Below are 72,089 nucleotides of genomic sequence, written 5' to 3'. Positions count from 1 at the left end.
TTGCACCGGTCAAATTTTGTTTAAATGCAGATTGCACATTTTCTGTTAGTACAATAAACCTCATTTGAATCCAGAAATATAACTGAGTCCATCAGTTATTAGATATATGAAACTGAAATAGCTGTTGCAAAAAACAAAATTGTTATAAAGAAAAAAGGTTAACATTAATAGGGGTGCCCAAACTTTTACATATGACTGTATGAGGCCCTGAAGTTCCTGGTGGCAGCCCTGGTTACCATTGCGTAATTGTTGCCAGTGTGATGTGTAACAGATGCTCTCTGCTCTCGTGATCTCACAGCAGAGCTGTGTGTGATTATATCTGACACATCTGTAGGTTCCTCTCAGCTTCAGCTTCCATCACACAGGCAGACAGGGTTGCAATAAATGGGCCCTATTAGAGCTAATAGAGCTGCAAAAAATGTGTTTGCAAGGAGGCAAATTTCATTTCTCCTGTTTTGTGTTGTTACTTGTCTCACACTGATAACTCCCCTTTTATTTAATATAAACTCTGGTGGCAGAGTTATGTTCCAGGCAACGTCCTCCACATAGCCTGGAAGTGGTCATTTACATAAGAGAAAAATGTGGATTTATTTAGAATAAGACATCGTATCACGGATATCAAGGTATAATTTTATTCATCTTCCTATGACCTACATGCCCATATAGGTCAGCTTCCTATGACAACATGCTTAGGAAGGATAATCCTACTAACAAATTCCCTTTAAATAGACTGGAACACAATACTGGATACTGGTAACAGACAATACTACGAGTCAAATAATGTATTGACAGGGTATAAACTAATAGGCTATAGCATGTAGTGTTTTGGGAAATCATCAATAGAATATGTTTGAATCATTAGCATCAATTAGATTGTTCTAAAACCTTTATATTATAAATTGATTCTAACAGTAAACCATAAAATCCTGCACCTTTCTGGAATTTCTGCTAATCCTTCACCCAAAGAAAAATTCATTATAATCTGTAGAGAGTAATGTCAGATTAACAAATCTTTGATTTAGTAGGTTTATGAGACTAAAGTAAAGTATGACCGTCTGGGTTGTGACCCCTGAGGTCATTTGCAGTTCATTACTGTACATTATCTTGTTTTCCTCTTCAATTTTTGTGATTTTATTTTTAAGCAATTTTCAAAATCACTCGCAATTGAAGCTGCAGTTATTCAAAGAAGGCTCTATATATGCTAACAAGTATTGTATAAGACAGTGACATTATTAAAAGGCTTTTTACATTATATATCTGCTGCCTGACCATTACCTTTTTACACTCCCATAAATATGCATGCTCCCTTTAGCTAAGTGTACCTATCTATCTGAATGTGAGAATTTTTATTTTTTATTTTTCTCACTTAAAAAGCCCATTGATTCTTCCTCAGCACTTTATAGACATTATCATCACTGTCACCATTGGAGATCACAATCTAAATTCCTTATCACTATATGCTAACCACTGAGACACCACTCTATTGCCAATTTCCCCACAATGATAGTTGTAATGGAACTATTGTCCTTCCCCCATAGACATTGTGACAGATTTATCTAAAATGTCTTAAATGTAGAAAGCATATGTGACAGAGCTGCACTCTTGATTTAGAATCATCCAACAACTATAGCGGTTAAAATGTGTATAGCAGGCAGGGAGTGGTTAACTCAGCCTCAGGGGATACTGGGAAATTTGTTATTGTGTCCAGGACATCCAATAGTAAGATGTGTGTCAGAGAGTTTCCTGTCAGACTGAAATCTGTTGTATAGCCCAGTTCTTCCTGGGAAGCAATTTCTGTACTTATATAAGCAGTCAGGACAGCCTGAAGCATCTTTATTACCTCAATGTAGAAGTGAGAGAGCTGCAGCACTGTACTCATCCCCCCCCCCAACTCACTGCATGAACAAGGTACAGTTCTGCTTAGATTAAGACACTGTGTGTGAAGAGAAGTTATCTGTGAAGATACTTTCATATACAACTCTGGCAAAAATTAAGAGACCACCACATCAAAACCCATGGGCAGCCTATTCTCCAGACCTAAACCCCATTGAAAACCTCTGGAATGTAATCAAGAGGATGATGGATAGTCAGAAGCCATCAAACAAAGAACTGCTTAAATTTTTGCCCCAGAAGCAGTGTGAAAGACTGGTGGCAAGCATGCCAAGATGCATGAAAGCTGTTTTTAAAAATCATAAAATCATGGTTATTCCTCAAAATATTGATTTCAGAACTCTTCCTGAGTTAAAACATCAGTATTGTTGATTCTAAATGATTATGAACTTGTTTTCTTTGCATTATTTGAGGTCTGAAAGCACTGTTTTTTAATTTTGACCATTTCTCCTTTTCAGAAAAAAGCCCCAAAATTTATTGCTTGGAAATTCAGAGACATGTTGTCAGAAGTTTTTAGACTAAAAGTGCAATTTACATTTTACTCAAAAATATACCTATAAAGAGAAAAACCAGACAAACTGAACATTTGGAAGTGGTCTCTTAATTTTTGCCAGAGCTGTATGTTGATGATGCATTGAATGAAGAGAAGTGATTCTGTGTGATGAAAAGAAGCTTGACTAAAACATCTGTGATCAAGTCCAGATCAGAACTGTGTCATATCTGTGCGCCTATAAACCTTACGTTGCCTCTACTGTGAAGAATTATACTTAATGGTCGCCCAGAGTAAGATTTCCTCAGGATTCCAAAAAGAACTAATGTTTCCTTTGTATTGCCTTCATTTACTGAGTGACATACATGCAACATTGGTGGCCCATACAAGGAATCATGACAGGTAATCAGAGAAGTCCGAGCTGAGCTGACAGAGATGAAGAAATTGATTGGCACCAAGCCCGACCCCAGACCGTTTAGACCCACGGATGGCTTCCAGAATAGAAGATATCCTGCTTGTCGGACATCAAATCAGAGTGCTGACTCTGTAAATTGTCTAAGATGTTGTGAAGAAGGACATTATGCCAATGAATGTCAAGTGTCACCATTTCTGGTGTTAAAAGGCAGATGGTTACCAGTGCGGGGTGACTGGTAACTGCAACAAACATGTGGCCCCAGAAGCAAACACAAACATTATCAACCCCCAGAACAGCTTTTGAGATGAAACGGCTACATCAGCGCTATACCAAGGTGTGTGACCATCTTCAACAGATGCAAGAGAGACAGAGGCATCAGCTACTCAATGCCCAGTGCAGAGGTCAGATTATGCATTCCTGGGAACAAGAGCAATTCTTGGTCAGTAAGAATAGCCTCATCAACCTAACTGTGAAAGGTGCTTCATACAGTGCAAGTTACAAGGACTCCTGGTGAAAACGATGTGGGACACAAGTGCCCAAGCGAGCCTCTTAAATGAAGAATGTAGAAGGTGCCATGTACCACACACCTGCTTTGTCCACTAAAAGAACTGTTAGGACCGGTGGAATTCCAGGCAAAGCTGTCAATCTGACCAAAATTCCTTTCAAAGGCTGGGTGGAAGTGACATTTCAACTCAACATCACGAAAAACAGCAATGCCATTGAGTTATTTGGCATCCTTTCTTGTCACCAGTGATCAGAATGTGGTGGAAAACCTATCCTGGGTTATCAGATGATCAGTGAGGTTATCAAGTAACACAAATCAGGGACACTCGTGGTGGAGGCGGTAGACACATCTCTGGCCATACCCAAAGTCGTGGTTGAAAACGTGATTCGTGGGAAAAGTAAACCTCAGAGCACAATGGAGAAGCTGATGAAGCATTACATGAGGAGAAGTGATTCTGTGTGATGAAAAGAAGCTTGAATAAAACCCCTGAGATCAACTCCAGCTCAGATCTGTGTCATAGCTTTGTGCCTGTAAACCGTTACCTCCACTCTACTGCTAAGAATTATAATTAATAGTCGCCTTGAGTAAGATTTCACCAGGATTCCAAAAGAACTCATGTTTCCTTTGTATCACCTTCATATCCTGAGTGGTGTACATGCAACACAAATATATAGAGTGAGCAAATAAATCACAGTTGCTCATGCTGGATGGTAAATTTAGTGCATATTTAGACACCTATGCCTAATTTTAAATTATGTTGCCTTCTGGTTGGCTACTTTGGACTATTTTGGCACATTTTAGTTTTACCTGTTCTAAATTATCTCATTTGCTTTAATCTGGTGTCTTTTTTCTTTGTTTTTGTCTCTGTTCCTAAATATTTGACCCCACTTTCTTGTGTGCAAATGTTGTCTTGTTAGACAAGATGACATGATCCTTATAGAAATTCCCATACAGAAGAGTTATGGATTACACCCCCTTGGCTGACAAGACTAAATTTACATACAATAAAGTGGGAGCCATACAGTGGCTTGCAAATGTATTCACCTCCTTGGCATTTTACCTACTGTATTTTGTTATATTACAATCTATGTTTATTTTTTTTTGTAATTCAATTTGTGTGTGATGACAGGAACACTTAAAGACAAAGTTAAAAACATAAAAAAATACAAAAGGCGTGCAAAAATATAGCTATCAACTTTCCTCATCTGCCCCACAATAAGTACCATCAGCATGAATGAGAGTGATACTTGTATACTGCCATATTCAATCAACTATAGCAAATGTGACACGTCATCATTAATACCACTACAAACAAACAAATTCTAAATAAACCAATGAGTTAGAACAGTAATGATCAGTATCAAAGCCTGCCAAAACCCCAATATGTATCTAATAACGGGAATGTTTTCTTTTTAGGTATAATTTACCAATGATCTTTGTGACTATGCCCAGAATTCAAGACAAATGGTAGATAATAATAAACAACTATCCTCTATGAGTAGTATAATGATATCAATAAAAAAAAATGACAAGCACAAATACAGACCTGAGCACTGGTCAAATACCTTGGCATATAAGAAAGACAACTAGTGGTGTCCTATGGATAGAGCAAAAATAAAGATGAGCCCCACGTGAATTGCCACCTGCCAAGTGGCTTCCTCAGGGGTAGAATACCATCAGTGAAAAAGTGTCTGCGTTATATATCTAATTATTAAATGGATAAGTGCTGCCAGATGTTTGACAGTATGCAGACTAACTTGCCTCAGATAGACAGGTACTGGCGGCGCATGCGTCAGCCAACAGATTATCATCGTCCTGCAATGCCGAAGTTGCTACTGCGCAGGAGTGAGCGTGTCATCGCTCCTCCAAAAAGGAGCAAATGTATGTATGCGATCCATCAACTACGCAGGCGCACATAAATCTAAGAAGAGCAATTATACTAAGCAAAATTAGATGTTAAATTACTTTACTTACACATATGGATTGTTTAAGTGGATAATTAAGTCTCAAAACTAAGATGGCAGAGGAGCGCTCTTGCCCAACTGGACCAAAACATCATTCAATTTCTTTTTAGCAGTTATTGAGTCTTTCTGAGTACATACATATACTTGTTTTTGTAATGATTGGGTTCAGTTATAAATGAAAACCAAAGTGAGTACAAACCTAAAAGAACTTATTGGAATGATGTATTGAATGATGGTGTATTGGAATTGAATCCATCTGCACATAAACAATGTAAGGGTTGCTTACTGTATTTTTCAGACTATATGAAGCACTTTTTCCCCAAAAAATTTAGGAGGAAAATGGGGGGTGCGTCTTATGGTCTGAATGCAGGCTTACCAGGTCATTGCCGCAGTGGTGTAGCAGTGTCCCTTCCTCAGGGAACCGGCGGTGGCAGAATTGTGGTGATGCTGAAGCTCGGTGTTGCGGTGAGCAGTTCGAAGTGCATCATTGGTTTCCCTGCGACCATCTTCCTGAATCCGTGGGCCGCCAGAGGTGGCGCATGCGTGGATTGAGATCTGGCTGACCTCTCACGCTCCATTTTCCTGAGGCTGTGGGCTTCAGGAAAATGACTGCCAGAGGCCGCGGCCATTTTCCTGAAGCCGAGGGCCACCAAGATCTTAATTTGCACACACGTGGCCTCAGGATAATGGCCGCCGAGAAACCAATTATGCACTCGGCTTTGCTCACTGTGGACACTAGGCCTCAGCATTGCCACATTTCTGCCGCCGGCATCCTGAGGATGGGAGCCTGCTCCATGCAATGCACTATGCTCTGTCTCACCGCCAACACTGGATCTGCAGCATTGCACCGCTGGGATACCCCGGGACTGCAGCATTGCCCCACTTCTGCTTCCACCAGCTACCTGAGGAAGGAACCATGCCTCCTGTGACCTCGCTCTACCACCGCCGGCCCTCAGCTAAGATACATTAAATTCGGACAATAAAATGGACCCCCATCTTATAAAACTCTATTTTTTGCTATTTTCCACCCCAAAATTTGGGGTGCGTCTTATGGTCCGGTGCGTCTTATAGTCCGAAAAATATAATATGGCCATTTCTCAAGGTGATAGATCCCCTTTAATGTTTTTCTTTTGATGATTCATTTATGTAGCAGAACTTGGGTAAAAAATAATGATTTTAATCGTTCTGACTTTTAGGGAACATCCTCCATCTCTGATGAGTCGCAGCCATATCTTTGGAAATTATCACAGCAGGTGGCACCATTCGAAAATGTTTTGCTTTTTACCAAACAGAAACATAGTAGTACCTTGTAGCTTGGATCTATTGATTACTTTGTTAGTGATTTTGATGCCAACGATGTCTGAACCGTTTTAAGTTTATGGTGCTGATTAAGAATATGACTTCGGTTCTGGCTCTAGTTTCTGTGATTCCTAATAGTTAATTAATTACAGTATTATTCTGGCTTCAAAACGTCACTTTTATAGCATTGTAAGCCTATGAATTGAGATACAAAATAATTATATGCACTATTTCATTACCTAAGACACTGCTAGAGAGTGAAAAGACCAAAAGCTATTGCATTTGTTAGCACACACGTTGCATTGGGGGAATGCATTATTTTCATGAATAAATTATGTCAAAAATTAGAACCAATCCCGCAAAATTAATTGGATTTCAACACCCTTAAAATACACTAAATCCATTCAAAAAACCTTGGCATCCGAATTGAATTGTTTTTTATAGATGGGTGTCATTTTTGTTTTAACAAAAGTCATCAAAAGTCTTGTGGATTTTTTGAAGGTGGTCTTAAACTTTACAGGTGCAGAATTCATTGCTTCAAGTTGAGTGTGGGCAGTCAGCTGGTGAACATGACAATATCTACCAAATAACTGTCCACTGTAGGTAAAACAGGGTAGGACTTGGTATAATTTTATATTTATGTTATGTGTCCAGATAACCAATAGTGTAAGGTGTATTTTCATTTGTCTTTTGATTATGCATGAACATCTTTAATAAAACATATGCACTTTTGGATTGGGGCTCTAAAAAGTAGCAGAGGGCTGCCTGTGATTTGTGCTCAATTCTGCTGGCTCTTGTCTGCTGCCTGTTTCTATGTACTCATCTAACGTGTGCAACCGGAGCGGGAAGGTTGGACAAAATTAGTCACCACACTACCATGGTAACGCCAATAACAGCCAAGAAACCACAGCAAAACGCAGTTCTAATGAGAGAGCTTATAGATAAACAACTGCAAAGTACAAGGACCTCAGACAACATCATGGTACAGAATCTGGTTTAAGGTCTTCAGGCCTAAAGGGTTCCACATTGCGATAAAGCTTGGTTTGTCAATTTTTTGCCAAAAAATGAAGTATTTGCATTACTTGTTAATGAATCAAGAATGTACAATATTTGGTAGCAATCTAAAAGTTATAGTTCTGTATGACTATACAAGAATCCCAAACAATTCGGAAAAATTTGAATATTTTTGGTCTCACCATTTCCAAATAATTCACAGCTTGATCATTATTTATTTAGATCTGATGCGCAACCATGCCTTATGCTGCTTATTCTTTTGTGCATCTGCAGGGCATAAAGAGGATAGCTTATACTTACCATACATAGTTACATAGCACCACTTAAAAAAGACACAAGTCCATCAAGTTCAACCAAGGAATGGGAAATGATAAAGGGAATGGGTATATGTGCATCCATTAAGTATGATCCAGTCTACCCTAAAGAGCAAATTTTCCCTCCTGATCCCAATTGTCGATCAACTGGATCAACATTACGAACAAAAATGTTATATATTTACTTAGATCAAAAGGTTAACATTTTCATCATGGAGAATGACGTGCCTGGCATGCCAGTATAAGGAGGCTTTTAAGCAATGAAATGCTATTCTGAGAATTTAAATATGCAAATTGCCTCTTCAGAGAGTAAGAAACATTTTCGCTCAAGTTCAACCTATTGAAAGAAGCAATAATAAAAGTCAATCTCAACCCTTTTAGGAGCCTTGCCATATGACGTAGGCAAATTTGCATATTTAATTTCCCAGAAGAGCATTACATCGCTTATAAGTCTCCTTACACTGGCCTGTCAGGCAGGTCACTATCCACAAGGAGAATTGTTACCCCTTAGGTCCCAGTCAGAAGCCTCTCTCAGCCACATGAGATCTCATGATTTGCACTGATGAGAGTCAACAATCCAAAACGTGTCTGCAAATTGAGATTCTGGTTTGGCTTTTATTCTGAGCCTATAACCTTTCTGTCTGGATGCACAAAATAAAAGTGTCTGGATATTTCACATATTGAGTGCCAAGATTTTTGTCATTTTTGGCTTTTATTCTGAGTCATATGGCAAGGCTCATTAAAGGGTTGATATACATTTACCTAAACATACTGCAGTGATCTGTCTCTTTATGCGCATGTCAACAGAAAAATATCTGAAAGTGTAGCTTTATTTCCTAGTCATTTATTATCATAGAATGTTAGAGTTGGAAGGGACCCATAGGGTCATTGTATCCTACCCCCTGCTCAATGCAGGATTCACTAAACCAACTCAGACAGATGTCTGTCCAGCCTATGATGATTTCCATTGAAGGCAAACTCACCATCTGTCATGGCAGCCTCTTCCACTCTGCGATCACCCTCACTGTCAAAAAGTTTTTTCTCATATCTGATCTGTATCTTGCCCCTTTCAATTTCATTCCATTGTTTCTCGTGTTTACATGTGCAGAGAATAATGATGATCCCTCTACACTGTGACATCCCTTCAGATATTTGTACACTGTTATTAAGTCTCCTCTAAGCCTTCTTTTTTGCAAGCTAAACATTCTCAGATCCTTTAACCATTCCTCAAAGGACATACTTTGCGGTCCGCTTACCAGCCTGGTAGCTCTTCTCGGAACTTGCTCCAGTTCTTCAATACCTTTTTTAAAATGTGGTGCCCAAAACTGGACACAGTATTCCAGATGAGACCTGACCAAAGAGGAGTACAGGGGGATAATTACTTCATGTGATATAGACTCTATGCTTTTCTTAATACTTCCTAGAATTGTATTTGCCTTTTTTGCTGCTGCATCACACTATTGACTATGTGCAGTCTGTGATCTATTAGTATACAAAGGCTTTGTCACACGTGCTGTTGCTTAGTTTTATTCCTCTTACTCTGTAGATGTAATTTTTTCTTGCCCAGATGTAGAATCTTGCATTTCTCACTGTTAAATACCATTTTATTAGTCGCGGCCCATTGTCCAAGCTTATCTAGATCCGTCTGAATCCTTTTTCTGTCTTTTCTAGTGTTAGCTATCTCACTTAGCTTTGCATCCTTTGCATTATAGGTGAACATACAAATCCCCTTAAAAACAAATTTTAATAGCTATACATTAAAAAACACCTTCCCAGTGAAAATATTGGCAAATGCCACATATGAAAAAAAGACCTAATCTGAGATGCTGCACAGCCCTATGATACAGCTATCTGATACCTTCCTGACCGTGGAGGTTGGCACCCTAAAAGTACGATTTTGGCGCCCCCACTCAACGAGGACTGTCCCTCGCTCCCCTACCAATCCCTGATATGACAGGAGGGAAAACAATAACCAGATAGTGCAGAAATGAAATCATCAGAGGGCCATAGAGCTAATGCAGAATCTCAGGAAAATAATATACAACATTAAGAACTAAATCTATCCACGCCATGATATCCCATAACCCAAGGATATGCCACACAGGCATGCAATAAGTACCAAGAAAGGCTCCCTCTCTCTCAGGGGTATATAGTTAGATGATTGGAGGTATGAAGTTTACTTCCGGTCACTGGTGTCAGTTGATGGGACTACTGATCCCATCATCTGACACCTGCTGCCGCTAATTACAGTGAGAGCAGCAACAGCTGATGGGAGTATTCATTAGCGGTTCCTGCGCTGTAAATAAATAATTTTAAAAAACGGCATGGTTTCCCCTGTATTTTTGCTAACCAGCCAGACAAAATGCACAGCTGGGGGCTGCAACCTTCAGCTCTCAGCTTCAGCAAGGCTAGTTTCAAGAATAGAGGGGTCCCCATGCTGTTTTTTTAAATTATTTAAATAAATAATTTAAAAAAGCGGCATCGGGTCCCCTGTTATGAGCTCATTTTCTGCTCCACCAGTTGAGAGTTCCCCTTCCATTCTCCCTCTGGTGGAGATGGGAGGTAGTGAGGTTGGTTTAAGTGGTAGTGATCTGCCACCTGGTGAGGAAGATAATGATTGGATCTCTGGAGTATCAGCCTGGATATAAGACAGCCGACGCCCTATCCTGTTGCTGGTGATTCAGTCTGCTTCTCAGGTCTAGGACTCAGCTCTGTTCCAGTCTTTCCAGATAAGTTTATTTCTTTGCTAATGTTCACACTTGCTCTTGTTGGTCTTTTCAGTTTTTGTGTGGTCAGCCAGCCTGGCTGGGCTGTGCTGAATTTCTACTCTTATTTGCCAAATTGCCTTTTTTTTTGTCCCTTGTTAGATTGGCCTCTTTTTGCTATGTCTCTGAATATTTTAGAGTGCTGATTTAGTGGGAGAAGTCTAGTGACTTCAGGGTTAATTTTGCTATCAGTTGTGTTGGACATTTTGTAGGGTTTTTTGGCAAACTGCAGACAGTGTCTTTCCTTTCCTGTCCTTTCTAGTTAGTCAGACCCCATTGTTTGCTCAGCCTATTTTCCTGCCTTTGTGTGTGTTTTCATCTTGTTTCACCGTCAATACATGTGGGGGGCTGTCTTTCCTTTGGGGTCTGCTCTGGGGCAGTTAGTTTTCCTCTTTTCCTGCTTTAGGCTTATGTATCTCTCTGGTTGTGACGAGGCGTCTAGGACCAACGTAGGAACGCTCCATGACTGCTACTAGTTGTGTGGTTAGAATCAGGGATCTGCAGTCTGCATAGTTACCAACCTCTTTGGTTTTCTGAGACTTAGCTTGTGTTGTTTTTTATTTTCTCCTCAGCTACCCGTTGATAACAGAATCACCAGCCATACCGCAGATTCTAGGGTACTCAAAAGCAGGAAAAAAAAAAAAGTGTCAGAGTTTTTTTTTATATGCAATTTTTCCTCTTTTTCTCTGGGGCCGTAGGAGGATTTTTTCCTTAATGGAGAATAAGTAATTGTCTGATCGTGTGGAGCAGCTCGCTGCTGAAGTGCAGGGAATTTCCACGTATCTCGCTCAATCGCATGCTGTTGAACCCAAAATCCCCACTCCTGATGTGTTTTCTGGGGATCGGTCTAAATTTTTGAATTTTAAGAATAATTGTAAATTATTTCTTGCCTTGAAGCCTAACTCATTGGAAAGCTCTGCTCAGCAGGTTAAAATTGTCATCTCCTTGCTGCGCGGCGATCCCCAGGCTTGGGCGTTTTCTCTGACACCTGAAAATCCTATTCTGACTAATGTGGATGCATTTTTTCAGGCCTTGGGGTTGTTGTATGATGAACCTAATTTCATTGATCAAGCTGAGAGAACCCTGTTGACATTAAGCCAGGGTCAGGATCCTGCAGAGTTATATTGTCAAAAATTCCAAAAGTGGGTGGTCCTTACTACATGGAATGATGGTGCATTGGCAGCCCTCTTTCGGAAAGGTTTATCAGAGACCATAAAAGATGTTATGGTGGGATTTCCTGTTCCCTCTGGTCTGGATGGCTCTATGGCATTAGCCATTCAAGTTGATCGGCGTTTACATGAACGTAAAAATACACGGGAGGCGCTGCCACCTTTTGAACAAATGTCTGAACCTATGCAATGTGATGGGATTTTGTCTAGGGCGCAACGTCGGGAGTCTAGAAGGCGTAATAAGCTGTGTTTTTTCTGTGGAGACGCCTCTCATACTATTTCTGTCTGCCCTAAATGAGAGAAACGTTTTGCACACATATTTGCTGTGGGCAGTATACAACCTAAGTTCCTTTTGGCAATTACTCTGATCTGCTCCTTGTCCACATTTTCCACTAAGGCTTGTGTGGATTCAGGAGCAGCTCTGAATCTGATGGATTTGGACTTTGCTAAACGTTGTGGTTTGTCCATGACGCCTCTGCTGACGCCTATTCCTTTGAGGGGTATTGATGCCACTCCATTGGCGGAAAATAAACCTCAGTTTTGGACCCAAGTGATAATGCGAGTTGCCCCTGACCACCAGGAAAATTGTAAATTTTTGGTGCATGGCATGCATTGTTCTGGGGTTCCCCTGGTTGCAAACTCATAACCCAGTTTTGGATTGGAAATCTGTGTCTGTGGTGAGTTGGGGTTGTCAGTGTGTTCTTAGGGACCCTCCTATTTTCTCCACCTCTCCTCAGTCTCATGATATTCCTGATTATCTGGCTGAATTCTGTGATGTATTTAGTGGGAGTAAGTCTGCGTCTGTGCCCCCTCATAGGAGTTATGACTGTGCAATTGAGTTGATGCCTGGGTGTAAATTTCCCAAGGGTCGGCTTTTTAACTTAACTGTACCCGAACATGATGCTATGCGATCCTATATTAAGGAGTCGTTGGAGAAGGGTCATATTAGACCATCCTCGTCACCTTTAGGTGCTGTTTTTTTTTTTGTGGCCAAGAAAGATGGTTCATTAAGACCGTGTATTGATTATCGTTCCCTTAACAAGATGACGGTTAAATATCAGTACCCGTTACCTCTGATGTCTGATTTATTCTGCAGAGTTAAGAGTGCCAGCTGGTTTACTAAGCTTGACCTCAGGGGGGCGTATAATCTTATTCGCATCAAGCACGGGGATTAATGGAAGACGGCGTTTAATACTCCGGAGGGACATTTTGAGTACCTGGTGATGCCTTTTGGGCTCTCCAATGCCCCTTCTGTCTTCCAGTGCTTTATGAATGATATTTTCCGAGACTTTGTGGATAAGTTTTTGATCATCTATCTGGATGATATTTTGATCTTTTCTAATGATTGGGATTCCCATGTGGAACATGTCCGGACTGTGTTTCGGATTTTGAGGGAGAATTCCCTGTTTGTTAAGGGATCGAAATGTTTCTTTGGTGTACAGAGGATTTCATTTTTGGGATTTATCTTACCTCCATCGACTATTGAAATGGACCCGGCCAAAGTACAGGCCATTTATGATTGGGTTCAGCCTACTTCTTTGAAGGCTCTTCAGAAGTTTTTGGGTTTTGCTAATTTCTATCGTAAATTTATAGGAATTTTTCTAGTATTGTCAAACCACTGTCTGATCTGACCAAGAAGGGAGCTGATGTGCTGAATTGGTCTCCTGAGGCTGTCTCAGCATTTCAGGAGCTTAAGCGGAGGTTTACTTCAGCTCCAGTTTTACGGCAACCTGATGTCTCACTTCCATTTCAAGTGGAGGTAGACGCTTCTGAGATTGGTGCAGGAGCTGTTTTGTCCCAAAAAGACCCTGTGACTTCTAAGATGAATCCCTGTGCCTTCTTTTCTTGAACGTTCTCCCCATCTGAACGCAACTATGATGTAGGGAATCGGGAATTGTTGGCCATGAAATAGGCATTTGAGGAGTGGAGACATTGGTTGGAGGGAGCTAGACATCAATTTGTGGTCCTCACCGATCACAAGAATCTGACTTATCTGGAGTCGGCTAAACGCTTGAATCCTAGACAGGCTAGATGGGCCTTGTTTTTCACGCGTTTTAATTTTGTGGTCTCGTTTCTTCCGGGCACTAAGAATGTTAAGGCAGACGCCCTTTCTAGGAGTTTCTTTGCTGATTCTCTTAATGTGACCGAGCCTTCTACTATCCTAGGTGAGGGGGTAGTTCTTTCTGCCATTTCACCCGATTTGAGACGCGCCCTGGAGGAATTTCAGGAGGATAAACCTGAGCGTTGCCCTATGGGAAGATTGTATGTTCTGGACCAGTGGAGAAAGATAGTGATGTTTGAAGTCCATTGCTCCGCATTGGCTGGTCATCCAGGTATTTTTGGTACCAGAGATTTGGTGAGTCGGTCATTTTGGTGGCCTGCCTTATCTCGTGATGTCAGGAATTTTATACAGTCCTGTGGGACTTGTTCTCGGTCTAAACCCTGTTCTGGTTCTAGTGGGTTGCTGATGCCCCTGCCGGTGCCCAAGAGGCCATGGACCCATATCTCAATGGATTTTATTTCTGATCTTCCTGTCTCTCAGAGAATGACTGTTATCTGGGTAATTTGTGATAGATTTTCGAAGATGTCCATCTTGTACCACTCCCAAAGTTGCCATCTTCCGCTGAGTTGGTACCCTTGCTTTTAGAACAGGTGGTTCGGTTACACGGGATTCCTGAGAACATTGTGTCCGATAGAGGGGTCCAGTTTGTTTCCAGATTTTGGAAAGCCTTTTGTTCCAATCTGGGAATTCAGTTATACTTCTCCTCCGCGTTTCATCCCCAGATCAATGGGCAGACTGAGAGAACAAACCAGACCTTGGAGTCTTATTTAAGATGTTTTATATCTGCTGATCAAGATGATTGGGTCTCATTTTTGCCCTTGGCCGAATTTGCGCTGAACAATAGAGCTAGTTCTGCCACCTTGATGTCACCATTTTTCTGTCATTTTGGGTTTCATCCTCGATTCTCTTCAGGGAAGTAGAATCTTCGTCCTGCCCAGGTGTGGACACTGTGGTTGTGAGAATGCAGCAGATATGGGACCAAGTGGTGGATAAATTGTCTCTCTCTCAGGAAAAGGCCCAGCGTTTTTCCAACCGGCATAGGACCATTGGTCCCCGGTTTAAAGTGGGTGATATGGTTTGATTGTCGTCTAAGAATATTCCTATGAAGGTTGCATCTCCAAAATTTATGCCAAGATTTATTGGACCTTATAGGATTTTGGAGAATCTTAATCCTGTTTCTTTTCGATTGGCTCTTCCAGTTATGTTCAAAATCCATAACGTATTTCACAAATCACTGTTGAAGAGGTTTGTTGAGCCAGTAGTTCCTGTGGCGGCACCTCCTGACCCTGTGTTGGTTAAAGGCAATATGGAATATGAGGTGGAGAAAATATTGGATTCTCGTTTGTTTAGACGGAGACTCCAGTATTTGGTCAAATGGAAGGGTTATGGTCAGGAGGATAATTCTTGGGTCTTTGCCGCCGATATTCATGCCAATAGATTGGTTCGTGCTTTTCACCGGGCCCATCCTGATCGACCTGGTGGCGTGGATGAGGGTTCGGTGACCCCTCCTCAAGGGGGGGTACTGTTATGAGCACATTTTCTGCTCCACCAGTTGAGAGTTCCCCTTCCGTTCTCCCTCTGGTGGTGACGGGAGGTAGTGAGGTTGGTTTAAGTGGTAGTGATCTGCCACCTGGTGAGGAAGATAATGATTGGATCTCTGGAGTATCAGACTGGATATAAGACAGCCGACGCCCTATCCTGTTGCTGGTGATTCAGTCTGCTTCTCAGGTCTAGGACTCAGCTCTGTTCCAGTCTTTCAAGATAAGCTTGTTTTTTTTGCTAATGTTCACACTGGTCTTTTCAGTTTTTGTGTGGTCAGCCAGCCCGGCTTGGCTGTGCTGAATTTCCACTCTTATTTGCCAAATTGCCTTTTTTTTGTCCCTTGTTAGATTGGCCTCTTTTTGCTCTGTCTCAGAATATTTCAGAGTGCTGATATAGTGGGAGAAGTCTTGTGACTTCAGGGTTAATTTTGCTATCAGTTGTGTTGGACATTTTATAGGGTTTTTTGGGAGACTGAAGACAGTGTCTTTCCTTTCCTGTCCTTTCTAGTTAGTCGGGCCCCATCGTTTGCTCAGCCTATTTTCCTGCCTTTGTGTGTGATTTCATCTTGTTTCACCGTCAATACATGTGGGGGGCTGTCTTTCCTTTGGGGTCTGCTCTGGGGCAGTTAGTTTTCCTCTTTTCCTGCTTTAGGCTTATGTAGCTCTCCGGTTGTGGCGAGGCGTCTAGGACCAATGTAGGAACGCTCCACGACTGCTACTAGTTGTGTGGTTAGAATCAGGGATCTGCAGTCTGCATAGTTACCAACCTCTTTGGTTTTCTGAGACTTAGCTTGTGTTGTTTTTTTATTTTCTCCTCGGCTACCCGTTCATAACAGTCCCCCCCATTTTTTACAACCAGCCTTGCTAAAGCAGACAGCTGGGGGATGGTATTCTCAGGCTGGAAGGGGCCATGGATATTGGCCCCCAGCCTAAAAATAGCAGTCCATAGCTGCCCAGAAATGGCACATCTTTTAGATGTGCCAATTCTGGCGCTTTGCCCGGCTCTTCCCACTTTCCCTGTAGTGGTGGCAAGTGGAGGTCATATTTGTGGGGTTGATGACACCATTGTATGGTCAGGTGACATCAAGCCCATGGCTTAGTAATGGAGAGGCATCTATAAGACACCCATCCATTACTAATCCTATAGTTGTATGGTAAATAAACACACAGCCTGAATAAAGTCCTTTATTTGAAATAAGACTAAACACAGTTTTTCATTTTTAAATGCCTAATTCCAGTGAAGCCCTTGTTCTCCTGTAATAAAAATAAAATAAAAAAACAACAATATACCATACCTGTCCGTCGTTCTGTCTCACGCCGTAATTCATGTCTGGGGATAAACAGTTTTCAACCTGGACGGTGCCAAGATGCAACCGTCCAGGCTGAGAACCACTGGTGACTGAGTGGCTGTGAGCGCAGCATCAGACACCGGTGGTGACATCATCAAGGTTACCTCCGGTCACTGAGGCTCCGTTCCCAGCCGGGCTGAACTGTCGTGACCTCGGTGATATCCCCGCTAGCACCGTGAGAGTTTTCTGGCACTGTCCAGGTTGAAAACTGTTTATCCCCCAGGCATGGATTATAGTATGGGACAGAACGATAGACAAGTATGGTCTATTGTTGATATTTTATTTTACTTTTTTACAGGAGAACGAGGGCTTCACTGGAATTAGCCATTTACATAAAAATGGAAAACTGTGTTTAGTCTTATTTCAAATAAAGGACTTTATTCTTGCTGTGTTTTTATTTACCATACAACTATAGGATTAGTAATGGATGGGTGTCTTATAGATGCCTCTCCATTACTAAACCGTGGGCTTGATGTCACCTGACAATACAAAGGTGACATCAACCCCACAAATATGACCCCCACTTGGCACCGCTACAGGGCAAGTGGGAAGAGCTGGGTAAAGTGCCAGAATTGGCACATCTAAAAGATGTGCCTTTTCTGGGCAGCTGCAGGCTGCTATTTTTAGGCTGGGGGGACAACATCCATGGCCCCTTACCAGCCTGAGAATACCATCCCCCAGCTGTCTGCTTTAGCAAGGCTGGTTGTCAAAAATGGGGGAGATCAGATGCCATTTTTTTAATTACTTATTTAAATAATTAACAAAACAGCATGTGGACCCCTTTATTCTTGATAACTAGCCTTTCTGAAGCTGACAGCTGAGGGTTGCAGCTGTGAGTTTTGTCTGGCTGGCTAGCAAAAATACAGGGGTACCCATGCCATTTTTAAAAAAAAAATATTTATTTACAGTGCAGGAGCGGCTAATGAATACTCCCACCCGCTGTTGCTGCTCTCACTGTAATTAGTGGCAGCAGGTGCTAGATGATGGGATCAGTAGTCCCATCTGCTGACACCAGTGACCGGAGGTAAACTTTATAGCTCCGATAACAGCTGCGCCCTCCCACTGTCTTTTGACAGCGTGGGAACCACGTCTCTCTGACCGGCGGAGATGATTTTTCCATCGATCATAAGCGGTGTTTGCAGCGCTGCCAAGCATATGACAACGCAACAAACATCCGGTGTTCAGGCAGCCGAACCTGAGCAGTAACACGAACTTCCTGGTGAAGTCTGTGTTCGGTGTCTGTTCCCGAATAGTAGATGTTCGGTACAGACACCGAAATTTACTGTTCGGGTTAGCCCATCTCTAATTGACAGGTCTCTCTCATGTAAATATGTAAGAAGGAACCTATCAAACAACTGGAGTGGGGTGGAGAGAAGCCGGTCATCTGCTGCACTAGACTAGTCAGATCTCTCTCTATAGTCCTGTGGCAGGTCAGCTAACTCTGCTGCTCCCCTAGGCAGACACAGGAACACTTGGTATTATAGTCTCTGGGTGGTTTATTGCTTCATAACCAAAATAATCTAAATATTACTTGCACTCCTTCTTCTCCATCTTTCAATTGTGCCCTCTGGAATCCACTGTCTGTATGTAACAAGCTTCCTTTCCTGCATAACTACTTTCTGAACAACTCTCTTAATCTGTTGGCCCTCACTGAAACCTGGATTCAGGATTCTGACACTGTCTCTCCTGCTGCCATTTCCTATGGTGGCTTACAATTCTTTCATTCCCCGAGACCCACAAACAGACATGGTGGCAGAGTCGGCATACTCCTGTCCCCACTATCCACTTTCCAGGTCATTCCCCAAGTTCCATCACTCTCATTCCCTTCTTTTGAGGTCCACACCATCAGGCTCTTCTGTCCCCTCTCCCTCAGAGTAGCGGTCATATACCAGCCCCAAGGCTCAGCCACCCACTTACTTGATCACTTTTCTGCCTGGCTGCCGCACTTTATGTCCACAGAACTACCAACTCTTATTCTGGGAACCTTCAACATCCCCATTAACAGCCCTAATTCTACATCTGCATCCCAGCTTCTACCACTAACCACCTCTCTCGGCCTCTCACAGCTCTCAACCTCTGCGACACACAAAGACGTTAACACCCTTGACCTGGTCTTTGTCCGGCTTTGCTCAATCTTCTACCTAAATAACTCACCGCTTCCCCTCTCTGACTGCAACATTCTCTCCTTCAGGCTCAAAAATCCTCGCCCACCCCAGCACACTCCTACCTATCACACATTAAGAAATCTACAAGCCATTAACCCTCAGACACTTTTACACTCCCTACAATCTTCCCTGTCCCCAATCTCCTTTTTTTCCTGTCCTGATCTGGCTGTTCATCACTACAACAACACTCTTACAACCACCCTTGGCCAGGTAGCGCCCCTCACCCTCAGAACCTTCAAACACAGAGTAAAACAGCCCTGGCTCACATCGCAAACTCAATTTGTCCAAAGATGCTCTAGGAGTGCTGAACGCCGATTGAGGAAAAACCCGCACACCAGAAGACTTCATCCACTTCAAATTTATGTTAAGAACCTACAACTCTGCCCTTCACCTCGCCAAACAGACCTACTTTACCACCTTGATCTCCTCACTAGCCAACAACCCCAAGAAACTTTTTGACACCTTTCACTCCATACTCAGGCCAAAAGCACAAGCTCCTATCTCAGACATTTGTGCAAATGACCTGGCCTCCCATTTTATAGAGAAAATAGATAATATCCGTCAGGAAATCCGCTCCCAACCACCAAGTGCTGTGACTCCCATCCCTACCTGCATTTCCCCTGGCTCACTTTCCACATTTGATCCCATCACAGAAGAAGAAGTCTCCAGACTTCTCTCTTCTTCTCGCCCAGCTACATGCACTACTGACCCCATTCCCTCACAACTCCTCCAGTCTCTCTCTCCAGTCATCACAACTCACCTAACTACAATCTTTAATCTCTCCCTCTTCTCAGGCATTTTCCCATCCTCCTTCAAACACTCTATCATTACTCCATTATTAAAGAAACCTGCTCTCGACTCATCCTGCACAAACAACTACAGACCAGTCTCCAATCTCCCCTTCATCTCCAAACTCTTAGGGTGCCTAGTCTACTGCCGCCTTACCCGTTACCTCTCCACTCACTCCCTCCTAGACCCTTCAGGCTATGTGCACACACTGCAGATTCACCTGCGGGTTTTTTCCTGCGGAACCGCAGGTAAAACCGCAGGTAAAGTGACCTGCGGTTTTGCTGCGGTTTGGCCTGCGGTTTTGCCCTGCGGTTTGCCACCTGGACAATGGAATAGGTGGCAAACCGCAGCAGAATCCGCAGAAACAATTGACATGCTGCGGAAAAAAAACCGCAGCTTTTCCGCAGGTAAAAAACCGCAGCGTGAGCACTGCGGTTTTGAAAACCAATAGGCTAACATGGTAAAGTACCATGTCTGCGGAACTGCTGCAGTTCTGCAGGGCCAAAACCGCAGCAAAACCGCAGCAAAACCGCAGCGTGTGCACATGGCTTCACAGTCTGGCTTCAAACCCCTACATTCGACTGAAACTGCACTCATCAAGTGACCAATGACCTTCTGACAGCAAAATGTAACGGTGAACACTCTCTGCTCATTCTTTTCGACCTTTCTGCAGCTTTCGACACTGTTGACCACCGTCTCCTACTCCATAGGCTCCAGTCACTAGGCATTAAGGACATCGCTCTCTCCTGGTTCTCTTCCTATCTCTCTGACCGCTCCTTCAGTGTTTTGTTCGCTGGCTCCACATCATCTCCTCTTCCTCTCGCTGTCTGGGTACCTCAGGGCTCAGTCCTTGACCCCCTTCTCTTCTCTCTATACACGGCCCCAATTGGACAGACCATCAGCAGATTTGGTTTTCAGTACCATCTTTATGCTGATGATACACAACTACAGTGGGGAAAAAAAGTATTTAGTCAGTCAGCAATAGTGCAAGTTCCACCACTTAAAAAGATGAGAGGCGTCTGTAATTTACATCATAGGTAGACCTCAACTATGGGAGACAAACTGAGAAAAAAAAATCCAGAAAATCACATTGTCTGTTTTTTTTTCATTTTATTTGCATATTATGGTGGAAAATAAGTATTTGGTCAGAAACAAGCAATCAAGATTTCTGGCTCTCACAGACCTGTAACTTCTTCTTTAAGAGTCTCCTCTTTCCTCCACTCATTACCTGTAGTAATGGCACCTGTTTAAACTTGTTATCAGTATAAAAAGACACCTGTGCACACCCTCAAACAGTCTGACTCCAAACTCCACTATGGTGAAGACCAAAGAGCTGTCAAAGGACACCAGAAACAAAATTGTAGCCCTGCACCAGGCTGGGAAGACTGAATCTGCAATAGCCAACCAGCTTGGAGTGAAGAAATCAACTGTGGGAGCAATAATTAGAAAATGGAAGACATACAAGACCACTGATAATCTCCCTCGATCTGGTGCTCCACGCAAAATCCCACCCCGTGGGGTCAGAATGATCACAAGAACGGTGAACAAAAATCCCAGAACCACGCGGGGGGACCTAGTGAATGAACTGCAGAGAGCTGGGACCAATGTAACAAGGCCTACCATAAGTAACACACTACGCCACCATGGACTCAGATCCTGCAGTGCCAGACGTGTCCCACTGCTTAATCCTGTACATGTCCGGGCCCATCTGAAGTTTGCTAGAGAGCATTTGGATGATCCAGAGGAGTTTTGGGAGAATGTCCTATGGTCTGATGAAACCAAACTGGAACTGTTTGGTAGAAACACAACTTGTCGTGTTTGGAGGAAAAAGAATACTGAGTTGCATCCATCAAACACCATACCTACTGTAAAGCATGGTGGTGGAAACATCATGCTTTGGGGCTGTTTCACTGCAAAGGGGCCAGGACGACTAATCCGGGTACATGGAAGAATGAATGGGGCCATGTATCGTGAGATTTTGAGTGCAAACCTCCTTCCATCAGCAAGGGCATTTAAGATGAAACGTGGCTGGGTCTTTCAACATGACAATGATCCAAAGCACACCGCCAGGGCAACGAAGGAGTGGCTTCGTAAGAAGCATTTCAAGGTCCTGGAGTGGCCTAGCCAGTCTCCAGATCTCAACCCTATAGAAAACCTTTGGAGGGAGTTGAAAGTCCGTGTTGCCAAGCGAAAAGCCAAAAACATCACTGCTCTAGAGGAGATCTGCATGGAGGAATGGGCCAACATACCAACAACAGTGTGTGGCAACCTTGTGAAGACTTACAGAAAACGTTTGACCTCTGTCATTGCCAACAAAGGATATATCACAAAGTATTGAGATGAAATTTTGTTTCTGACCAAATACTTATTTTCCACCATAATATGCAAATAAAATGAAAAAAAAAACAGACAATGTGATATTCTGGATTTTTTTTTCTCAGTTTGTCTCCCATAGTTGAGGTCTACCTATGATGTAAATTACAGACGCCTCTCATCTTTTTAAGTGGTGGTACTTGCACTATTGCTGACTGACTAAATACGTTTTTTCCCCACTGTATATACGTCATCCCCTGACCTTACCCCCGCTGTACTACAGAACACCAGTGACTGTTTGTCCGCAGTCTCCAACGTCATGTCCGCTCTCTATCTGAAACTTAACCTCTCAAAAACTGAACTTCTTCTGCTCCCACCATCTACTAACCTCCCTAAATCTGACATTTCCCTCTCCGTGGGTAGCACCATAATAACACCCCGGCAGCAGGCACGCTGTCTGGGTGTTATGTTTGACACCAACCTCTCCTTCACAACCCATATACAATGTCTTGCCCGCTCTTGCCGCCTACACCTAAGGAACATCTCCAGAATTCGCCCTTTTCTCACCATGGAAACAACAAAAACCCTCACTGTTGCATTGATCCACTCCCGCCTGGACTACTGCAATGCTCTATTAATTGGCCTCCCCGCTACTCAACTTTCCCCTCTCCAGTCCATACTTAATGCAGCAGCCATGGTCATTTACCTGGATAATTGGTACTCGGACCCGTCCGCTGTTCGCCAGTCCTTACATTTGCTGCCCATTCATTATAGGGTTCAATTCAAAGTACTTGTTCTCACCCACAAAGCTCTCCACAGTGCGGCACCCCCCTACATCTCCTCCCTCATTTCTGTCTATCGGCCTAGCCAACCGCTGCGCTCTGCAAAAGACTTTCGACTAACCTCCTCACTAATACGCACCTCCCACTCCCGACTCCAAGACTTTTCCCGCGCTGAGCCAATCCTCTGGAATGTTCTACCCCAAGAAATTAGGACTATCCACAATTTGCACAGTTTTAGGCGCTCTCTCAAAACACATCTATTCAGAGCAGCCTATCACGCTCACTAATCAAAGTCATTTTATGTGCAAGTGTGAGTATGTAGCCCATCCACTATCTCTGTCCCCCACCTTCTCAAGATGGCTGGACCATCATTGTAAATACATCATTGTAAATACACACCTGTACTTTGTATCTCCCCCACCTCATTGTAGATTGTAAGCTCTCACGAGCAGGGTCGTCTTATTTTACTTTAATTACTGTATTGTTAACGTTGTTACTTATGACTTGTGTTTTGACACTGTTAAACTGTAAAGCGCTGCGGAATATGTTGGCGCTATATAAATAAAGATTATTATTGTTATTCATAAACCACAAAGCAAAGTAATAACACAAATCAGCCTTTTTGGCACAAATGAAAATAAAAAGTCCACACAAAAGTCTTCCCCAGCGTGGCTCCAGCCCTCTGAGATAAAACACACTTCAGCACCCACCACCAGAGCTTGAGTCTGGAGACTTCCTTCCTCCAAAGATACAGCAGACCAACAAAAATACAGTAGCTGGACATTTAAGTCTGCTAGCCACACCCTTGAGGGGGACATATGGTGAGTAGGCATCCCACCCATCTCTCACCTACTCACCAAAAACCCAAACCTTTGTAATGGCTGGTTAACCCCTTCAGCACATAGCATGCTGGAGAGAAACTTATGGGTTTCAGATCACGGAAGAAGGCAATTTTCGTGATACATAACTCCCCTCACATACAGCACTAGTGACCCTGTCACAAGTCCCTAAGGGCGTTTGAAACAAAGCAAAGCTTAAAATACCAGCCAGAGAGACCTGTCAATGTGGTTGCGGCATTTCATAGAAAACTATTCCTGGCTCCAATTGTATATCTAGACTCTGAATCGTTCTGCCCATGGTATGGGCAGCAAGAATCTTATGATAGGTTCCTTTTAAGGGGGTATGTTTAAATATGGTGAATGTTTAAAAATAACATCTTAATATACTGCCAAATTTAAACTGTCATATGTGTACCATGGTATCACAAAAAGTGAGTTCATACTGCTCATCTAGTGTTCTTAGATGATTTAGGGTTTTCAAGATGTAATGGTTCTTGTACTGGTTTTACTATGTTATTGGAGGGTTACATGATCACATCTTTAGGGTCCTTTATAAATGAACAGTCCTTTCCTTGGCAGCCTAGGGGATCCACTGGCGTATACAGACAGGAAAGGGCCCCATGTGCAAGAACAATATATGGGCCCTTTGTGGCAAAACAGCTCCTAAAAATGCAAAATTGCACCTTCTTTGGAGGTAGAAATAGGTTCCCTTACCTCTTGGGCCCCTGTGCTGCTGCACAGATTGCACCAGTGATATTGTAGAAATCGCCAGGACGTGGGATGCAGTGATGAGGAGGAGGCAAACCAAGAGTTAAAAGGGGGTTTATTACAGGGGATACTCCACGCAGGGAGAGTATTGGTGATAAAGGGGGTGAAGGCAAAATGCATAGAACAGGGGAACAAGAAAGTTATCTAAGTAATTGGCAAACTCATCAGTCTGTAGCTCTCAGGGCGATGTGAGTGTGGTGCCCCTGAGCGTCCAGTCACCACAGAGGTACTGCACCTCATCCAGAGGTGTGGTATCCCACCCTCAGGTAAGGAGGGAACACCACCCAGGACTCCTATCACTTGCACCCAATACACACCAGACTGGCCAGGAAAGGGTTTTGGGAGGCAAGTGGGAAAGGTAGGTAGAGTGGTAGGAGCTAAGGAGATGGGGTGACAAGGAGTGTAGCCAATCAGAGAGAGCAAGGTGAAAGTTGGTGGGAGGAGCTAGTCCTGAGGTAAATACTTCCAGAAACTAGTCAGTCGGTGACAGGACCAGCGAGAGAGCAGGATTGCTGTAGAGGACTGTGGGTGAAAAAGAGTGAAACATCTTGACCACGATCCTAGACTGGAAGAAGGGGTCCTAGGGGCATGGGTAGTGCGACTGGCCACCCGTGGGGCCCGCATCCTGGAAGGGAAGGACCAGGCCAGAGCGAGGGAGCCGGCCCCTGAAGCTAGTGGAGGACTACAGGACTCAGCTGGGAATCTGGAGGCTGAGGTAACTTTAAGTGCCTCAGCCACAGCCACAAGCACCCTCCAAAAGGCAGCGATATGAGTAACGGACCTCGGGGCCTGACCCACGTCGCCTGAGGAGATCCGTGGATGCCAGCTGGGGGCACTACTTGTGAAGGCGCAGGGCAGGGAAAGTAAGGAGAATTCAGCGCAGAGACACAGCCTTGAGAGAGACACAAGGAGGAGTCCTGAAAGGTGTACCCAATCTGCCTGGGAGTTTGCCAGACCCCTCCCTCGGGGGACGCAGCACTAAGTGGACCAATGTGTACATGAAACTTGTGAGTAAAAAACCCAGAAACTGCACCCAACCGTGTCCTTTGAGTTATTTTACAACTGCCAGCCTCACACTGCAAACATCACCATCACCGTCACCGGCTCAACTGCCCTGGGACACAGCTCTACCCGTGGAGAGCTTCACCAATTTAGCTGCTAAATCATCATCCCAGAGGGTCTGCATTGCAGCGTCAGCTATCTTAGCCGAGTACCACGGGTGGCGTCAGGATTCCCCTTTTCCCCTACAACTATCCTACCATCTTCCCCTTCATCTGAACTTCCATCATCTCATTGGACACCCAGGGCCACGGACCGGGTCACTATCACCACCGTGACACACTTCCCCTTTAAAAGAGCCTGACCGGCCCGGTACTGAGTAACCCCTGGCCCTGCGGGGCGTTCCACGAGCGTCTTCTTCCACAGTGGCACTGAAGGAAGCCCGTGAAGTCTCTGGCTTGGTCCTGAAGGTAGTCAAGGCACTATTTCCTGACGAAAGCAGTGTGTTCGGGTTCCCTTGGGCGAGGTCCTGTGAATACGGAGCAACGTAAGGGTCGCGAAGCAGTCTCTGGTCCTACCGGAGTTTTGCAGAGTTCAGTGGCGGAGGCGGGACGCAAGTCAGCTGGCTCCGGCTGATAGGGCTGTTCAGGGGTAGGTGAAAGCATGCAGTCAATTCTCTCATGGTCAGGGGAGGTGCGCGGCAGTGTACTGCAGTGAGGGACGGTGTTGAAGAGTTGTCTCACGGAGATAGAGTTAACTGTCTCCTGCTGCATACTCTGTCTTCCCGCCAAGTCTGCCCTGTTCCCGCGCACAGCACCTTTTATCACTGTCACGCCCTCTTCAGTCCAGTGCAAAGGTTGGTCCAGGTCTGAATGCTTTCCCGCCTGCAACAATGGTAACAGTCCCTTCGGTTCAGGGACCGGCACAAGAGGGCCCACCGGTCTGGTCCATCTTCCTACAATATGCCCGCCCCTGCTTGATACCTCTCTATTCCTAAATACCCATATCTGGTCTTCTGTCTCCACCGCAGCATGTTATAATATGCCATTATCACTTTTAGCTTCCTCCCGGCACTGATCAAACATTTTAAAGGAGGCTCAGACAAAGAGGTGATTGTTTGACTCTGTTGCATGGTCCTCTTTGTGTTTGGGTGAATGTTCATTGGAGCCGCTCTCTGATGACTTCCATTCATTCTGAACTTGTGTCATCATATTCAAGCGATCCCATTGACTAGTCAGTGTCTCTCAACTTCTGTCACCCAAGCATGTCATATTCATGTTAATAAAATGGCTAAATACATTAAAAACGCCGATGACTCAGTGAGGGGCCATAAATAATGGCTGCTTCATTTTCACTTCTATATTCCTGTTATGAGACACTAAGCATTGCCATTATGAGTGTAGAAAAAAGGCATTGCTATGTTGCTAGATGCGGATCACAAACACAGAAGGTTTGACAAAGAAATCTTCCTGATAATATCATAAATCATACATGACAACGTGATACCATCCAGGGTGTATCGCCATACTTTATGTACGTGATTCTAATGACAGCCCTTATTTATGTTTTGTTTTATAGGAAGCGACACAACCCCTGGCGTCTTCGTCTGTGCCTATCTAGTTCTATCCAGCCGGCTATGCCAGGATTGCATAGGAAATCAACCACACATTTGCAGAGCTGGCGTCAGAGCTAAGAGGAAGATCTTGAAGCCAACAAAGCTCTGCATAGCAACAGCAAACAGCGTGCTGCAAACACTCCACCCACGCTCTCCACTGTCAGCGCTTTCCTAATCTATGTGGTTCATGCTTTTAAAATTGCGGCTAAGTGTCAAAGACATAACAAGCAGAGAGATGTGCTGAAGGCTCGAAGAGAACCGGAGAGCAAATCATCATACCGTACTGTAGAGAGAGATATAAGGCGGCTTATTCACAGCAAAAGACATCATGGCAATATTTTCCACATTTCTGTAGCTCAAACGCCATAAATCCAGAACATAGTTTTGCCTCTATACGCATCACTAGTGCGGCCACACTTCGAATACTGTGTACAATCTTGGTCTCCGATGTATAAGAAGAACATAACTGAACTAGAGCGGGTGCAGAGAAGAGCAACCAAGATTATTAAGGGAATGGCCAACTGCAATACCAAGATAGGTTATAAAACTTGGGGTTATCAGTTTATTTAAAGGAAGGCTTAGGGGTGATCTTATGTACAAATATATGATGAAACTGTGCAAATATCTTTGTAATGATCTTTTTACACCTACAGTTGTGGCCAAAAGTATTGACACCCCTGCAATTTTGTCAGATAATACTCAGTTTCTTCCTGAAAATGATTGCAAACACAAATTCTTTGGTATTATTATCTTCATTTAATTTGTCTTAAATGAAAAAACACAAAAGAGAATGAAGCAAAAAGCAAAACATTGATCATTTCACACAAAACTCCAAAAATGGGCCAGACAAAAAAGTATTGGCACCCTCAGCCTAATACTTGGTTGCACAACCTTTAGCCACAATAACTGCGACCAACCGCTTCCGGTAACCATCAATGAGTTTCTTACAATGCTCTGCTGGAATTTTAGACCATTCTTCTTTGGCAAACTGCTCCAGGTCCCTGATATTAGAAGGGTGCCTTCTCCAAACTGCCATTTTTAGATCTCTCCACAGGTGTTCTATGGGATTCAGGTCTGGACTCATTGCTGGCCACCTTAGAAGTCTCCAGTGCTTTCTCTCAAACCATTTTCTAGTGCTTTTTGAAGTGTGTTTTGGGTCATTGTCCTGCTGGAAGACCCATGACCTCTGAGGGAGACTCAGCTTTCTCACACTGGGCCCTACATTATGCTGCAAAATTTGTTGGTAGTCTTCAGACTTCATAATGCCATGCACACAGTCAAGCAGTCCAGTGCCAGAGGCAGCAAAGCAACCCCAAAACATCAGGGAACCTCCGCCATGTTTGACTGTAGGGACCGTGTTTTTTTCTTTGAATGCCTCTTTTTTTCTCCTGTAAACTCTATGTTGATGCCTTTGCCCAAAAAGCTCTACTTTTGTCTCATCTGACCAGAGAACATTCTTCCAAAACGTATAGTACGGGTTGACACTGTTGTACCCTCAGACTGCAGGGCAGCTTGAACTTGTTTGGATGTTAGTCGAGGTTCTTTATCCAACATCCGCACAATCTTGCGTTGAAATCTCTGGTCAATTTTTCTTTTCCGTCCACATCTAGGGAGGTTAGCCACAGTGCCATGGGCTTTAAACTTCTTGATGACACTGCGCACGGTAGACACAGGAACATTCAGGTCTTTGGAGATGGACTTGTAGCCTTGAGATTGCTCATGCTTCCTCACAATTTGGTTTCTCAAGTCCTCAGACAGTTCTTTGGTCTTCTTTCTTTTCTCCATGCTCAATGTGGTACACAAGGACACAGGACAGAGGTTGAGTCAACTTTAATCCATGTCAACTGGCTGCAAGTGTGATTTAGTTATTGCCAACACCTGTTAGGTGCCACAGGTAAGTTACAGGTGCTGTTAATTACACAAATTAGAGAAGCTTCACATGATTTTTGGAACAGTGCCAATACTTTTGTCCACCCTCTTTTTTATGTTTGGTGTGGAATTATATCCAATTTGGCTTTAGGACAATTCTTTTTGTGTTTTTTCATTTAAGACAAATTAAATGAAGATAATAATAAGAAAGAATTTTTGTTTTCAATAATTTTCAGGAAGAAACTGAGTATTATCTGACAAAATTGCAGGGTTGTCAATACTTTTGGCCACAACTGTAGGTCTGTATCGCGGACAAGGGGGCATCCTCTACGTCTGGAGGAAAGAAAGTTTACTGATAATCGCAAATGCAGATTCTTTTCTGTAAGAGCTATGAGACTTTCTGCCACATGATGTAATGATTGGTTCTCTACTAAAATTCAGGAAGGGCCTGGATGCCTTTCTTGAAAAGTATAATATTACAGGTTATAGGCACTAGATTCTGTGATGGAGCTAGTCTGATTGCCATATGTGGAATTATGAAGGAATTAGTCCCCTAATATGGCACTATTAGTGTCTGTCCCATGGGTTTTTTGCCTTCTCTGGATGAACATTTTAGGCTATAAGTTGAACTTGATTGATTTAAGTGTACCTTCAACCTTAAAAACTATGAAATGATTCCAATAGTATCCGTACACAATGGGTTAATTTTGAGAATGGGTTAGTACTTACCAGTTGCTGGTTAATTTCTTCACAGATGGCTGCTTTTTAACTTCGACCCTTAAAGGGAATCTGTCACCCCATTTTCGGCCTATAAGTTGCAGCCACCGACATCAGGTGCTTATCTACAGCATTCTGCAATGCTGTAGATAAGCCCCTGATGTAACCTGAAAGATAAGAAAAACACGTTAGATTATACTCACCAGGGGGCTGGGGCGGGTGCGGTGGGAGTCGCGGTCCGCTCCGGCGCCTCCTATCTTCTAGAGATGACGTTCTCCTCTTTGCTTCATGCTGTGCTCCTGCGCAGGCGTACTTTCTCTGCCCTGTTGAGGGCAGAGTAAAGTTCTGCAGTGCGCAGGCACCAGACCTCTCTGACCTTTCCCGGACGTCATCTCAAGTAGATGGGAGGTGCTGGACGGAACCGCGACACTGATCGGACGGAATGCCCGGGTGAGTATAATCTAACGTGTTTTTCTTATCTTTCAGGTTACATCAGGGGCTTATCTACAGCATTACAGAATGCTGTAAATAAGCCCCTGATGGTGGTGCCGTCAGCTGATAGGCCAAAAATGGGGTGACAGATTCCCTTTAAGGACTGAATTTTTGTCACTGTTTACAAGTACCAGTAGACTGAAAGTCACCTATGGTTTGTTCTGCCTAACTCGAATACTTTCCCTTACACCTATGTCAGTTCTGTTGGGTGCAGTTAGAATGGGAGCCCTGAGAACTGCCTGTTATCTGAAGACATCCGAGTCTTTTTTGATCAGATGACCTGACGCGACATCATCGTTCCGACATGACCTGGAATATGATATCTTGGAGACAAACTAATGAAAAAACCATGGTTGCCATCAGATAACATGTGGTTTTCATGGCTCCCATCCAGAGGCCAGAGATACTGGCCTCTGGCTGATGGCTTGGGTCCTGCAAATCGTTTTGCACCAACTCTAGTTTCAGTGTGCTACCACAAGCCCACCATAAGATGGTCCCTGGGAGTAGCCCGTCTATAGTCTTTCTGCCTGCACATTAATGGAGCAGAAGCATCAGTGAGAAGTTGTGCCATCCAAAAGATCGCATCGCATTTACATTGAAAAAATATGTACATACAGTAAAACAGATGTTTTTAGAAACTGACTTTCCAAGCAAGTCAATATCAATCTAAAATAAGTAAACACATGCATATAATTATATTTGTAATTTTTTTTATTAAACTAAATTTATGGTTGATATTGTCCTCTTTAATGTCACAGAGGTTGCCAGCAGTGTATCCTGAATATAATAGCAAGTATTGGAAACTTTTTTTTTTTTAGATAAAAATAGGAAAAGAATGTTCACAAGAAATGATAATGGCTCCTCTAATTCTGAATAATTTAGCTGCAGCTCTAACCTTGAGACCCATGACTGAATGAACTAGCTTTGTGCTTGCAGTGGAAAAACACAGGAATTTTCTATTTTTTGAGCCAACTTGCCAAATATTGGAGAGGTTATGTGAAGGTGCAGGCGCTCCAGATTCTTCAGTCAGCCTTGAATGTTTCCAAATGATAGAGCGCAGAACTTCACATGACAAACTGTGTCATTACCCACAGGTCAAGGAATACGGTGATTTACAGGTTAATCACTGATGCACAGTATTATTAGTATTATTTACTAATGAGTGGCAAATATTAGTCTAAAGGTTAATGCCGTTAATTCGAAAGTACTAAGCACGCTCCATGATCATACACCTCAGGACACAAAACCTGAGTCACACTTTCCTGTGGGACCCATTCTGTGTTTCTGTCCGGCACACAGAAGGCTGGCACTGCATGCCACAAACACTTACGCAGAATGACACAGAGATAGAATGACCTTCATGATTTGGCCCGCAGCCACAAGCCCTTATCAGGGTCCCACGGATATAAAGGAGACTCGCTAATCACAGGCCTATGTCATGGAACCATTACAGTACTGTGAGAGCAGAGTTAGCCAAGTGAAAGCAGGATTTTACCAATGCACCAAAAGAAAATATTTTACTTTTATGAGAATCATTTGTTGGACGTCTAATATTACTAATCGTTCTATATACCATTTTTTAAGACTTAGCAGAGTTCAAAAGCTGGGAGGCGAGGGTGAGGATAATATCAAGAATTAAAAAGACCCTTAGGGCCCCGTCACACTAGCGAGATCGCTGATTTTGTGACGCATCAGCGATCTCTCCAGCGATATCGCTGTGTGTGATGGAGATCAGCGACCGGCCGCCCTGCCGGGTATCGCTGATCGTGCAGGAACGTCCTGGGCCAATTTTTGATCGTTGGTCTCCCGCTGGCCAGCTGCGTGTGGCAGCGAGAGACCAGCGATCAGCGACGCTGGTTTCCAACGTAAGCATCGGGTAACTAAGAGCCGCGCTGCTCTTGGATACCCGCTGTTTACCCTAGATACAAGCGCACGCTGGCATCTAGGGTAAACAGCGGGTATCCAAGAGCGCGGCTCCTAGTTACTCAATGTTTACGTTGGAAACCAGCGTGCACGTTGGTAACTAGGGTAAACAGCGGGTTTCCAAGAGCCGTGCGGCTCTTAGATACCCGCTGTTTAGATTGGAAACCAGCTTGCTCTCTGGTCCTGATCGCTGGAGGGGCTGTCTATGTGACAGCTCACCAGCGATCAGCCTAACAATGTCCCAGTGATCCCATCCATGTCGGTTCGTTGGTGGGATCGCTGGGACATCGTTATGTGTAATGGGGCCTTAAATTACAAACAGTTGATCTCCTTCTACCTCTGGGAAGCGAGCACTGTCAATCAGAAGAGAAGGAAGGGCCCCAATATGCAAATGAGGAGTCGTAATGGTGCACTGATACCTCCTCATTTGCATATGAATTAAAATCTATTTTCTCAGGCAATGTACCAATAACAGGTGCAGTGCTAGTATGGTTGTTATAGGGGCAAAATAACCTACAACACTGTATAGTCCATTTGAAATGCATTTTGGGGGGTGGCATACTAACTTTAAAGGAACTTTAATACCTAGTATTATAGTATAAGTCATATGTATTGAAAGAAAATTTCTCATAAAATGACATGTTTTTACTTAAAAGTAAAAATAGAGAATTTTAAGGCACTGAAAGGTGTGCTTTATTGTGAAAACACTCCAGAATTGGTGATCTCCAGAATTGGTGTAGGCCTCTAAATAGCACAAAATCTAATACTACTAGATTTAGTTCTAATACAGTATGTGCACACGGTGTGGATTCTGCTGCGTTTCCGCAGCGGTTTTGGCCCTGCGGAAACGCAGCAGTTCCGCTGACATAGTACAGTACAATGAAAGCCTATGGGTTTTCAAAAACGCTGTGCTCACGCTGCGTTTTTTTCTGCGCGGTTTTGCTGCGGTTTACAAACTGAAGCATGTTTAATTGTTTGGGCGGATTCCGCAGCAGTTTCACACCTTTAACATAGTAGAGGTGTGAAACCGCAGGGCAAAACCGCAGGCCAAACCGCAGCGGAATCCGCAACGTGTGCACATAGCCTAATATTTCTAATATTTGTCGAATCTACAATCTGTATGTAGCAAATCAATGTACTTAAGATATTACTTAAAGAAGGAAACATATCTATGGGATGAATCTGGGATAAAGTACAACGAGGAAGTAAGAACTATAAGGTATATTCACATATCAAAAATTTTTCTTATATGAAAATAACCGTAATAAGTGTTTGGGGTCAAATTTCCATCAGTATTTGGTCCATGGACCGGTGTTTTATCAGTGATTTTCAAATGAATAAAAGAAAAATTGCAGAACTTCTCCTATCCATAGCAGTTTTAAAAATAGCACACAGACTGCACATGGATAGCAATGTGTGCTGTCAGTGATATTTCACAGACACATAGTCCATCATTTTGATCTGATACTCAGAAAAAAAATCTGACATGTCTTCAGAATTTTTTGAAGACATATGGCCACAAAAAACACAGTCATATGACTAGCTGCATAAAAAATAATGGGTACTTGTTAGCAGATAAAACCACGGATGATAGAGTTTGAGTGATTCCTAAAATTCGCAGCTTCACACAAAATCAAACATTTTGAGATTCAATTCATGATTCCCAAAAATAAAAATAAATAAAAACTGGCCCAGCACCATTTCCCACACTGCTGAAGCATCAGAGCGCGGGCTAATGTCATTTTGCGTTGTGCGAGGATCCTCATAATCATACCTTGCACACCTTGCACATTGGTGGTTATTACCTGCTCCATCATATATCGATGGTTCACATTGGAGCACAGTTTGTAAGGTGTTTTGGTCAGCGGAGTCCTCTCTCTTACACCCATAAAGTGTAAGATTTTATGGCCAGTGAGGTCCTCTCTTTTGCCTGCAAAGTGTAAGCTCTTGTGGTCAGCAGATCCCTCACTCTTTCTCCTCTCCCCCACGTGTATTTTCCAAGCAATTAAAACATTTTCTGCTTTGAGATCCATGTACATTATTCCTCGTAACTCAAATTTTTGGTGTAAAAATTTCAACAAACTCGAAATTCAAAAGATCTGCTCATCTCTACTCAGAGGCATAGCTAGGGTTTTGGTTCAGGGGGGCCAAACCTCTGAGTGGACACCTAACTGGGTAATGTTCATTACAATTATGGTGGGGCACCCTAATTGTAGGTATAGGGGGCAGTGGCGGCAAACCTATGGCACGCATGCCAGAGGGGGCACTCAGAGCCCTCCCTGTTGGCACGTGATCCATCTCCTCAGGACTAGAAGATGGTGGAGGAGGGGGAGTAGTAGAGCAGCAGGTCACAGTAGGCAGGAGCCTGCGGCTGTGGCTAACTCCTGTGCCTGCTGCTAAAGAGAAATGAATACTCACTGCACTGGCAATGAATATTAATTTCTCTTATAGCGCACAATTTCAGCCACAGCCACCAGCTTCCAGCAGCTCCTGCTGCCGGCAGATCACGTGTCCCCGCTCATTAAGGTAATGAATATTCACCTCTACACTCCCATAGGCATGGAATAAATATTCATTCCCTTAATGAGCGTGGACATGTAGGGAGATGGACGTGGCTAATGGTATCACTCTCGTGTCAGAGCCAGAACTGTCGGGACTGTCACCATTGTTGCTGTGGGAAGGACTTTCTAACTGGAAGAGACCTTTGCACCTGACTGTAGGGGGCAGGTCTGAGATAAAAGGGACAGAGCGCACCAGAATGAAGCCTTTGGCGGGAAGACAGCATGTGTTACAGGAGAAGGTTGACTCCCTCTCTGCAGACCGACACCAACTATCAGGCGCTCCTTGCGCTCTCTAATCCCCCGCGCAGGCAGACTGTGTCCCTCCAGAGACCATTGCTCCTGTCATCTCTGACTTGACTAGGTCAAACCGTTCTCTACCGCTGACTGCTACCGGGCCACGACACAGTACTCACCAAACAGTGCACGCTGAAGCAGGTAGCGTGATTGCGGCCTCCATTCCGAAACTTCGTTCACCAATAACGGTGCCACAGATACCCACTTGAGCAGAACCCTGTTCCAGGACCCCAAGACTATGCGTGGGAAGGCCAGGATGCATCACCTTCATTAAGAGACAGTGTTTCACCTTTCTCCAGGACCAGTTTGGGAACTTCATGTGTCACCTATGGCGTCATCGTGGGATTTTCCAGCCACCTTCGTCCGGGAACCACAGACAGATAAGTTAACCCGTTATTTGAACCCATACTATTGCTCTATAACTGTATACGCTTTGTTTTCCTATACTCCTTTATCCTCCCTCTTCTTGCATGGAGTATTCACTGTTATAATAACGCTTTATAAACAACCCGTTAACTCTTGCTCTGCGTCCTGCTCGTCACTACATCCCACGTTCCTGCTAGAACCTTACAGACATGTGATCAGCCGGCTACAGGAGCTGCTGCCACCAGAACAAGATGCTGCAAGGGCACACAGGGAAGGTAAGTATTATGTTTTTTTAATGCTTTTCTCATGGGGGCCATATATACAAGGATAGGGATGAGGAACCATGCATACCAGGATTGGGATGAGGAACCGTGCATGCAAGGATAGGGATGAGGAATCATGCATACAAGGATGGGGATAAGGAGTCATGCATACCAGGACAGGGATTAGGAGCCATGCAGACAGGGATGGGGATAAGAAGCCATGCATACAAGGATAAGGATGAGGAACCATGCATACCAGTACAGGGATGAGGAGCTATGCAGACAAGGATGGGGACAAGGAGCCATGCATACAAGGATGGGGATAAGCAGCCAGGCATACCAGGATGGGTATAAGCAGCCATGCATACCAGGATGGGGATAAAGAGCCATGAATACAAGGATGGGGATAAGGAGCCATGCATACAAGGATAGGGATTAGGAGCCAGCATACCAGGTTAGAGATGAGGAACCATGCAGACAAGGATGGGGGTAAGGAGCCTTGCATAGCAGAATAGGGATTAGGGGACAATGCATACCTGGCTTATACTCAAGTCAATAAGTTTTCCCTGTTTTTTGTGTCAAAATTAGGTGCTTCGGCTTATACTCTGGTTGGCTTGTACACGAGTATATATGGTTTTTTTTATGTGAGGCCATTATACTGTATTGTGCACTATCTGGGCACATTATGCAGTATAAAACACTATGTGCGACCATTATACAGTATGAAGCATCACGTTGGGCCATTATACAGTATGAAGCACTATGTGAGGCCATTACACAGTATGGAGCACTATGTGGGGCCATTTTATAGTATGGAGCATTGTGTGGGGCCATTATACTGCATGGAGCACTATGTGGAGCCCATTACACTTTATGCAGGACTATGTGGGGCCATTACACTGTATGGAGGACTATGTGGAGCCATTATACTTTATGAAGATCAATGTGAAGCCATTGTTCTGTATGGAGGACTTTATGTGCCCATTATACTGTATGGAGGGCTGTATGGGGATTACAGTTGGAGAATCATACTGTGATGGGGTCACTATTCTTTGTTGGGGGAACTGAGGGGGATACAGTAGGGTCATCATACTATGTGTGTGGAGGATTTCACTGTAAGGGCTCATACTCACTTTGCGAGAGACTCGCACAATTTTCATGCGAGTCTCTTGCATGAAGACCCAGCACTGCCCCCAGCACTGGGACCGGAGCATGCGGCTGCATAGAAATACATGTAGCCTCACGCTCCGATCTGAGTGCCGGCGGCAGTGCCAGGTTTTCATGTGAGAGACTCGCACGAGAATCGTGCGAGTCTCTCGCAATTGAGTATGAGCCCCAAGGGTATCATACTGTGTTTGGAGGCACTTTTGTTTGCGTCGTATTTTATCTGTTTTATTTAAGGTTTTTAATCCTTTGTTATTACATATTTAAGTTAGGCCATTGGGCCATATGCTTTTACTGCTGTTACATAACGTATTTTTCCACTGTAATTCCAAAAGTTAATCGTTTTATTTGATGAAGAAAAACTTCAATTGTAGACAATTTTTTAACAAATATCAAGGTTGGTCTGCAACTTTCTGCAAGCTTTTAACTTTGGCCCTCTGTGTATTTGAGTTTGATATACCTGCCTTAAAGGGTTTGTTCTCATCATGATAAAGGGTTACAATTTCAAAGAGGTTGTAAATACAAACAACTTAGCAATTTTACTTTTGATTATCTTCTCCATTCTCAAAAATAGCTCTTCACTACATTTGGTGGCTAGTATCTTAGGCTTGGAGTGCAGCGCTTACAATCTCTTTGATATTTGACTCTGTAGCGCTCTAATGTGCGAGTTGTCTTTCTAATCTAAAACCTCAGTATTCAGGTCACTTTATGAAAAATAGGTGGGTTTTGTATTGCAGTTTGGGCACTTGGTCTCTAAAAGGTTTGCCATCACTGGTATAGGGGAACCTCACCAGATGACAGAGCTGTTACTAAAAAAAAATCTCTAAACACAGACCAATACTGATATTACCACCATTTGGTGACCATATAATGGTAGATACCAGTCCTGCAGAACATGTAATAGATTAGAGTACAGTTACAGATAGTGACTTACAGGTGACGTTCTTTCTGATGGAGTCGTTCACTGTTCCTGTCTTTTTCATCTGGCCCAGACAGATGCGACAACTTCTCCAGCCAGCACTCGGCTGCAGAGACATTTGTTTACATTTCGTGTACCATCTGCATTTATCCCCAACCTGCAAAAACTCTTCATCCTGCTGATATCCCAATACTGAGCCACTGCTGCCATATGGGTCCTATTACTGCACCTACTGTGCGGTACTGTATGCCCCCTAAATAGTAAAACAAACCTCAAGAATATAGTAATGCTGTGTGCAAGTGCCATAGAAAACATTGCCGACATTTTGCTCCCCAGAAAGTAATAATGCCTTGTGTGCCCCTTTGAAAGTCACAATAACCTGAGTTCCCCTATAATAATAAGTGTCCACTTAACATTTAATTGTAGTCTCCCCCCTACAGCTCTCCTCTACACAGTATGATGCTCTCTATACATAGTATAATAGTTCCTCAATGTATAGTACCCCCACACAGTATACTGACCCCTTAGTAGCCCCCAAACTGTTTGATGGCTCCAAAACTCTATGATGGCCCCCACACTATACAAATACCCAACATTATTTCCCACACTGTATGATGGCCCCTCTATATAGTATAATACACTTCACATATGCTTCCATATAGTATAATGCACTCCTCATAGGCCTCTATATAGTAGAATGGACTCCACATATGCCTACATATATTATAAAGCACCCCCTTAGGCATCTATAGTATAATACACTCCCCATAGACTTCTATACAGTATAATGCACCCCCATAGGCCTACATATGGTATAATGCACTCTATATAGTATAATGTACTTCCCATAGGCAGACTCTATATAGTATAATGCTCTCCCATAGACAGACTCAATATAGTGTAATGCACTCCCCATAGGCAGACTCTATATTGTATAATGCACCCACAATAGGCAGACTATATAGTATAATGCATTCCACATAGGCAGACTCAATATAGCATAATGCACTCCCCATATACATCTATATAGTATAATGCACCCCCATAGGCCTCCATATAGAATAATGCACTCCGTATAGGCAGACTCTATATAGTATAATGCATTCCACATAGACAAACTCTACACAGTATAATGCACTCCCCATATACATCTATATAGTAGAATGCACCCCCATTATACTATATAGACTCCTGCATTTTTGAAGGAAAGCACATGTAGTAGAGACAGTGGCGTAGCTCCGGGTGGACCCCTCAGAGCTTGGGGCCCAGAGCGACTGCCCCCTCTGCCCTCTGGTAGCTATGCTATTGTCTCAATTACAAGTTTTTTACATGAAAAATGCAGAAAGAACATATATGTGAAAAAAGGATATGTAAATGAGGCCTAAGGGTGCATTCAGCATCTTTAGATTTTTCCATTGAAAGATCCATTCCATACATTTGAATATATTTATTTTTTGTTGAATGTTCAAAGATTTCTGCAGGACCCAATCAGACATACGGGAAATATTACCAGCAAATCTATCTAATGTGACCACAAAGAGACCTTTCTAACACCTATCAGTACCATTTGTAGCAGCTTATAAAAATGTAACTTTGGCCAATGAATTTATTCTAGACATACTTTCCCAATATCAATATCAGTAGTGGAATCACCCTCCATACACTCTTCATGCGCTGGTGTAAACATTCAGATTCTAATCATAGTTATGTTGCTATACATACCCACAAACACTGATAATTTACGGATAAGATACCATGCCCATATGTAAACTCATCATAATTTCCCCTCTTAAGTTACTCATTTTTCTACACCTTAAAGCCCATGTGGTGTTTTTTTCCACTATGTGACAGATGACATCCTCTTGCACCTTCTTTACTTTTCCTGTTCAGACTTGACATTTTTAATACTTTGTAGTACTCAAGTTTTTGTAGTACTCAAGATTATTCACTGTGTCCCCCTCGTTCATTTTCCTCACAATTTTAAATGTAATTACTTTTTTTTAAGTTGGTAAGTTTATTTTGTCTAAAATAAAAAAGGAAACAGCTATCTGTACTATACTTTCAAAACCTAGAGAGTATACAACATTATAAAACTCCTTACAGCATTTACTGGAATAAATAAAGATTCAAAACTTTGTGCTAATGTTCTCTTAAACAAAAAGCAAAAACTATTAGTCAAAAATCTACAAGTTCAGTTTCCAAAAATCCTTTCAGCTAGCATGTAATACATGGACAGGTTGTGTAATTGTTTAATGTGGATCCCCCTCTATGATTGCCATATCTCTTATTGGATCGTGATGAGACAATAAAGGACCAACATGATCGATTTACAGAGATGGAGAGTGGGAGTGATGAGTGAAGGAAGGAAAAGTTTTGGTTAAAAACGGATTGCCACTAATTTTTAATTTAAAAGTAAAAATAGATAGCATAGGCCATCAGAATCTTATGTTTTGGAGTGCGCAGTGGTGGGACTGCTGAGAACTGTGATTGGCTGCAGTGCTCTAATGTGTTAACATCACTGCGGTATCAATCCTGTCCTCTGCCATCAAAACAATTGACTCCTCCCTCCTGATACAAGCTCATCCTTTGTCATCATAGACATGGCCTTCTCCTGGATCTCTTCATGCCTTGGCAACCAAACATTTAGTGTCTCCCATGCACATTCCTCATGTCATCCTCTGTCCTTTGGTATACCTTAAGACTCTTTTCTGATACCGCTACTCTTTTCCATCTATACCAACACACAAAAGGACAACACCACGACCATAAGTCCCAATATAAAGTAAAAAGTTTATTATTACAATTCAATCAAAAAAAATTATGATATAATATGTTATAAATTCAAATTACAAGTATGATTTTTGCCAGTAAGATGGAGCTAATGTAGGGACAGTCGTAAATTTCAGTAAACCAACACACAAAAGGACAACACCACGACCATAAGTCCCAATATAAAGTAAAAAGTTTATTATTACAATTCAATCAAAAAAAATTATGATATAATATGTTATAAATTCAAATTACAAGTATGATTTTTGCCAGTAAGATGGAGCTAATATAGGGACAGTCGTAAATTTCAGTAAACCAACACACAAAAGGACAACACCACGACCATAAGTCCCAATATAAAGTACAAAGTATATTATTACAATCAGATAAAATCAGGTATTAAAACAGGTATCAATATATGGAATATGACAATTTTTGTACGTATATTTGAAGAAATATACAAATATTTAAAATTATATCTGAGATATGGGCAGTACCATCCCTGTAGGACATACATTCACCTGGCAGTATTAAAATTGTGAAAAATGTGCATAAATGTAATAATGAAAATGCAACTCCATAAATTTATAAAGTGCATACAAAATAAAGTATTGTGTATTTATTTATTACAATAAAACAATCAGTGCTAATATATCATATGTGAATCATTAAATAAAATGCTGTGCTCAGTGCGATTGAAAAAATGTCAGTATGCCTATACAGACCATACAAGTGATACTCAAAAAACAACAAAAGGTGTCACAAAATAATCTGTATGTCTGCTGACCAGGAAAACGGTATACCATAAACCAAATTAAAAAAATATATTAAAAAATATAATATATGACTTACAAAGTGTGCTATATGGATTATTCCTGGTCTCCTGGGATAGACGCCCTGCCCCAATGCGCGTTTCGGCTCTAAGCCTTCATCAGAGGGTGGCGCCTATCAGAGACAGGTGGGTATATATATATATACAACAAGACCAATAAGAAAAGGGGGTGTGTAAATTTTAACCAATAAACATAAGAGGCGTGCCCGTATATTTAAAAACTCCACAACCAATTGCGCATGACCAATAGTGACTCCATGACAACATATGCATGCAACATCGATGCCGTTGTTAGAAAAAGCATGGCGTCCATAGAAACAGGAAGTCCGGCAGTGTGTAACCGGAAGAAGATGGCCATCAGTAAAGCATCAAGGTTGCTAAGAAACATAGAACTTGTCATCATGCGACCGGAAGAAAATGGCCGCCCGCAGCAAAACAAACAGTGTTGCTAAGAAACAACAAGCTGGCCGTCATGTGATCAAAAGAAGATGGCCACCAAAACCATGGAGCTGATCATTACGTGACCGGAGGAAAATGGCCACCAGCAGATAAACAGACAGCGTTTGTGTTGCTAAGAAATATAAGAAATATCAAATAGCTGCCATATATTCAAAATGGCTATCAATAATGGCTATCAATAATAAAACAAACAGATAGCGTCTGTGTTACAAGGGATCACCACATACACATTATATGTATATCCTACACATTGTTTTCATATGCAAATTCATGTATGCAAAAATGTTTCTAGTCATGTACATATATACATCTTACACTTTTTCACATATTATATCTATCGGTATGGAATTAATATAATCTCTTATATGGAGTATATGTGATGATATGACAATTGTTTTTCCTATGTGATTGTGGCATGTTTGCTGTCGGAGCAGGCACGCACATGTGGCAGTGGTACGCTGGTAATCTTGGTTGGTCGCATCTATATGCCTCCAGGTATGCAAATATGCGGCCTGTTGACATGACGCGCCCCGTCTTGAATTCCCGCCTTCCCCTGTCATGTGTGCGTCGATTATCTGCATCTGACGTGATGTACACACTATATATATATAAAAAAAATTTATAATTGATCCACCATGTGTATGTGGTGATCCCTTGTAACACAGACGCTATCTGTTTGTTTTATTATTGATAGCCATTATTGATAGCCATTTTGAATATATGGCAGCTATTTGATGTTTCTTAGCAACACAAACGCTGTCTGTTTATCTGCTGGTGGCCATTTTCCTCCGGTCACATAAGATCAGCAAAATGGTTTTGGTGGCCATATTCTTTTGATCACATGACGGCCAGCTTGTTGTTTCTTAGCAACACTGTTTGTTTTGCTGCGGGTGGCCATTTTCTTCCAATCGCATGATGACAAGTTCTATGTTTCTTAGCAACCTTGATGCTTTACTGACGGCCATCTTCTTCCGGTTACACACCGCCGGACTTCCTGTTTCTATGGATGCCATGCTTTTTCTAACAACGGCGTCGATGTTGCATACATATGTTGTCATGGAGTCACTACTGATCATGCGCAATTGGTTGTGGAGTTTTTAAATATACGGGCACGCCTCTTATGTTTATTGGTTAAAATTTACACACCCCCTTTTCTTATTGGTCTTGTTGTATATATATACCCACCTGTCTCTGATAGGCGCCACCCCCTGATGAAGGCTTAGCACCAAAACGCGCGTTGGGGAAGGGCTTCTATCCCAGGAGACCAGGAATAATCCATATAGCACACTTTGTAAGTCATATATTATATTTTTTAATATATTTTTTTAATTTGGTTTATGGTATACCGTTTTCCTGGTCAGCAGACATACAGATTATTTTGACACCTTTTGCGGTCTTTTGAGTATCACTTGTATGGTCTGTATAGGCATACTGACATATTTTCAATCGTACTGAGCACAGCATTTTATTTAATGATTCACATATGATATATTAGCACTGATTGTTTTATTGTAATAAATACACAATACTTTATTTTATATGCACTTTATAAATTTATGGAGTTGCATTTTCATTATTACATTTATGCACATTTTTCACAATTTTAATACTGTCAGGTGAATGTATGTCCTATAGGGATGGTACTGCCCATATCTCAGATATAATTTTAAATATTTGCATATTTCTTCAAATATACTGTGGTGCAGTGACCGCTGTGTCCGCTAGGGGGCGCTGGGTGGGTGTCCCAGGACAGCCGTATAAACATTTCCACTGCCCTGATAGGGGTAGGATACTGAAAGATCATAATGATCAGCAGAGGTACTGCTGACTAGTACGTTCTGTTACAATGTGTCAGGGAAGCCTGTGTGTGTGATTGTCTGCAATAGGACCTTGGGTGAGGTCATAGCCATGTGATCACCTGTGGGTGTGGTTATGGACCATATAAGGTACCTGAGGTCTGGTCACATGTGGGTGAATGCAGGGACCCGATTGGTCCAGAGAGGAAGGTCCCGCTGACATAGGGCTTCCTGCCTGACAGCACATGTGGACGCTGTGTGTAATGGCGATGTGTGCCTGTTAGTTCCCTGGAGGGAATAAACGTGCAGCATGGTGAAACAGCACGAGGCAACCCTGACGTGGGTAAGATAACTTGGTGGCTAAAAAGCCTGCGCATTGAACAGTGCATATCTTGTGTGATGCAAGGATAACAGAGCTGAACTCTGTAATGGACGCAATGCTGACTGTATGCTGTTTTCTGTTGCTGTGACGGTTTATGAAGCTGAAATAAACCGCATGGATTATACTGCTTTATGAAAACCCGTGCTGGATGTGACTTATTCGCTGTCAAGCGAGTGTCCCCCCAACCCTGAATGACAGCGCTACCTCACAATACGTACAAAAATTGTCATATTCCATATATTGATACCTGTTTTAATACCTGATTTTATCTGATTGTAATAATAAACTTTGTACTTTATATTGGGACTTATGGTCGTGGTGTTGTCCTTTTGTGTGTTGGTTTAGTGAAATTTACGACTGTCCCTATATTAGCTCCATCTTACTGGCAATAATCATACTTGTAATTTGAATTTATAACGTATTATATCATAATTTTTTTTATTGAATTGCCAGTTCTCCTTACCTCTTTCTTTGTGTGGTGGTCTTTTTCATCTATGCTTTTGTCTGGGAAAGATCATGGCATCCCATAACTTTCTGTAACACTTTTACACTGAAAACAGCATCTCTGGTTCAGAAGTTATATCTCTGTTAGCTAAATTTCTACAATCTCTATCATCAGATATATCTTCCTCTTCTTCTTGTAAAACTTAACATTGAGGAAACTCAAATCATTAGGTTTTCTCCATTTCTCTCACTATTCCTCCAGACCTATTAATCATTCATAAAGGCTACTCACTCCGCAGATCCACAAGTCTGCAACCTCAGGTTAAAGTGACCCACCTCCCTGGGACTCAGACTACATATTTCTTGTGTATTGTCGCTACACCTGGTGCCTCCATTTGTCTTCTACTGTATCCTCTGCTTTGATTGATGTTCCATATCTTCTTCATTCAATTTGGCCACTGCAGTGACATGCCGAGTTCAGTTGTAAGTCTGATCCACCATCCCTCTTGCTTTTCATGTTTGTTGACCATTTTGGAAGCAAAAGGAGCAGAGCTTAGATCTGACAGGAAGAGACAGCAAAAGGCAAACGGAAGGCACCAGGTGTGAGGACGATACATGAGAATTGTATTGTTGCTTCCAAGTCCCAGGGTGGATGGTCATTTGTCTCCTGTCTGCTATGATTATTTATGGTATGCCCTAATCATTACCTGTCTAGACTAGTGCAACATACTTCTCTGTGAAATTCCAAAGGGCAATTTTGCAGCCATCCAAACCACTCTCACATCTACTGCCCAGTTTATCCACTTCTCTCCTCATTACTCCCTTAGCCAATCCATTCAATGCCTACCTATCTCCCAGATAATTCAGTTGAAAATATTAGCAATGGCTAATGGCTATCCATAAACAGCTATTGCCAAACATCTCTAACAGGCTAACCACAATCTGTCCCCGCCATACTTTGCTGATACATTCTCCAGATCTCGAGATCTAGAGGTACCTTTCCACACATAATCTTCAATCATCACAAGACTTGCTTCTTTGCTCACTTCTTGTCTGCTCATTGTACAATCATATTTAAGATTTCTCTAGCAGTCACTACGCCAACTAGTCAGACTTTTCCCCGCCTAAGTTGTCAAAACCCCAAACTCCAAAATCCCAGCTATTATTACAGTACCATTTGAGCAGCTTCTACCGTCCCCTAATGACTCCTCCTTCTCTTCACCCCTGTAGAATAACAAGTGGTTTTTCACCTTAGACCTTGAGGAATTGGCTAAGCTTCCACAGGAACTCTGCCAGAAGCTGGGGTCTGGTGATGCTCCCTCAAATTAAGGGCACTTTAAAATAATTATTAATAGCAAAAAAATAAAATAATTGTGCCATTAAAAAAATAAAAATAAAATAGGCACACGATGTTCCACCTGAATGTTTAAGTTTCAGGCTTTCAAGTCTCCATTATCATGAAATAATTTGCTGTTCTTTCATGAACGTTGCCCTGACACCTTAAGAATAATAACTAGAACATGTTGTTTATTCCAAAAATAAAGAATGTGAGAAAGATATGTGTGGGTAAAGACACACAAAATCATCTAAGCTTAGCACTTGATTGGAATGCGCAAGAGTCAAGGTTGACAGTCCGCTAAGCCAGGAAAATACAAAAATTCATACATATAAGTGGTGTTAGAACCAGAGGTGCAGCTACAAGGGAAATAGTTCACCCAAACCCTGAAATAATCCAGAAATAACAGACAACCAACATTTTTTTAAGGACATATTGGAAAACCATGAAAAATAATAAAGTTTATACATCTACAATAATAAAAATAATAATAACCTTTACATTAGACTTTACTGTGAATTGTGCACCCACACGATCAAGACCAACAATATAATCTCCAGAACTATTTACTCTTTTTCCTGGCAAACTTCACTACATTAAACTATTTTATTCAAATATGTAAGCTAGTCCCACTATATGTCACAGCCATTGTATAGTCAGAGAAGGGGATGGCTTAGCCATAGAAATGAGCCACTCAGCCAGGCCCCTTTACACATAGCAGTAATCATGGGCAGACACAGGGATTGCTGTCTGTGCTTTTTTGTGGACAAGCTGTAGTATGGACCACTATGTATAGACCAGCTATGATTCTCCTGACCTGAACCCCTGTCTCTGTTGACCTTGCTTCAGCAATGACATAACTTGATGGCCACATCCAGTTACAGGAATCAGCGGTGATGCTGAGATAGACATCACAAGACTGCTGACCACTGGAAGACAAAGACAGAAGGGGGCCCCTGTGCAAAAACAAACCATAGGGGCCCTTTGCAGCCCAGTAGTTAAGCATTAGGGTTCCCTCACACGAGCTTATAACATGGCCGAGTACTATGTGATAGAACATTGTATAGCACTCGGACCAGTATTATTATATGGTACAGCTCAGATGTGCGATCATTTTCTCATGCCGATTCAGATCGCACTCACCCATACAGTTCTATGAGTGTATGTAAAACATCGGGATGTCATCTGAGTACAAAAGTAGAAACTGCGGACGGCACCGCTATTACCATATATCAGCTGATGGTATGCGTCTGGCAGCAAGCTGTCATCCAATGCTCCTGGGTGCTTGACCTCGCAGTGATCAAATCATTGAATCCATGTGTAGAGAAGGTCGCACTCAGCAGGATAAAATATAGCTCCTTTATTGACACATATTTACATGTCAGGTCAGAGTGGAGTGGCAAGAGTGTTCACAAGCTGACAACGGCCGTTTCGCACTGTTCTAGCGCTTCTCCTTCTTCTCCACACCTGTGATCCGATTCTCGCATGCTATAGGATCAGATCACAGTAAAATGACAGTCGGCTCACGCTCGCAGCAGTATTTGAGCTGAGTCATTGGCATATTGTGACCCTGGTCTTAATTTCTGCTATTTTTGAAGTGCAAATGGGTTCCATTACCTCTTGGGCCTCTGTGTGGCTGCATAGGTTGCACCATTGATAGAGTGACCTCCTGTCGCTGATTTTGTTATTTTTTAACAGAGCCTGCCAGAGGAACAAAAAATATGAAAGTGGAAAACCTCTTTAACCCCTTAAAGACAGAGTGACTTTGTATGTTATAAATGAGCCTTGATTTTAAAATCTGACATGCATCATGAGGTAATAACTCTGGAACGCTTCAACATATCCCAATGATTCTGAGATTGGTTTTAGTGACATATTGCACTTCATGTTAGTGCTAAATTTTGGTCGATGTGGTTTGCGTTTTAATTATGAATTTTCAAAACTAGATTTTTTATGACCTAAAATCACATAGTTATGCCACACAAAATAGTTAACAAATAACATTTTATCACATGTCCACTTTACATTATCAAAATTTTTAAGCATAATTATTTTTTGCTAGGAGGTTATAAGGGTTAAAAGTTTATCAGCAATTTTTCATTCTTCCAGCAAAATTTATGAAACCTAATTTTTTAGTGAACACAGCACATTTGAAGTGCCTTTGAAGGGTTCCAGTATATGACAGAAAAAACCCAAAAGTGACAAAATGTTAAAAACTGCACACCTCAAGATACTCAAAACCACATTCAAGAAGTATATTTAACCTTTTGGTGCATCACTGGGATTAAAAAAAGTGGAAGGAAAAAAATGAAAATTTTCATTTTTCCCATAAAAATATTGCTTTAGCCCCATATTTTTCATTTTCACAAGGATAGTAGGAAAAAATGAGCCATAAAATTTGTTGTCCAATTTCTCCTCAGTACACTGATATCTTATATGTGGTGAGAAATGTCTATTTGGGCGCACAGCAGAGCTCGGAAGGGAAAGAGCCCATTTGACTTTTGGAGTTCAAAACTGGCTGGAATAGATAACTGACGGAATGTCGTATTTGCAGAGGCCCTGATGTGCCTAAACAGTGGAAACCCCTGACAATTGACTCCATTTTTGAAACTATGCCCCTCAATGAATTTATCTAGAGGTGTGGTGAGCATCTTAAACCCAGAGGTGCTTCACAGAATTTTATAATACTGAGCCATGAAATGAAAAAATTGATTTTCCCATAAAAATCTTGCTTTAGCCCGAAATTTTTGATTTTCACAAGGGTAACAGGAGAAAATGGACAGCATAGCTTGTTGTTCAATTTTTCCTGAGTACACCAATATCCCATGTGGGGTAGAAAACTACTGTTTGGGTGCACAGCAGGCCTTGGATTGAAAGGAGCACTAAATGACTTTTGTACTGCAAAATTGTCTTTAATAGATAGTGGATGCCATGATGCTTTTGCAGAGCCCCTGATGTGCCTAAACAGTGGAAACCCCACACAAGTGACCCCATTTTGGCAACTACACCGTTCAAGTAATTTATCTAGAGGTGTGGTTAGCATCTTGAACCCACAGGTGCTTCACAGAATTTTAAAACATTGGACTGTTAAAAATAAGCCCAAAAATGTTGTTTTATTCCCAAATTTTTAATTTTCACAAGGGTAACTGGAGAAAATGGACCACACAAATTGTTATGCAACATCTTCTGAGTACAGTGATATCCCATATGTGGTTACAAACTCTTGTTTGGGCACACAACAGCGCTTGGAAGGGAAGGAGCGCTATTTGATTTTTAGAGTGCAAAGTTGTCTAGAATAGATTGTGGATGGTATGTCGCATTTGGAGAGCCACAAAGGTTCTAAAACAGCAAAAAAAACCCAGAAGTGATCCCATTTTGAAAACTACAGCTCTCAAAGAATTCCTTTAGAGGTGTAATGAACATTTTAAACCCACAGGTATTTCACAGAATTGCTTAACGTTGGGCTGTGAAAATGAAAAGTTAATTTTTTTCCACTAAAATGTTGTTTTAGACCCAAACTTTTAAATTTTAAAAGGTCTAATAGGAGAAAACAGCCCACAAAACGTGTTTCCCAATGTCTCCTGTGTACAGCAATACCCCATATGTAGTCAAGAACTACTTTTTAGCTTAGAAGGAAATGAGCACCATATTATTATTATTATTTATTTATATAGCACCATTGATTCCATGGTGCTGTACATACAAATTACAGATATCACTTACAGTAAGCAAACTAACAATGACAGACTGATACAGAGGGGACCCGTGGAAGCGCTCGAGTAGCGTGAAACGGCCGTAGTCAGCCATTTGACACACTCTCCTTCACATCTCCGACGTGACATGTAATTCAGTGTCAATAAACATTCATCATTATCCCGCAGAGTGCGACCTTTTTCTCTTGGAAACTACATTTATATAATTTTTTTATGTTTTGTTCCTTCTACACAATAAAAGCTATTTTATAGAAAACATATTGTTCTTGTATTGTTGTATTCTGAGAACTATATCTTTTTCTTTTTTCCACTAATTGAGTTGTATGGCGGCATGTTTTTTCGAGGACAAGATGACGTTTTCAGATATACAATTTTATATATAGAGATATACAAACTATGGTTTTGCAAAATAAAAAAACTATAGCTCTCAGAATACAGCAATGTAAAAATAATTTTTTCTAAAAAATAGTTTTTATTGTGTAAAATCGCCAAAACATAAAAAAAGACATCACTAAGTTGTCTCTGCAACCGTACTGACCTGAATAATAAAGATGACTTACCAATTTTACTAGATGAGACACAGAATAAAAAAAAATTCTTGAATTGCTATTTTTTGTTCTTTCTACCTCCTGAAAATCAGAATAGAAAGCAATGCGACCAAATTTTATGTGCCCAAAAATATCACCAATAAAAATGTCAACTCATTTCGCAAAAAAATGAAAAAATATGGGAAGCATATACGATAAAATAGCAAAAATTTATTGAAACAGGTTTAAAATTACATTTAAAAATAGAGTAGGGACAAAAATATAAAGTATCCACAAGTAAGGAAGTTCAAAATTAATATTAGCAAATGCTTGAGGAAAGTCACCATGATGCATAAAATTGATTTAAGATGAATTCCATCCAAAAAGAATTGGAAATAAGTCAATAAGTCACACTAAATATTTTTTCTGGGTATCCAATAATGATGTTTTGATAATAAGCAGTAGTACAAAAAGGTATAAAACATAAATAGAAAAATATATATGAATAGTAGGTGGATCACCTTACATTAAGTATAACTCTTTTCAACAGCAGGTATTTAGGTAGTTGAAGCAAAATAGCATCTAATAGCAGCAAAAGAGTGTTTAAACACACAGACTGAAAGATAGAAAGTGCAGATGAGGTAGAGGGCGCATTTCCATTGGCGGCAAACCACTCTCCTGAGCGTTCCCTCTGAGACTCTCTTTCATGACCTATTGGGAATTTTCCCCACACTTATCTTATGAAGTTTCTTCAATTAACATAATCTGTCTGATGAAGGTCAATAAAGACCGAAACGTTACATTTTGGATTATGTCATTGAAATAAAATAATTTTGAGCAGCTAATAAAATTGAGTGCCGGACATTCTATTTTCCAGATGAGGTAGACTCACCTGGTGAGCGAGCTTACTGTGGCAGCAGAACCTCGACACGAGTTTTGCATTAGCTTTTTCTTGTGTTGATGTAAAGTAGACATGTGGAATGTTATTTATTAACTATTTTCTTTGACATAACTTTCTGGTTTAAAGGCATAAGAATTAAAAGTTTGAAAATTGGGAAATTTTCACCAAATTTCCGATATGTTCACAAATAAACACAAGTCATATCAAACAAAATTACCACTATCATGAAGTATAATATATCATGAGAATCAGTGAGTATCAGAATCAGTGGGATCCATTGAAGTGTGCCAGAGTTATTGTCTCATAAAGTGACACTGGTCAGATTTAAAAAGTGATGCTTGGTCATAGATGTACAAAGTGTCTCGGTCTTTAAGCGGTTAAGATTGCCACTATGACAATAGTGTTCAGGCGATATGATGACTCCTGGAATGGACCCTCTGGGTTGTGGCACCATCTCTCCCAGGGTGAGCTGACCTAGTGAGGACCACCCCCTATACAGGGAGTGTCAGGGGCAAGTCCAAGGGGGTAAGGTACCATGACTGCTGGCACCAGGTGGCTGGCTCACAGGAGACACGAGTGAGTGTGTCTGCAGGACGCCACTAGGAGTGCGCAGAAAACAGGTACATGCAAAGCGTGGACACAGGGACACGCAGGGCACAGGGCAAGTGCACGGAACATGGAGAGTTCAATACAAAGCAAGGTGAGTACAAGGGAGTGTGCTAGATACTGGATAGTGAAGGGCGAGTAAATGAGAGCATGTTTGGTGTGCACTGACAAGCACGCCCAGGTGCGGGCAAAGCAGGGTGCGCGCAAGGGAGCACACAAGAGCACAGGGTTAGGCAGAGCACGTGCTGGGAAGCACGCCTGAGAGTAAGGCAATACAGAAGGTGTGCCAAGAAGCACGACAGAACACAGAGCAGAGTGTAGGAACGGAACATGTGCCAGAAAGCATGACAAGGCAGAGTGCAGGAGCGGAGCACAAGGCAGAGTACAGGAATGGAGCGTGTGCTAGGAAGCATGGCTAGGCAGAATACAGGAACGAAGCGCAAAGCAGGGTACAGGTATGGAGCACAAGGCAGAGTACAGGCACGGAGCACAGAGCAGAGGACCCGAGTACAGCGCGCAGCCAAGCAAGGACAAAACAGACCAAGCCAGGAAGCTCAATAATAATCAGGCACTTCCCATAGGAAGAGGTAGCCTGATATAGGGCAAGAGCGCTGGGACTTCCGGGTCAGGTCCTCCAGGACCATAGAGAGGACACGGCTGTAGACAGAGCCGAGAAGAGCGCGCATGCGCACTAGCAACATTGAGTATCCATGGGACTAGGTGCAAGAGGTGCGTGTGCACACCCGACTGGACCCACGGAGCGGCCGCAACATCGGAAGTGGTGATGGCGGGCGCGGGGTCCCTGCCTGAGGTGAGAGCAGCGTGACAGGTGGCGTAACAGGTGATATGCAGCTTGTCTTATTAAGGTGTAATATGCAGGTGCTGGGATGCAGTAACACAAATGCTGCAGAGCAGGGGTTAACTATATTTAATCAACAGTAAGGAACTCCATGCAGAGAGATAGCAGGGTAAAAGGGTACAAAACTAAACTGAATAAACAGTCTCTGGTTAACAGTTCACTTATCATGGCTCCGCAGTCTGTCACTCACTGAAGGTCCTGTGGCTAGCAGGATGCTGGCGGCGGTCAGTGTGGTGTCTGTTGGCGTCCTTGCCCAGCACGCGGTCCTACTTCTGGTGGCAGCGGGCAGTCTCCGGTTTTGCCCATGGAGCCCCTAGTCCATATATCTGTGGCGCAAAAAAATAGAGCTCTCTGCAGGATTCCTCTCTGCTCTTTGAGCAGCCACCATCACCTGAAGGTCTGTGCTGTAATGCTCTGCCCGACGTGTGCCTCTCTGGATGTCAGAGCTGCGATGCTCCATCGGTCACAAGCACTTCTGCATACCCACTAGTTTCGGTGAGTCCCTCACTATGCTGCCCTCTCTCTTCATGCCACGGCCTGTTGCTCCCCTCTCAACATTTGCGGTCTGTACCTCATCAGTGTTCTGGCGGGAAGACCACTTATGTTGCCAACCAACCCATTTTACCTCACACTGACTAGCCATGCCCTTTCACCCTGGTTACTGGCTTGCTCCGGCTGCAATCTCGTTCCTCCCAGGAACAGGAGGTTCAGCCCTAGCAGTTCCGGACCCATCGCTTCAGCAGCTCTAGCAGCGCCGTCTTCCCTTCTACAAAGGCACTATTAAAGGAGTTGTCCAGCCTTATGATGTTGATGACAAATAACAAAGACAGGTCAGTTTCATATCGGTGGGAGTCTGAAGGTACTGTCACACTTAGCGATGTACCAGCAATCCTGACCAGCGATATGACGCGGTCAGGATCGTTGGTACATCGCTAAGTGGTCGCTAGTGAGCTGCCACATAGGCAGATCTCACTAGCGACATCGCTGGGGACGGGGGTCGCTACTTACCTGTCACACCAGGCGATCCTGCGTCCTCCCGCCCGGCTCCACGCGTCGCTCATCCTCACAGCAGGAAGCGCCGCAGGAAGCAGACGACGAGAAACAGTCCTGAACGTTCTCGCGTGATCAGCGATAACCAGTGGGGGAGCCGGTCGTAGGTAAGTATCAGACACAGCGATATCGCTAGCAATATTGCTATAATGTCACTAGTTATAGCGATATTGCTAGCGATATCTCTTAGTGTGACAGGCCCTTGATATCCGACACTCCACTGATAAGCTGTTTGGGGATAACTGGATGTAAGTGTGGCACCCCAGGAATCCGTTTGCCACAGTGGCATAGCCTCCCTCACGGGGGGGGGGTGATAACATGCCTGGAAGCAAGGAGGGGTTCCCTGACCAGATAACACTTACATCCAACACTTTTCCTGACTCCAGACCAGAAGGGGGAGCTCTAAACCCGGTTTCAGGGGAGCTTCTCTATTAGTTCTGGCCTGGAGGAGGGGTCAGTCAGTAAGTGTCTGTAATTGAAAGAGACAGATTCTAAGTGAATAGTCCCAGCAGCTAAATCCGGAGGGCAGGGGATTGCAGGTCTCCTGGCCCAGCAAACACCCAAAAGCACAGCAGCAGACCAGAGCCCGCAGCCTCCATAAAGGAGCGACACCTGCAATAGGCTCAAGCTGCCTGTCATACAGGCAAGTACTTCAGAACAATCAGAACAATAAGGAACAGAGGACTGAGCATAGCTTTAGGCAGCAAGGACCTCAGAGGACAGTGCAGTAAGAAGGCCTGAAAACCCATCTGGTTTAGTGGATCCTAAGTTCCTTCCAGTGTCCCCGGACCTCCATTGTCATCTGTAACCAATGCCCCGGCCTGCACTTCAAACCGTGAGTAAAAGTGTGGAAACTGCACCCTGCTGTGCCCTCTGAGTTATTTTGTGTGCCATCCTCCCTGCACTACATCCATCATCACCATCTTTAACAATACAAGTGCCTTGGGACTAATCTCTACCTGTGGAGAGCTGTACCAACTCTGCTGCATCACCATCAGCCCCAGAGGTGTCTTTAAGCAGCGTCAGCCATCCTGGGCCCAGTACCACAGGTGGCGACACAAATCATATCTTATAAACTTTATTTCCTCTCTATCATAATTTTTCATTGGACGCCCAGAGCCACGGACCGGGTCACTTCTGCCCTGACACATCCCTTTAAGAACCGGCCCAGTACCGAGTATCCCCACGGCTCCGGTGGGCACTCCGTAAGCAATGAACAGAGTTGAACAGAACAGCATTATGCATCTTGGAACCACATCATCTCCAGGTAAGCAAGGCACAGGGACCTCGCTATCTGGGGCATAACTACCACGGTCGTAGCAGTTGCCACTGCGACCGGGCCCGGGGGGAGTCAGAGGCCCGGCAGTTCAGACCATGATATCTTCTAGCCATCCCGATTCTCATGGGACAGTCCCATTTTTGACCCCCCCTGTCCCACCCGGGAGTCTATTCCTCCTACACTGCACTGAGCCGCCACGCCCCCCCATGCACCCCATCCTCGCTCTCCCAGATAGACCCACCGCAGCCCCCCACAGCCTGCAAAGACGTCCTAGGCTGTTCTTTTCTGTGTGCACAGGACCTGTGATGAGGTCACAGGAGGGGAGGAATCAGGGGTCACATGATCAGGGGCCTCGTTGTCTGCAGGACTCTGCTGTGCTGGTTGTCATGGTGTTGGATGAGGTAAAGTTTCTGTGTGGGGTCAGGAGGGGTTTACAGTGTGGATGTAGCAGAGCTGTGTGTGTATGAGGTGTACAGAGCAGAGCTGTGTGTGCATGAGGTGTATGGAGCGCAGCCGTGTGTGTACGAGGTGAGTGGAGCCGTGTGTGTACGAGGTGTACAGAGCAGAGCTGTGTGTGTACGAGGTGTACGGAACGGAGCCCTGTGTGTACGAGGTGTACGGAGTGGAGTCGCGTGTGTAAGAGGTGTGTGGAGCAGAGATGTGAGTGTATTTTGGCATGGGGGGCCCCATTTGAAAGTTTGCACCGGGCCCCAAAACTTTGTAGTTACACCACTGCTCACTATCCACGTGTGAAATAAAATGTGAACAGATCAGGCCACCGCTCAGCTCCAGAAGCAGCAATCTGGATTACGCTGTGTGTTTTGACATCATTCCATCTTAGACAGCAGGTTCAAACTACCATGCTGACAAATCTTGTAACTGTCATATTGGTAAGTCTAGGAAGTAGGATGCTTGTTTCTGCATTGCATTGAGGATACCACTAAAAACTGTGGTTATGCCATCAGTTTGATGATCCTCATTTTACTATGACAAGGTCAAGCAGAAATGTCAGGTGGCATGTTAATGTAAGAGGGACGACTGCACCGCGGCTACTTGCTTTCCGGGCCCGGGGCCGGAACTGTTGAGGCTGCATCCCCTGTTCCCGGGGAGAAGTATTAGTGAGCCGGACCAACCTCTTGACCCGGGGAGGGGGGAGAGACAGGAGAAAAGCGCTCACAGCAGCGGGGAGATATAAGGCAGAAGTGTGCCCGGCAAGTCAGTTTGGCGTCAACGGAGTGTAGAGCGCTTTGCTTCCCCTTCTCACCACAGAGTACTGGTGCTGCGGCAGGGCCCCACCGGGGTATGTTGAGGATGCACCCCATGACCCCCATAATGGAGGAAGAGATTGCCCTGATAGCTCTGGATGGAGAGGTGAGGACTTCCGTTATGTTACAGCATCCCATGAGCTCGATACCTTTAACAAGGTGCTACAGATTCTAGAGGAGATGCATGGGGACCCCACAGATGTTGGAAACATGCAAATGTGTTATTTCCACCATGTCCAAAGGGAGGGGGAGTCCGTGACCCAATACATGAACGTGCTGCAGGAGATCCCCTCTGCAACTGCTAAGTGAGATGGCATAGGCGTAGGACCTCCTGACATAGTGCTGCGAGACCAGCTACTGACAGGCTGTAGAGATGCGATGCTTAAACAAGCCTTGAATGAGTGCCTGCGAGCTAACCTGCCTATGACTGCTGAGATGGGGGCAGAAGCACACAAAAGAGAGCAGGAGCAGGGTGCTGCAGCTTTGACAGGGATGGTCTGGAGCTGCGAGGTATCCACCCCTAACGAGCAAATCCAAGAAGAGCTTTCAGGTACTCCGTGTGACCATGCTGGTGATTCGCCCCAGCGGAACGCACAGGACAATTTCTTTTGGTAGAATGCGGTGCAAGAGAGGCAGGAATGGATGCAATAATTGTGGGCATCGGTCCCATCGCCGAAGAACAAAAAGGAGCACGAAGAGTTCTCACCCATGGAATGGCGAGCTAAAGGAGAGGAGGAGTGTAAGGGAGACTACCGCACCGTGGGTACCTGCTTGCATGGTCCGGAACTGTTGAGGCTGCATCCCCTGTTCCAGGAGGGAAGCATTAATGAGCCGGACCAAACTCTTGACCCGGGGAGACGGGGAGAGACAGGAGAAAAGCACGTGCAGCAGCAGCGGGGAGATATCAGGCAGAAGCGCGAGCGGCAGGTCAGTTTGGCGCCAACAGAGTGCAGCGAGCAGAGCGTGAGAGGCGCACTCTGTTTCCCCTACCCACACAGAGAGTACTGGTACTGCGGCAGGGCCCCACCATCTGAAGGGGACCGCCGCGCTGAGGGGAACAGTGTGCCCAGCAGCAATCCAGAGAGAGGGACTGCTGCAGAGAGTGCAGAGCCAGGTGTGCGCAGCAGCAGCCATGGAGAGAAGTGCTCCATTCTGGGAGCACCAGCATTACACAGGCCAGCATCCATGCAGCAGCCCTGCTGTCAACAGCGGGGACCAGAGAGAAAGAATCGTGCAGTGTGAGCCCGGTTATCACCAGAGGACAATGTGCCAATGTTCTGTGTCCGTGAGTACAGCACACGTGCCCCATAAGAGTGACCGGGACCGGGACAGACGCTTGCACCCTGACTTGGCCAGTTAATATTTATAGAATCATAGAATCATAGAATCGTAGAGTTGGAAGGGACCTCCTGGGCCATCTGGTCCAACCCCCTGCTCAAAGCAGGATTCGCTAAATCATCCCAGTCAGATGTCTGTCCAGCCTCTGTTTGAAGACTTCCATTGAAGGAGAACTCACCACTTCTCGTGGCAGGCTGTTCCACTCATTGATCACTCTAACTGTCAAAAAGTTTTTTCTAATATCTAATCTGTGTCTCCTCCCATTCAGTTTCATCCCATTGCTTCTAGTCTTTCCTTGTGCAAATGAGAATAAAGTTGATCCTTCTACAATGTGACAGCCCTTTAGATATTTGTAGACAGCTATTAAGTCTCCTCTCAGTCTTCTCTTTTGCAAACTAAACATTCCCAAATCCTGCAACCTTTCCTCATAAGACAGGGTTTGCAGACCGGTCACCATTCTGGTCGCTCTTTTCTGAACTTGCTCCAGTTTGTTGATGTCTTTTTTAAAATGTGGTGCCCAAAACTGGACACAATATTCCAGATGAGGTCTGACCAAAGAGGAGTAAAGGGAAATAATGAGTTCACGTGATCTAGACTGCATGCTTCTGTTAATACATCCTAGAATTGCATTTGCCTTTTTTGCTGCTGCATTACACTGTTGACTCATTCAGTCTGTGACCTATTTGTATACCCAAGTCTTTTTCACATGTGCTGTCACTTAGCCCTATTCCACCCATTCTGTATATGCTTTTTTCATTTTTATTGCCCAGATGTAGTACTTTGCATTTCTCCCTGTTAAAAACCATTCTGTTAGTTGCTGCCCACTTCTCCAGTTTATTTATATCTTTTTGAATCCTCTCTCTCTTCTCTAGTATTAGCTATCCCTCCTAGCTTTGTGTCATCAGCAAATTTAATCAGTTTACCCTCAATTCCTTCATCTAAATCGTTGATAAAGATGTTGAACAATACAGGGCCCAGGACAGAGCCCTGTGGTACCCCACTTGAGACATTCTTCCAACTGGATGTGCAGCCATTTACGACCACTCTTTGGGTCCGATCACTAAGCCAGTTATGAATCCACCTAACAATTGCCTTGTCCATTCCATACTTAGTCATTTTTTCTATAAGGATTGTATGAGAGACTTTGTCAAATGCTTTGCTGAAGTCAAGATATACTATATCTACAGCATTTCCTTGATCCACCCAATCAGTGATACCGTCATAGAAGGAAATTAAGTTAGTCTGACATGACTTATTAGTTACAAACCCATGTTGACTTTGTTTAATCACTTCATTCTTATCCAGGTACTGACATACATGTTGTTTAATAATTTGTTCAAAGATCTTTCCTGGTATAGAAGTCAGACTCACCGGCCTATAGTTGCCTGGGTCCACCTTCTTCCCCTTTTTGAAGATAGGAACAACATTTGCTCTTCTCCAGTCTTCTGGCACTTCTCCTGTTCTCCAAGAATTTTCAAAGATTATGGAGAGGGGTTCAAAAATTTCTTCTGCTATCTCCTTCAGTACTCTGGGGTGTAATTCATCTGGACCTGGAGACTTGAATTCATTTAGGTTAGCTAAGTGTTTCCTCACTATCTTTCTGTTTATAGATATCCTGGATTCTTCTATTCCCTTAATAGGACAGTGAAGAACAGTTGATGTTACATTTCCTTTCTGAGAGAAAACAGATGCAAAATAGGAATTTAAAAGTTCAGTCCTCTCAACATCCTGTCTTACCATTTCATCATTTTCATCCTGTAAAAATCATATAGCATCTTTGACTTTTCTTTTACTTTTGACATATCCCCAAAATCCTTTATTATTGCTTTTGACATCTCTTGCAAGCCTCAATTCATTTTCAGCTTTAGATAATCTGATTTGTGCCCTGCAGGTTCTGCAGACAGCATTATATTCTTCTTTAGATATGCCTCCGTCTTTCCATTTTATAAACATTTTTTTCTTTCTTTTTAGCATGTGTTTAAGTTCTGTGTTCATCCATCCTGGTTTCCTTAAATGCTTCCTATTCTTCCCTCTTTTTGGAATTGTTAACAACTGTGCTTTGAGAATTTCATTTTTCAAGATTTCCCATCCTTCCTGGACATTTTTGTCTTTAAGGATATCCAGCCATTGGATCCCTCCAGTTCTCTTTCTGAATCCCTTAAAATCTGCCTTTCTGAAATCTAACCTTGACATCTGAGTCTTCACAGGTCTTCCGCCTCTAGTTATCCAAAATTCTAAAATAGCATGGTCGCTACCTCCTAGGGTCCCAGCCACTTTTACCTCCTCAACCATTTCCTCCCTGTTTATAAGGATTAGATCCAAGGTAGCAGTTCCCCTTGTTTTCTCCCCTACCTTTTGGAAGATAAAGTTGTAAGCAAGAGAGGATAAGAATTTCCTTGACCTGTTAGTTTTGGCTGAGAGAGATTCCCAACAAATGTCTGGATAGTTGAAATCTCCCATGACAACTATGTCATATTTTTTGGAGAACTTGGCCATTTGATGCATAAAGAGTTCATCAATATCTTCAGCTTGCACAGGCGGCCTGTAGTAAATGCCTACAATGGTGTCCTTTCCATTGTTCTGTCCTTGTATTCTTACCGAAACAGTTTCCACAGAACTCCCAGTCTCTGAAGCTGGGCTATATATTTACCGAGCCACATTGGCTAACCCTTGCTCTGCCTCCTGTCCATCACTGCATCCCATGTACATTGCACCATTTAAGTGGGACTACAGAAGAAAAAAAAGAGGACAGCAAAATATCCTGGGAGCAGGAGGATGTGAGTTTCAGCTTATTTCCAGAGGATGGAAGGAATTAAAGGGGCACGCACAATAGCTATGTATGCACAATGGGGGGCACTATTACTATATGGAGACACAGTGGGGACACTATTATTATATGGAGGCAAAGAAGGGATCAATATTGCTATATAGAGGCATAAACTGGGTGTTATCTCAATGTGAAACAGGGGGGCACTAATACTATATGGAGGTGCCATGGGGCAATAATTTTATATTAAGGCACAGAGGGGCATGATTACAATATGGGGGTACTTTTTTATATGGAAGCAAAGAGGGGGTAATATTACTACATGGAGGAACAATGGATGCACTATTACCATATGAAGGCACATTTGGGGCTTAATTACTATATGGAAACACAATGAGGACATTATTACTATGGGGAAGCACAGGGAGCACTATTACTAAATAAAATCAGAAGTGGGGTACTATAACTAAATAGAGGCACATTGGGCTCACAATAACTACATAGAAGCACAAGAGGGACACTATTGCCATAAGGAGCCACAATGTGACCAATATCACTTTGTAGAAGCATAATATTGGCATTATTACCATGTGGCATTATTGCAATATGGAAGAAGCGAGAGTGGAACTTTTTTGTGTTTGAAGCAAAAAGGGGGCACTATTACTGTGTGGGGCATATGGGGAGCATTATTACTATCTAGGACACTGCGTTTGGGGAAGGCAGACCAGGCAAATGCCTGGGGCCCCTACTTACAAAAGGGGCCTCCTGCATCTGCTGCCCCTTCATGAAGTGCCCAGAGGGTGTACAGCAGTGTATAACGCTGTGCATCCTCTGTAGTCCCAGAGCGTCTCTCACACATCCCCCTGCAGCCCCCCTCTCTCTTTTTCTCCCTGCAGTCAGGTTAGGTTAGAAGTTCAGAGTGAGGGGGAGGGGCTGATTACAGCACAGTAGACAGAGGTCAGAGCTGTGCCAGGCAGGAAGATGCCTGCAGCCCTGTGTGTCTGTTATCTACTCCTGAGTCCTCATCATGGCTGCTCCTAGCACTGTCCTGAGAATGGATCTGTACAAGTGAAGCTGCAGAACCTGGTAACTATATGTATATGCATATCTGTGTGTGTACATGTGCAGTATACAGTGTGTGTGTCTGTATATGTGTATATAGTATGTGTGTGCCTATACTCAGTATATAGTATGATTGTGTATATCTGTGGTACATGTGAGTATATATATAATATATGTATACATGTACATATAGTATGTGTATGTATATTATATTTGTATACTGCATGTGTGCAGTATATTGTGTAAATATATATAAACTGTATATGTATGTGAGCATACTGTATATACTGTAAATAAACTGAATGTTTCTGTGTGTATATACTTATATGTGCTTGTGCACACTGTATGCGTCTGTATATTATTATTATTCATTTTTTATAGCGCACTGTATAAACTTTATATAGTGTATGTTTCTATATTTATTAAGTATATATGATGTGTGTCTATGTATAGTGTATATCTGTACATATGTGCTGCATATATAGTTCTGTAATTGTAATGTCGCCATAATAGGGATCAGCGGTTTACTGTATGTCTAATGCCTGTGTCTTAGGGCCCCGTCACACACAGCGACTCACCAGCGATCCCGGCAACGATATGAACTTGTCAGGATCGCTGGTGAGCTGCCAAACAGGCAGATCTCAGCAGCGATCAGGACAGTGACACGCGGGTAACAAGCGACGCATGTCGCTTAGTTACCCGCAGTGTATGTTAAGATACCAGCGCGCTGGTGCAGGGCGCTGGTAACCAAGGTAAACATCGGGTTTCTAAGCACCGCGTGGCACTTAGCAACACAATGTTTACCTTGGTTACCAGCTCCCTGCACCAGCGCGCTGGTATCTATCGTACACATCGGGTTTCTAAGCGCCGCGCGGCGCTTAGAAACCCGATGTTTACCTTGGTTACCAGCTCCAGTTCGCTGATCGCTGGTCTCCCGCCTGCCATGCGATGCGTGCTGGCCAGCGGGAGACCAACGATCAAAAAAATGTCCAGGCCATTCGAGCACGATCAGCAATACTGGCAGGGGGGCCGGTCGCTGATAAATGTCACACACAGCGATCTCGCTGGTGAGATCGCTGTTGCGTCACAAAACTTGTGACTCAGCAGCGATCTCGCTAGCGAGATCGCTGTGTGTGATGGGGGCTTTACACTGTCTTTCTTTACTGCCTGAATTCCCTATAGAGCCATAGATTGCAATGACAGGAATGGAGCTCACATGAATCCCACATGTGATGTTTTTTTTTCTGAACGTGTCCGTCTGTCACAACAGCCACAGAAAAGTGGACACTTTTAGAAGAAAAACCACAAACAGACTCTGAGGGTATGTGCGCATGGTCAGTAATCACTGCGGGTTGGATGCTGTGTACTTGCGCAGCTTCCAGATGTTACAGAATAGTGGATGGGATCTCAAGAAATCCCATGTCCACTATGCGTGCAGACGCCTGCGACTCACCCACGGAGATGGACATGCGGTGCGTCTTTCCAGATCGCAACATGTCTATTTACAGTATCTTGCGGAGACGCGATAAGTCTCACTCATGCAATGTATTGGACACAGTGAATCCGCACGGTTCAGTGATCACAGAGGATTCACCTGCGTTCAATATCCGGCAGTGTACATGTGCTACGTAAGTCAGTCAGTTTCAGAAAAAATAAACAAATTCATTTGACCTCTGTTTGTGTCAGTGCCGCCTGTGGCCCCATTTGGGATTTACGTGAATCCTATTTTAGGGGGATTCAGACAGAGCCCCCTGAGGCACTGCATAAGCGCAGTGTGAACAGGGCTTAATATACTATTGTGTGGAATAGTGCAGTCTACTATACTATTCTGCATTGTCCCAGTGCAGCAGCCAGACTCGGACAGTGGCCAGACACGGACCCTGGCCAGACACGAACAGAGGACAGACACTGACACCGGCCAGACACGGACATCGGCCGGACACGGACACCGGTCAGGAGACTTTTTTTTTTATAAATCTGTTGCTGTCGTCTTTCAGCATTTCTGCAGCGTTTTTTCCCTATTCAAATTAAAGGGACACAAAAATGTGAAAAGGCAGCAAAAAAGCAGAATATTTCCTGCCAACACTGTAGATCAATCCGCAGTAAAAATGGTGTGTGTGAACAGTTTCTACAGGGGCTTTATGAGAATGTAAAAATACTTAGCATGAAATGATAAATCCCCTGCGGCTCCAGCACCGATGCTCCGGGGGTCTCTGCCAGTCTCACCACTGGGCTGCAGGGGTCTTGTGCCTCTGGGGTCTTTGCCAGTCTCACCACTGGGCTGCAGTGGTCTTGTGGCTCCGGGTGTCTTTGCCAGTCTCAGTACTGGGCTGCAGTGGTCTTATGGCTCCGGGGGTCTCCGTCAGTCTTAGCACTGGGCTGCAGTGATCTTGTGTCTCCGGGGGTCTCTGCCATTCTCAGTGTGGCGCCCCTGAGAGTTCAGTTGCCACAGAGGTACTGCACCTCCTCCTGAGGTGTGGTGCCCCAGGTATATACCCCAGCCCTCCTAATGGGTTGCCCCCCGAGTTCACGTTGTCAGACTTTAAAGCTGCAGCGCGCCCGGGAAGGGCCTACACCTGCGGTACCCGCACCACCGGTACCCGCCGCTGCTGCTGCACCTGAACTTTTCCAGGCAGACTCTGTGGAGCCCGCGACCGCTGCCATCCCATCGGCAGCATCCATTGTCCCCTCTCTGCCGCTACCACCGGAGGAGTTGTCTGAGGCCTTGGGAGCGGAAGCGGAGGAAGAGGAGCTCCCGCCCGGACCTGACGCGGCTGCGCAGGTCCCACCAGAGACCCCTGCGGACCCGGAGCTGCCCTTAGCTCCACCGCCATCCCCGGTGTCCCACCGAACAGCATCCACCGCCACTATGCCTGCACCGGATTTCATTTCCATTATCCATACCAGGAAAACACGGATGGCACATGGGCGGCACACCGATTGAAAACACTGGTGACACCGATATCGCTGTAACACGTACATAATTTATATGGACATGGGGACCCCACTTTGAATTTTGCCCAGGGCCCCAATTTGTCTAAAACCGGCCCTGCTAGCAATATGGAGATGGGAAAATTGGGCAGGTTGTTGGAGAACCAAAGAGCGAAAGATGGCTGCGTGTTACATTCTGCAGAATGGAAAAAGTTTTCATTGTAGTCTGGGCCACATAGAGAAGAGAATGCAAAATGTATGACTATAATCAGCTCACTGTACACATGCAAGGGCTACGGAGCAGAACTGAAGTCTACCGTTATAATATAGTGGTAATATTTGTCTTAGTACAGAGGTTTACGTTAATGATTAGTACGGTAGTATTATAACTACTGTATATACTAATGATGGTCTGGTAGTATTATCTGTGTCTCATATTATAGTGTCCATACCCAAATTCAAAAAGGATGGTGCAAAATTATAGGCTTATCATTCATAACTAAGGGAACACAACTCAAATTTATTACCATGAAAAGACACACTATTCAAGTATTATCTGTGTACTACAAATGTTCAAAGAGATTTCTAATGGTGACACGGATGATGTCTAGGAAGTATTCAAGTTCTGTCCAGACGCACGGCAGCATATCCTCAGGTGTGGCCTTGTCTCAGTTTGTTTAAATCCTGTGGTTGATGGAAAGGGGCTCATTTGGTCATGGTGTGGCGGTATTATTTTTCCCTAGTATAGCGGTATTAATGGGATACTAGAATTTGTTCCTCAGCAATATGGAGATTATACCTGTATGTTGGTATTAATCGGTGACTCTGATTAATTGGTGACTGTCCTTCTGTATTCTGTAAATGTGATTTACACCTGATCAGCAATAATGTCAATAAGCGCACATAGTCACATAGCCACGAAAACATAATTCACATTCACTGTACAACAAGTAGGCTTGAGTTGATGAATGTATATTGTATAGTATGTATGTATAACATATAATGTACGTATATTCATATACTCATTCATGTATCATGCTAGCATGTTCAGAGGGGCTCCATCAGCTGCTGCAGAGAAATGAAAATGTTTCACGAGTTGTGATATATGTAAAGGCTGCCATCTTGTGGGCGCTAGAGGAAATGTCATGTTTAATATTCAGACTTTGTCTTTAATCCTTCTTGATCAATGATACATACAGTATATGAGAAAACAGAAGGTTTTATACTCTGTACTAGCAACTACTTCCATTTAGAGCCAATTTTCACTTTTTCACTTGCTTTTTACCTCTACTTCATCCAGGAGCCATAACTTTGTTATTATTTATGTTAAAGAGAATGTGTAATCAATTTTTTTTCAACAATTAAAAAAATGAAAGGTATTATTTCTTTATTTTACCATTTTTTTAATGGTATAAAAATATGAAAAATAATTTAAACAGTATTGATATTTTCCACTCTTAAACACTAGGGGGAGCAGCTGCTGAAATTTGCATTGAAAACCTAGTGTACTGTAGCTTGCATTACGACTGCAGTAAATGTAGGCGGGATCTGCTCACATGTGTGGGACATTACTCCTCTTCTCCCCTTCTGGGTGTTTGCAAAAGGATAAGGGAGGATAAGGTTTAGGATCACAGCGAGGAGCCATTTTGTTGGTGACTGCAAAGTGAAACTGACAAGTACAATAACACCGAGGACGGCCGGCAGCACCGATTCTGTTAGCTAATTAGATACGCAGACTGTATTGTGCACAAAGATTAGATACATGGACTGTATGTGTCTGTGGTGTGTATCACAAATAGGAGTGAGATACGTGGACTGTATAACATGTAGGGATTAGATACGCATACTGTACCACGTACTGGGATTAGATATACAGAGTGTATCACACAGGATGGGATTAGATACAGGGTAATTATGACTGCATTATGCATTATGCATTACGACTGCAGTAAATGTGGGCGGGATCTGCTCACATGTGTGGGACGTCACTCCTCTTCTCCCCTTCTGAGTGTTTGCAAAAGGATAAGGGAGGATAAGGTTTAGGATCACAGCGAGGAGCCATTTTGTTGGTGACTGCAAAGTGAAACTGACAAGTACAATAACACCGAGGACGGCCGGCAGCACCGATTCTGTTAGCTGTTTTAATGTTTTAATTCTATGTTACTGTATACGTGTTCAACTGTTTCTCATTTGTTATTTTCACCAATGGAAAGATTTTCTAAACACGTCAAATATTTGAGTACATTATGAGACATTTTAACAGAACATGTCTTTTAAAATGGCACAAAAAAGTTAAGTACAAAAATAAAGAGCATGTTTTGTTGGGAATCTCTCTCAGGCAAAACTAACAGGTCAAGCTAATTCTTTATCTTCCAAAAGGTAGGGGAAAAAAATAAGGGGATCTGCTACCTTGGATCTGAGGCCGGAGTCACACTGGCGAGGAATACGGGGGAGTGAGAGGCGCTAAAAGCAGGCATTAGACACGGACCAATGATTCTCTTATGGGGTCACTCGCACCAGCCGTATATTTCTCATCCGTATGCTACGCTCCGTGCCACTCGCAGCGTGCTGCGATTGTCAGCGTACTACGCCCGTAGTACGCCAATGCAAGTCTATGGGTGCGCAAAAAATACGCATTACACACGGAACACACGTGTGACCTGCGAGCAATACGCGGGTCTTTTGGCTGGTGAACAGGAAATGGGCCAATCCATCATCAGGAAGCCTAGACATGCAAATGAGCTCAAAAAGCGCTCCAGACATCCAGGAAGTCAGCCTCCACGGAGTACAGCAGCAGCATGGCGTCCACATATATTAATGTGGAGATGCTAATTGTGCTGGTGCAGGAGTGTCCAGAAATATGGGACCCACGCGACGCAAACTATGCGAACCGCACAAGAAAGGAGGCGTCATGGAGGCGCATCTGTCGCCAGATGTACCATGACTTTGGTGACAGACCACGTGATGAGCAGCATAAAATTCGTAAGTGCAACCATAAAAATATAATTAACGTTAGCGCGCGCTATAAAATGAATCTACAATCAGCCCCCCCCCCTTCCTGTGCATGTACTTTTATTAGCCTCATGAGGCCGTTACATTAGGATGTGACACGTGGCTTCACACAGCCATAATTAGGGGTTAGGCCACAAGCTCCTCATCCTCCTAGCCACTAAAATTAGTTTCAGGGGAGCTAATGAGACCCTGGGTATCGGCACAATTACATATGCCACCATGGGTAGAACGCACACCCCATAAGGCCCCATGCCTTGACTACTGTTTGAAAATGTGACCTCTCAAATATCTGATTTTGACAATCTTTCCTGTCACATTGCAGTGGAAGATGTGATGAAACGGTGGAGAAGCATCCGGGACCAGTACCGCCGGGAACGCCAGCAGCGGTCCAGGAGTGGGGATGCTGGCCATGTCAAGCGCAAATATATCTACTATGACCGGCTGAACTTCCTCGCCCCAATTCTGGCTCTGAGACCGTAAGTACATACCTCACACCACATGACACAAAAACATTACACAAATACTTTACAGGGACAAAAATATTGATGTATTTTTGCCTCTGTTCTATTTCATAACAGAACTCAATCCAACCTTACGGATCGAGGAACAGCCTCAGAGGCAGAGCCCATTATAGATCCTGTAGGGGATGAGGTGGCTGGCCCATCTTCTCCCCCTACAAGAAGGATGGCTGAAGAGGAGGCATCACCATAACACACAATGGCTGCCCTACACAACACACCACCAGGACGGTCTGCAGCTGCAACCTCACCCATCCTGGAAGAGATGGGCAACTTGAGCAGCAGCCCAACTGCCCAGAGCAGGCCCTCCCCACAGGCTGCTCTAGCATCACGGCGAATAAGAAGAAGGCGCCAGGTCACCATTCAAGAGAGCAGGACCAATGTGGACACTGGGGTGCTGAATTACTTGTCCATAGAATCATAGAATAGAATCATAGAATCGTAGAGTTGGAAGGGACCTCCTGGGCCATCTGGTCCAACCCCCTGCTCAAAGCAGGATTCGCTAAATCATCCCAGTCAGATGTCTGTCCAGCCTCTGTTTGAAGACTACCATTGAAGGAGAACTCACCACTTCTCGTGGCAGCCTGTTCCACTCATTGATCACTCTAACTGTCAAAAAGTTTTTTCTAATATCTAATCTGTGTCTCCTCCCATTCAGTTTCATCCCATTGCTCCTAGTCTTTCCTTGTGCAAATGAGAATAAAGTTGATCCTTCTACAATGTGACAGCCCTTTAGATATTTGTAGACAGCTATTAAGTCTCCTCTCAGTCTTCTCTTTTGCAAACTAAACATTCCCAAATCCTGCAACCTTTCCTCATAAGACAGGGTTTGCAGACCGGTCACCATTCTGGTCGCTCTTTTCTGAACTTGCTCCAGTTTGATGATGTCTTTTTTAAAATGTGGTGCCCAAAACTGGACACAATATTCCAGATGAGGTCTGACCAAAGAGGAGTAGAGGGAAATAATGACTTCACGTGATCTAGACTGTATGCTTCTGTTAATACATCCTAGAATTGCATTTGCCTTTTTTGCTGCTGCATCACACTGTTGACTCATATTCAGTCTGTGATCTATTAGTATACCCAAGTCTTTTTCACATGTGCTGTCACTTAGCTCTATTCCTCCCATTCTATATATGCTTTTTTCATTTTTATTGCCCAGATGTAGCACTTTGCATTTCTCCCTATTAAAAACCATTCTGTTAGTTGCTGCCCACTTCTCCAGTTTATTTAAATCTTTTTGAATCCTCTCTCTCTCTTCTCTAGTATTAGCTATCCCTCCTAGCTTTGTGTCATCAGCAAATTTAATCAGTTTACCCTCAATTCCTTCATCTAAATCGTTGATAAAGATGTTGAACAATACAGGGCCCAGGACAGAGCCCTGTGGTACCCCACTTGAGACATTCTTCCAACTGGATGTGCAGCCATTTACGGCCACTCTTTGTGTCCGATCACTAAGCCAGTTATGAATCCACCTAACAGTTGCCTTGTCCATTCCATACTTAGTCATTTTTTCAATAAGGATTGTATGAGAGACTTTGTCAAATGGTTTGCTGAAGTCAAGATATACTATATCTACAGCATTTCCTTGATCCACCCAATCAGTGATACCGTCATAGAAGGAAATTAAGTTAGTCTGACATGACTTATTAGTTACAAACCCATGCTGACTCTATTTAATCACTTCATTCTTATCCAGGTATTGACATACATGTTGTTTAATAATTTGTTCAAAGATCTTTCCTGGTATAGAAGTCAGACTCACCGGCCTATAGTTGCCTGGGTCCACCTTCTTCCCCTTTTTGAAGATAGGAACAACATTTGCTCTTCTCCAGTCTTCTGGCACTTCTCCTGTTCTCCAAGAATTTTCAAAGATTATGGAGAGGGGTTCAAAAATTTCTTCTGCTATCTCCTTCAGTACTCTGGGGTGTAATTCATCTGGACCTGGAGACTTGAGTCACTACAGATGATGGTGAGGAGGCCTATGCACGTAGCCTCACCCTTTATCTCCGTGCCCTTACCCGTGAGGTCAGGCTCCGTATTAGGGGGTGTATTCAGATCCTGCTTGATGCAAGCACCCCCCCCAATACCCCATATGAGGTGTTTGAATTTCTGGAGAGGTGGCAGCTCTCACCAAGAAATTTAATGCGCATGAGACCATCCACACAGATGCTTGCTCAAGCAGGGTCTGAACAGCCCCTAATACGTGGGCCAACACCTCAACCCCTTCCTCTCCCTACCCATCCTTCTATTCCGCAGCCCCAAATGTCTTCATCAAGCCAACCCCACCAATTTGGCCACTTGTACCCACCCAGTGTTGGAGGCTGGTCCCAACCTGGTTGGGGACGATCTGGCTATCTTGGTGGGTATGAGCCACGGGCCTACCAGAGCCAACAAGAAGCCCCTCACCATCATCATTATTACTCTGGCCAGTATCACCAACAGGCCCAGGAGGCTGGACGACAACAGCATCATGGGCAACAGTATGGCCCCACACAGGGCGATCTTGGCCACAATGTCCAGCAGCACCCACAGGCTGTTCCTCCCCGTTCCCCTTCCCCTACATATGAGGATTTATGAATCAAAAGTTTTGAGATGTCCAGTAACAGGTAACTGGTGCTTCTAATCTAGTCAAAAAAACAGGTGTTCTCCTTCACCAACATTTAGAACATAATTTAACACTCACATTTTTAAACAATGTTTTCCAAACATATGAAACAATCCATCATGACAGGCAACGCTACCTCACGCCTTTCACACAGATATTACTTGTGTGTATAAAAGAGAATATTTAAATGCGCTATACTGTTACCTGAAAGGATGAAAATACACTAATCACTTGCTAATGCATAGGAAAGGCGTGCTTGCCTTTAGTTAAGTAGTCAACTTTGTTATTACTATTCTCTAGAAAAACAATTTGAGGCGACCAGCATACAGAATATAACGCTCTCTCTATGTCTTAACAAGTGAGTTTTGTATTTTCATCCTGTCCAGTATAGCATGCTTAAATATTGTCTGTTCTACAGACAGGTAATATCTGTGTGAAAGATGTGAGGTAGCCTTGCCTGTCATGGTGGAAGCTTTCTATGATTGGAAAACATTATGAGGAAATGTGAGTGTTATCTTATTGACTTTATTTAGGTGATGGAGCTCACCCTTTGTTGCCTAATCAAGGTTAATGTAGGCATGCAGCAATGTTGTTATTGCATAATGTTTGTTGCAGTTTTTTTCTGTAATGTTAATGTTATACCAAGTTAAAGAAGGCCCAAAGGGTCATTTTGGCCATTGCCAAATTTGTGTTATGGCAAAATTATGTTTGCCTTTAAGCAAAACCCCCCAAAAAAAGGCAAAACTAAAAATTTGTCTACTCTAGTTAACGTCTCTGTGTGATTTTCTCACTATCCCTCACAACATACTAACAGACACCAACCAATGCAAAGAAACACTCATAGAATCATAAAAAGGCTTGAGTAATATATATTTAGACACACTTTGAAAAAAAAAAATTATAACATAGACACAGCATTCTCTTGCCAAGAAGTTGCCCCCTCAGGTGAGATAAAGTAATTCGTGAATATATCACGCACTTTGAGGCCAGAGAGCGGTCTACGTTGAGGGATGATAGGTGGTCTCACCCTGCGCACATTGTCCGGCCTACGCACAACACCATCAGAGGAGGAACAATCATGTATCCTGGTGAAGTTATGCAGAACAACCCAGGCTTTGACAACTTCATTCACATTTTGCTCACTCAACTGAATGGCAGACTGGAGTACCCGCCATTTGGCACAAAGAATACCAAAGGAACACTCCACCAGTCGCCTAGCACGTGATAGGCGCAAGTTAAAAATTCTGCGCCTGTGGTCAAGGTTGCGCCGGGGATATGGCCTCATGACATTACGTGATAACTGAAAGGCCTCATCTGCCACAAGGACATAAGGGACTGATTGTTCGGGGGAGCCTGGTAGCTGGCGTGGTGGTGGTAGATCCAACTGGTTGGTGCGTAGCCGCCGACCAATTATGGAAGTATTGAAGACTCTAGAGTCTCCCGTCCTTCCATAGGCCCCAATGTCAACAATTATAAACTTGTATTGAGGGTCTACCAGAGCCAACAATACAACAGAAAAGTATTGCTTATAATTGAAGAATTGGGAGCCTGAGTTCGGCGGCTTACGCACCCTGATATGTTTGCCATCCAGGGCCCCAATACAATTTGGAAACTGGCAGTCCGCCTCAAAGTCCCTTGAAATCCTTAACCAGTCTTCCATCCTGGGCTCGGGTAGGACCACCTGATGGAGTCTTGTCCAGATTTCTGCACATGTAGACCTCACTATGCCTGAAATTGTTGACTTTCCAATGAGAAACTCATGGTGGAGGGCGGCATAAGACAGGCCAGTGGACAGGAAGCTGTAGAACAACAGAAATAGTACAGGTTAGAATGGGTAAAGTAAAAAAAAATCAGTTACATGCCGACCAAACTTGGTAGGGAATGAGAGAGAACAACACACACATATTTGGTGGCACAATGACTAAGTGATATGCAGTACATATTAGATGTAACATTCTGCTGTGTCAGGTGAAACATATTTTGAGTAAGATGAGGGTATTAAACTTTGTCCAAGAAGGCC

This window comes from Dendrobates tinctorius, unplaced genomic scaffold, assembly GCF_039654945.1.
Source record: "Dendrobates tinctorius isolate UK_male_01 unplaced genomic scaffold, ASM3965494v1 ptg000043l, whole genome shotgun sequence".
In the NCBI taxonomy this organism is placed as follows: domain Eukaryota; kingdom Metazoa; phylum Chordata; class Amphibia; order Anura; family Dendrobatidae; genus Dendrobates; species Dendrobates tinctorius.
Note: the sequence above shows the minus strand (reverse complement) of the source record.